The sequence below is a fragment of the Polyergus mexicanus genome, unplaced genomic scaffold, assembly GCF_030449975.1.
Source record: "Polyergus mexicanus isolate NDT 795.1 unplaced genomic scaffold, iyPolMexi1.0 SCAF_22, whole genome shotgun sequence".
In the NCBI taxonomy this organism is placed as follows: Eukaryota; Metazoa; Arthropoda; class Insecta; order Hymenoptera; family Formicidae; genus Polyergus; species Polyergus mexicanus.
Window position 1 is genome coordinate 4,594,960 of NW_027223342.1, and position 71,516 is coordinate 4,666,475.

Here is a 71,516-nt window from a genome sequence, read left to right on the forward strand (position 1 = left end):
TATCATATTGTGAAGAGACAGATAAAAGATGATATAATTTGGGTATAAGGATGGGTGTAAAAAATTTATCGGGACATAAAAAGACATTATATAGTTTTATTCATTCGATAGAAAAGATGTGTTATTCTTGACCAACTTTTATTTTGTAACTGTTTTACGGATAACAGCATTGGTATTACATATTTAGATGTTATAAAGAATGAATATTTTACGATATTTATACCACCATTAAAAAAAAATGTAACATTCGTAGAGCGCTTGGCATTATAATTGAAATAGTTTAAAAAAGAATTAAAGTATTTTCGGCACCACATACATTATTTGTACAAAGTAAAATCTCTATATGTTAATTGAATCATATGTAATGACTTAAAGTAATTGGAAAAACTATAATTACTATAATAGTATGTATTTTGAAAGATACAAACGATTACTCTAAAACATGAACAGGAAACAAATGAAAAATTTATTGTTATCAATCAACTTGTAGCGAAATGTTCGAAACGGTCGGACAAAACAAATAATACGCATCATTATAGCATTTATACATTTACATTTGATTGATATCGCGTTTTCTACTTACGTTTATTTAGACAATACTGGAGTATCAGTATTAAATGTTTATACGATACGATAAAACAATGTTTTACGATGTTTATGTCAATACTTTATAAAAATACAAAATAAAATCACAACGTTCGATATAATATGTAACAATATTATAAGAAAAAAAGTTAAAATATCTTTGGCACAACATACATTTACACAAATTTAATCTCTATATGTTATATAAATAGTATCTTTTGACTTAGAATAAATGTAAAAGCTGCAATTTCTATAATCATACGTCTTTTAAAAAATACAAACGTTTACTCTAAGACAAACAGAAAAAAAATAAAAAATGTAACGTTACGAAAATGCTTGTAGCTAATTGTCAAAAACAATCGGATATAATAAATTATACGCATCATGTTCACAATGACATTCAGGTACGACAATATGTTTATACATCTGGTTAATATCACGTTAACCGTTTGTCATCATTTTTGTTACATAAGATCGGAAGAATTACCCACCAATCGATCAATCAAGAATCGACCAATTTCCAAATTCATATTGTTACATTTTAAACTTATTGACATATTTGTAACTCATTTTAATGCCATTGACATCGCAGTTTTTAACTAGTTATTAAAAGTAAGTTATTAACTCCGCCCGTAAGAAGACGCGTAACTAAATTATATAAATATCAAAATATCTTTCGAAAGTAAATAAAATTGCATCTCACTCTATGTCTATCACAAAATAATTTTTTCCTCAAAGTAATATACGGCGTTTTTTTAACTCTTAGACTTAAGTCTGTTTTTACGTAAAGATATGTTTGAATCATATTTTATGGTTTTCTGACTCTTACATAGTTTTCATATATTACATTGCATATCGGACATCGATTGGCTTCGAAACGTTCGATACATGGGGAGCAACAAGCGAGATGACCGCAGGGTATGAAGACGTGTGTGCGCTCGTTAACAAGACACACCGTACAAACGTCTATGGAAGATTTTTCTTCTGAAGTAGTTTGATTATCCTCCAGATTCCAATTCACAATATGGAACGGAAGGTCTTCTGAAGAGGCATTATTGTCAATTAAATATAAATATTCATCTTCCGGCACCTCGTATATCGATTCATCATCTGTAGGGAAATGACGAAAATTAATAATATTGTATATACGGATCGAAATTAATTTGAATCTATCTTAAAAAAAAAACTTGAACTGCTATGTAGTTACTTGGTATTTCAGTAAAATTATTGTCTGAATTAGAAGTAATATTTGTTTGAGGTTGCTCGTGTGTTATTGTCTGTATATCTGAAGAGTTTTGTCTATCATTATCTGAAAACAAATAATTTTTACACTTTTTTATTCAAATATTTATTATGTAAAAGTATGAACAATATATATACAAGAATTGTGAACAATGTTTTAAGGTTTGAAGAAAAGTTTCCAGATATTTGTAAAATGATTATTATTATGAATTATTATTATAAATTATTTTGATAAAATACTTTTATTACTTGGAATCGTTCCAGATACATTCTGTATCTCTCTTTGTACGTGTTGATTATGTAAATTTCTATGTGTGGATCGAGATCTGCGTTTGATATTTTGCCTTCCTGAAACAAATAAAATAATCTTTTAAGATAAGTGTGCACTATAAAATTATTATAAAATTAAAATTTTTTATTAATTTGCTGTTTATATTTTTAATTATATTAATGTATATATATAATATAATTTCAAAAATTTAGCAAAGCGTTGGATATTTTTTTTGGTAAAGTATTAAAGGAATTTGAATGGATTTGATAAATATATTCTGAGATATAAGGAAAATAGGTAAGGCAATAATATTTACTTGTCTGGAAGGTTTCGTTCAAATTATCCGAGAACAACTCCATGTCTGCAATATGTTCATCATTTGTTAATATAGCATCTGAAAAAAAGAAACAATTATATGCATTTTCGAAATAGGTCTGTCGTGATAATAAATAATTTTATTTTGTTTTAAATATCATAAAAATTGTAACACTATAATATATATCTGATCATAAGTATGTTATATTGTAGATGTAGTATATTTACCTTCCAATGATGCCAATTGTTCCATTTGAAATATATTATTGTTCGTGGTAAACATTAATAAAAATTCTTTCAATGACAATCTTAAGAAAATTAAAGTTTCAACATATAATTATTTATTACTCAATTCGATACATAAATAATTACCAAACAATAAAAGATACCTTTGATTAACAAGATCCTTTTGTGCATTTATAATTTTAGAATCAAGTTCTCTATTTGCCCTTGTGCGAAGTCGTCGAGGTCGAACACCATTGTTTAATCGACGTAAATCTAATTCTTGATCAGTAATTAAATGTGACAATTTATCTAGAAAAAGGAGATAGAATAATGTTAAGATATAAAACGAATTAAAAAAACATATAACTTATTAACAATGATACAAGAAGAAAGAGAGTATATCGTAATGGATAACTCAGTAGTAAAAGCCGTCGTTCTAAAGAAAAGAAAAATCTCGTTTCTAAATGTGGAAAAATGCTACGTTTAATTTTGAAATTGAAGCCACATTTGTACGTCAAATATAACATATCGCACATGTGTGACACGTGCTTTATGATAAAAATGCTTTAACCATAGACCAGTGTCACGTATACAGGGTGTCCTAAAAATAACGGACTTCCTCTTAATGGCAGATTCCTTAGAACATTTCAAGACGAAAATCCTAATACAAAAATGTCGAGGCTATAATAGTTTTTAAACGGGAAGCGATTATATTTTACGAATGACAGGGCTGAGATTTCGCGCGCTCAGGCACGACGAAATAACAAGTGAAAAAAGTGCTCTGAATGAAGCGCCTTTTTTCTCCTTGTTATTTCGCTGTACCTGAACGCGCGAAATCTCAGCCCTGTCATTCGTAAAATATAATCGCTTCCCGTTTAAAAACTATTATAGCCTCGACATTTTTGTATTAGGATTTTCGTCTTGAAATGTTCTAAGAAATCTGCCATTAAGAGGAAGTCCGTTATTTTTAGGACACCCTGTATAATATTGTACATTGTAAAATATTTAATTTGCTCATTTCATATAATATGTGCATGAGTATAATCGCGTACGTATTATAGAATTTCTTAATAGAAAATATTTTAATATAAATATTACCTAAAAACGTCCAAACGTTAATATTCCTCGTTCCTAATTTTTGCATTGCAATATTATGAAAACTTTCTACTATGTTGTTAGTACGTACAGGACAACGATAAGTACTAATTTTCGATGCCATATTTGACCAGGTAAGTCTCAGATATGATATGAATTGTAAAATATCTGGATATTCAGTAGAAAGTAGGTCAGCTTCAGTTTGTATTATTAATAAAGCTTCTTGAAACATATCTGGTGGTAACAAAGGCAATGTCATAGTCATTGAAAGTACCATTTTTGGAATATTTGAAAGGCGTAATTTTCGCCATTTACGCAGTACAGCCTAAAATAAAAAAATTTAATTTAATGTAATAAAATTTTTCATATTTGTTACGACTATGATCAATCAAGAGACTAATGTGTTTTTGTCAAAGTTATCGATTCAGCACATTTGTAAAATTGTCTGAACCTTTTTTTTTACTTGAACATAAGTAGTTGTAAAATTAACATTGACAAAATCATGAGAAAAAATAGATTAAAAAAAAAGATTCGACGTCAATGTTGGAACTATTTATTGATTGTTCGAATAAAAGAGAAGTGTTTCGACAATTTTACAAGTATGCTGAATCGTTCATAAATGTCATTTTGTGGATTTGTTTTTCTATACTAAAAAAGAACTCTATTAAACTCTATATAATGTACATGTGTGTGCGCGCTCGCGTACATACATATAAATACACACACGTGTGTACGTATATAAGAAATTTTTTGTTTTTTTCGATATATATATGTATACATACACATAAGAATTTTTTAGATTTATGAAAATTAAAAAATTTGTATAGTCTTTCTTTTTGTTTCACTAATTAATTTAATCTATTTCTCTATTTTTTCCTACAAATATATATTATTGACAAGTAAAAATTGATAATTGTTTAAAGATTTCCAAAAAAATGTCCAGAATATGCATACATTCAAGTGGTTGAATGCTTGCGGATGAAGTGAAATAGATGATGTTTTGCATATTTGCATTTGTTCATTTCGATCCTAAAGATGTCAAAAGAATCAATAAAAAAATAAGATTAAATTTTGGAGCAATCTCTTCAATAGCTGTTCTAAATCCAATAACATCGATCATTTATAAAGAAAATAAATCTTCAAATATAATAAAAAGGAAGTTGCACGACAATAAATGCGAAGTTTACTCAATAACTTTCGATGGTGCTTCTTCAAATATAAATATGTGTACCTTCTAAAGAGCTAATTTTTATTGTGGACTTAAATTTAAGCCTTATTTCATTAATCCAATAATAAAAGGAAAAAAAAAACGTTTTGTTTTTTTTTTATTTTTATCACATGATAAAATTAATGAGGAATATATTAGAAGATAAAAAAATATTAAAAACCCGAAGTAGGAAAATGATTGAATGAGATCATATTAAAAAATTACAGAAATCTTAAAATGATGAGAGTTTAAGAGCAGGAAATAAAATAACCAACAAACATATCAATTATTAAAATAATAGAATAAATATGTGATTAACAATGCAAACCCTCAACGAAAGTGTCTATAAATTTATTTTTTTGATGAATTTACCTCATGAAAATGTAAGAGCTAAGTTAAAAAATTGTTTCGAGAAAGCTTATTTTTGTTTACAATTTAATAATATTGGTGAGATATTAAACTGCAAAAATAGATTTCAAAACGAATTCAATGCTCCTTTAACGAAAAATAACTATTTGATTTTACAAATGCACACTGATAAGTTTGAAGAATATATTAATTCATTATGTGTTAAAAATGGTATACCTATTTCAAATATTCATCATAAAACTGGTTTTTCTTGGTATTATTTGTTTAAGTTTCCATTATTTAAAAAATTAAAGACTTTACAACTGCCATATTTATTAACATATAAATTGTCTCAAGACTATTTAGAAACTTTCTTTAGTGCAATAATCTCTCTCTCTCTCTCTCTCTCTCTCTCTCTCTCTCTCTCTCTCTCTCTCTCTCTCTCTCTCTCTCTCTCTCTGGAGAAGACGTGTCAAACATCGCTCCGCAAAAGTAATAACTTTTAAACGGTTAAATAGTTACGGGGAGTGATAGAAAGTTATTCAAGTCATAGCGGCATAGACCGGCATTAGCCATGAGTGTTATCTAGCCGGGATATGCTGTTTTGTGGGCGTGAGAAGTGCATTTTCTGTTTGGGACACCAAAGTCTCACACGGAAGGTAGACATTAAAGGTGGACACAAAAGTGCTGACGTGTGACAGTGGAACAGAGGTGACTGATCGCTTACGCTGATATTTGCGGTTTCGGCCGATAATTATCGGCATGGACGATGAATATGCTGAATATCGATGCTCGGCATGTAAAAAGACAATAAAAAATCAGGTGGTAACATGCAAGTCTTGCTATCAGGTGAATCGAAGTAAGCTGTTTTACCATCCAGGATGTGTAAGCAAGCATAGGATTTACGATAAAAATCAAGAATTGGTACCGTGTTCTGGCCCATTTGACAGATTTACAATTGAAAGTGAAGCAGACATGAAGAAGGCATCGGCAGTGGCCGGGAGTGGCAGGGACAGGCTAGGATCTACAGGATCTACAGGTTCGTTTACGACGCCAAGTAGTGGAAATAAAATATCAGGAGCGAGTGGATCATCGACTATTGACGTAAAAATAGATTGGCTGGTAAAAGTTGTAAAAGAAATAAAGGATGAAACAGCATGTAAGAAGGAAATTAAAATGATGGTCAAGGAAATAGTTAATGAAGAATTGGGAAATGTAAAGCAGGAATTGCTGGAAGAGCTGAAAAGAATGATACAGGGAGAAGGAAGTGGATCAACAGGAGGAATACAAAGGAGCTATAGTGAAGCGGTTAAAGAGAAAAAGAAAGAGAATGTTATAATTATCAAACCCAAGATTCAACAAGAGAGTGAAGTTACAAAAAAAATTGATAAAAGAAAAGGTAGATATCAAAAACATGGCGATGGGAATAACGAAGCTAAAAAAAGGAAGCAAGGGAACAGTGATCATGGGTTGTGAAACTGGAGAAGAAATGAAAACGCTGAAAGCCACAGTGCAGGATAAACTAGGAGAAAATTTCAAAGTTACGGAATCACCGCAGATGAAGCCTAAAATAAAAATTATCAATGTCAGCGAAGAAGAAATGAGATTGGATGATGATGACTTAATAACTACAATCAAGAAGCAGAATAGAATTGATGCAATAAATGATGGATTCCAAATGCGAATAGTAAAGAAAATAGTTAAAGAAAAAAGAAATGATAGTAATCAACTTAGAAGAAACGAAAAAGAAGAAGGTTCGATAATAATTGAAGTAGATGAAGAAACGCATGAATTGATGTTAAAAAAAGGGAAACTAAATGTAGGATGGAGAAAATATCCTATATTCAATCACATTAATGTTAAAAGATGCTTTAAATGCTGGGGATACTATCATATTGCAAAAAACTGTACGCGAGATGAAACATGCCACAAATGTGCGGGAAATCATAAAGCGATTGAATGTACGGCAACAAAGAAAAAATGTGTAAATTGTATGTTTAAAATTCGAACATACAACCTGAAGATAAGTGATGAACACGACGCCCTTAGCCCAGAATGTCCAACATTTAAAAGGGCGATACAGGAGGTGAAGAGGAGAGCCGGCTGGGAAGATGCGAAATAGCAACTACAGAAGGAAGCGGAAATAATATTGTATATAAACGCGCAAAGTTTGATGGCGTATAAAGATGAGATACAACATCAGATTATGAAGAAAGTAAATCCAGCATTCATAGCGTTATCAGAGACAAGATTGACCGCTGAAATTGAAGACAGTGAAGTGAACGTGCCAGGTTATAGTATAATTAGATGCGATGCTGAAAATAGAAATACAGGAGGGGTTGTTTTATATATAAGGAATGATGTTAAATATGAAATAGTATTAGTAAAAAAATTAGAATCGAATTGTTGGTGTGCTGCGATTGAGGTGAAAGACAAATTGTATAGAGGAATAATAATGGTAATATATCATTCACCGAGTGCATCGCATGGTGATTTCGTGAGATTTCTGGAGGATATAATAGAAGAGTTAATAATACGGGGAGAATGTATGGTAATAGGAGACTTTAATATAGATATTATGTTAGATACAAGGAAGTTACAAACGACAATGTTGAGCTTAGGCATGAAACAATATGTAAATAAACCGACGAGAATTACGAAAGATAGTAAAACAATTATAGATTTAATTTTTGCTAATAATAAAATAGAAGTGCAGGTAATGCATGAACCTAAAATAACGGACCATGCGTGGCTAAAAGTTGAACTGAATGCGAATAAATTTGATAATAAATACAGAGAACTTAGTGTTAGGAATTATAGAGAATTTAATATAGATGAATTTATTAAATTAGTGGAAAATAAATTAGAGAAAAACCAAGATATGAATATCAGTGTGAGAGCGAAGAAATTTGTTGATAGTATAGTAAATGCGTTGGACGCTACAGCACCTAGAAAAAATTTTAGAATTCCGAGAATATGGGAAGGGAAAAAATGGTTTTCGGATGAAATAAGAGAAGCAGCGGCCAAAAGGGATGAGGCATATAGGAAGGCATTGTATGATGACACGGAACAAAATTGGTTGCAATTTAAAATTGAAAGAAATACAGTAGTTAAATTAATTAAGACAAAGAAGAAAGAATATTATGAAAATATGATAGATCTTAATAAAGAAAATCCTACATCTATGTGGAAAACACTAAAAGAAATAATTAGAGGCGAACCAGGAGGTAAGAGGGAAGTAGAGAATATAGATTTTGAAATATTAGACAGTACTGAAGGATGCAATATAGCAGATAAATTTAATTTATATTATATACAAAGTATTAATAGTATAGTAAAATCTATAAATGGGAGTAAAACTGGAAATGCATGTAAAAGAATTATTTATGTTATTGAAAACGAGGAAATTATGGAAAATTTTGAAATGATTAGTATAGAGCATTTACAGGAAATTGTTATGGGACTACCGAAAAAGAAAGGTACAGAGAAGGGAATAACTAGCGATATATTAAAGACAGCATTTTGCGTAATAAAAGAGGAATTTGTTGATATAATAAATAATTCTTTGAAGGAAGGTTGCTGTCCAAAAGGTTGGAAAACGTCTACAATAATACCGATTCCAAAAGTAGAGAAAGCTAGAAAAGCAAGTGAATTTAGGCCTATAAATATGTTACCAATATTTGAAAAAGTGTTAGAACTAGTAGTTAAAAAGCAAATTGAAACATATTTAGAAGATAACTGTATTATAACAGAACATCAGTCGGGCTTTAGAAAACAGTATTCGTGTGAAACAGCGATTCAAACAGTCATTGATGAGTGGAAATTGATAGTTAGTGAGGCAAAAATGGTAGGGGTAATTTTCATGGATCTTAAGCGAGCCTTTGAAACAATAGATAGAGAAAGATTATTAGAGAAATTATATCAATATGGAATTAGGGGAATGGTTATAGAATGGTTAAGATCATATTTAAAGGATAGAACACAACAGGTTCAATTTAACAATAAATGATCTAAATTAATGACCACAGAATATGGAGTACCGCAAGGATCTGTATTAGGACCTTTATTATTTATAGTATATATAAATGATATAATAAAAATCTGTCCAGAAGGATGTAGTATAAAAATGTTTGCAGATGATACGTTAATATATGTAACTGGAGAAAGCAGCGCGGAATTAGAGGGCAAAATGAATATGGCATTTACTATAGTAGAAGAGTGGATGAATATAAATAAGTTAAAAATGAATGCAAGAAAAACGAAATATATGATTGTTAGAAGTATAAGAAAAGAACTGCGAGGTAATATAACATTGAAATGTTTGGATGGAACTGAGATTGAACGTGTGGAAATAATGAAATACCTAGGCATAATTATTGACGATAGACTACGATTTAAGGACCACTGTGATTATATGCTAAAGAAAATAGGGGAAAAAACGAGTTTTTTGAATAGAATAGGTAATTATATATCGGCATACACTAGATGTATTGTATATAAGACAATTATAGCACCTCACTTTGAGTATTGTGCGACGCTGTTAATTGATATGGGAGAAACACAGCTGAGTAAATTGCAAAAAGCACAAAACCGGGCCATGAGGATCATATTGCAATGTGATAGACATACCAAAGTGGAGCGTATGCTGCAAGCGCTGCAGTTTATGTCCATAAAACAGAGGCTATATTATAATGTGTGTATATTTATTTTTAAGGTTTTAAGGAACATGTTACCGGAGCAATTAAGAAATAGGTTAGAAATTGTGGGAAATGAGAGTGAAAGGCAAACACGACAAGCTGGGGATATTGCAATAAAATATCGCAGAACAAGGAGTGCGCAAAAGAGTATGTTTTACGAAGGAGTGAAAATGTATAACGCCTTGCCAGCTGAAATAAAGCGGAATGAAAGAATTGTGCCGTTTAAGCGAATGTTAAAGGAGTATATTGTAATTAATGTAAACTAGATTTGTATTACAAATAGCTGAGAAAGCTAATAAAGATCAATCAATCAATCAATCTCTCTCTCTCTCTCTCTCTCTCTCTCTCTCTCTCTCTCCGTGGAGGATTCAAATAATCCAAGTGCTTTACAAATTGAAAGTGTTTATAGGCGTTTGTTAGTTCATCATGAGCTACGCGAATTTAAAAATGGTAATTGTCTATTTGATGAAATAAAAATTTGGCACATTACATCTCACTTAAAAAACTTCAAATATCTCATTGGAAATCCAGAAAGATTGAATAAAACAATTAATTTTGATCAATAATATGTAAAATCGCTATGGGATTTGACCCCATATGTCGATAACGTTGTTCAATATATTGCAAGATTCATATCTCACAAACTTTCAAATTGTTATTTGCAATATAAATGAAGGTCAATTAATAGGTACTCAAATACCAATATTGTCTATGATTAAAAATTGATGACCTTATTTAATACCGTTAAAGAATGTTTGTTTAATTTGTCGCATATCAGAAAAAATAATTAGAGAACGTTTAAATCAATTTTTAAAAATTGATAGTAAAAATACGTTACTTAATAAGATTTTTAATAAAATAGGTATTCCATTTTCAAATGAAACGATGGATAATCATGTACTTACGCAGAATATATTAGATAATCATCGCACTCAATTATGTAAATATATGTATAACAGAATTATATATTAATATAAGATTATTTCACGAAGCCAAGAAAATGTCACAAAAAGATAACTATCTCCAAACTAAATTTACTAAACTTATTTTATTTAATAATCAGTAATGTAATCTATATTTGTATTTACCTTTTTATACAAAAAATAAAAATTTTCTTGTAAAAGATATTGCTATCAGTTTACTTTTTTTATGTTATTTATAGAATTTTTGCAAAAAAATCAATTGTACATGACATACATGATAAAAAAAATATTTTGATCTTAAAATTGAAAATAACAGGTCAAATAAGTTTCTGAGAATTTTTTATATATTTTTTAACAAAATTTCACTTTAAACGGAAACCCCTATTTTTCATTGATTATTCTTGTAGTTTATCTTGAGAGCTTTTTAAAACACTACAATAAAATATTTTTTCATTAAGTATTTTTCGAGTTATTTTATATCTTAATCTGACACATCTTGATATAAAAAATAAAATATCTCGTAAAATATTTAGTTTTCGATAATCTTACCATAATACTTTTATGTACAGAATAATGAGACAAATCAATTGTTTAAAAAAACAAATAATTGTTTAAAAAAAACTTTGTATATAAGTATATTTTCTTAAAAATAATTATTTTTTTTATACCAATTGTGTTATACAAATAGCGTTTTGAAAAAGTCTTAAGAAGAGTTATAAGAATATACAATAAAAAATAAGGGGTTTCATTAAAAAAAATAAAGTTGACCTTGAAATGACTTCTAAATTTGACCTCAAGATCAAGATCAAGATTATCATCAAGTGCCCCACATTAAATCCTACTACTTTTGTATTTAACATTTTTTTCTATATCTCACTCCTTCCGAGATATTTCAGGGGTCCGGGACTTTTTCCCACCCTGTATAATATAATGTATATATTTTACTTTTAAAAAGCTTCTTTCTCTTCTTCGATGGAATAGCAGTTTAACGCAGAATTTAATGTTAGCGCGTTGTCAAGCGTTCCTTCCATTACACCGATTTTTAAACACAATTTTGCGTAACTGTATCTCATTAACTATTGAACCAAATAATTTAAAACTTGCACCACGTGTTGATTATTGAGTTGTGAATAACCTCCTACAATGGCAACACAAACGAATCAAACATTCGGAAATGCGAAGCGAGACTCGAAACTTAATTGTTCGACAGTGTATGTATATATACTGGGTGGCCCATTTTAATCCATCTAGTCGAATATCTCAAAAACCAAGCCCGGAAGAGAAAAATGTTTCAAACAAAAGTTGTGTGGCTTCAAGGGGGCCATAAGATGATGACAATGATTTGACCTTGGAAAATCATTTGAAGGTCATGTAAAGGTCAACTTTAAAATCTTAAATGAAAACCCCCATTTTTTATTTAGTATTCTTGTAGCTGACATCGTGAGCTTCCCAAAACACCATAAGAAAGTATTTTTTTATTAAGTACTTTTTGAGTTATTTTATATTTTAATCTGACATATTTTGATATAAAAAATTTAATATCTCGTAAAATATTTAGTTTTTGATAATCTTACCGTAATACTTCTATGTACAGAATAATGAGACAAATCAATTAGTATAAAAAAAAAATTGTTTTTAAGAAAATTATTTACAATGTATTTTTTTAAACAATTATTTGTTTTTTTGCATCTAATTAATTTGTCTTATTATTCTGTACATAGAAGCATTACGGTAAAATTATCGAAAACTGAATATTTTACGAAATATTTTATTTTTTATATCAAAATATGTCAGATTAAAATATAAAATAACTAAAAAAGTACTTAATGAAAAAATACTTTATTATAGTGTTTTGGAAAGCTCTCGATGTCAGCTACAAGAATACTAAATAAAAAATGGAGGTTTCTATTTAAGATTTTAAAGTTGACCTTCACATGACCTTCAAATGATTTTCCAAGGTCAAATCATTGTCACCATCTTATGGCCCCCTTGAAGGCACACAACTTTTGTTTAAAACTTTTTTCTCTTCCGGGCTTGGTTTTTGAGATATTTGACTGGATGGATTAAAATGGGCCACCCAGTATATGTACAGGTTTATAGCGTTCTTCTATGCCTTCCGGTTCTCACACATCGTATACTTATGATATACAGGTTTACGGGATCTACAATTTAACGCCGATTTCGAACGGCGTTATAAGATAATGGCCAAGAACTATTCTATTTGCCTTGCTATTCCATCGAAGAAGAGAAAAAAGTTTTTTAAAAGTTGTCTAGTTCTGTCGGGAATTGAACTAGAAAAATTCGGTTTTGTAGCCCAGTACTCTGTTTACTATGCCACACGCTTCGCTTATACACGCGCGCGCGCGCGCACGTCTAATATACTATTATATTAATGAATGGTTATATGTATCTAAAGAATGATTATTTATACCTGATTGAAATGGAACCAACATCCAGTTAAGTTAGCTCTAGGAAACTTCTTATTTAATGATTTTACTGCAGCCATTTCAAAATCGCTCATAACGAACTTAATATTTTGTTCAAGTTGTGGTATCAGTTGTGTAATTTTGTTCCACAAAGCATTATACAAAGTTGTTGTACGTGTATCACATAATACGAATAATGTTGCAATACCCTGAAAAGATTAAATTATTTATTTTCGTTATCAATTTCTGATGCTTAAAAAAACTGAATGATTTAAATAAATATCTGACCGTATCTATGTATCGTATATGTACAGAATAAAGTTGCGCAATATGAGGCTTGCGTGGGAGAACCTTAAAAAAGATACATAAAATAATTTTTATAATTAGACTCAATATTGCTCTATATGTTACCACAATCTTGGCGTATTGTTACAACATTTTATAAAAATTCATATAGAATTTCTTAATTACAAAAAGAGGCAGTTATACTTACAGAAAAAGTTCCATCCACATAGATTTCAGTAGTAGAAGATAATGCTTGTAGTAAATAATCAGTTGATAAAATAATTGCAGTTTTCCCATCCGTTGTAATTATGTTTTCTATATAGATATTTTGCATAATGCTAGAGTGTATTAAAATATCATATAATGATGCCAAAGTCTCAGGTACGGACGGCCGGTTTTTTATACGTTCACGATGCATGCTACATCTCATAGATGCAAAACTCAAATATTGTGCTGCATCTGGATTACTAGAAAGAAAAGAGATATTATAAATATAATGCACTATTAATACAAAAACCGTAATAAAAATCATACAAACATATAAATTGATTAAATTTTATAATTTTTGAATGAGTTTTATTTATTCATTGTGGCTAACAGTGATCAAGTACAATAGAAAAAATTTGTATTAAATTTTTACATATAAGATTTTAAAAATAATATAAAATTGAGTAGTAACATGTTAGAAATTGGTTTAGCCAAAAAGGAAGACATAGAGTATATTACTAAAATAATATTTTAGGTAATATCAATAGAAGTAAACAAACAAGTAAAATAAACAGTTGTGATATAAATAAAGATAAGAAATTTAGTCAAAGTTTCTCATTTGATAGTAATATATGTCTTAATACACACAGACTCAACTGTTTCTTTACTGTTAAATAATAAGTAAAAAAAAATACGCCAAGTATATAAAAAAATCCCAACTTGTACGTAAAAAAAGTTTGATATCTATCCTTAAAAAATAACTATAAAAAAAAATTTTCCTTGAAAAATAATTTTCATAAATAATAAAAAACTAAAAAATGCTTTTCCTGTAAAAAGTAACTCTAAAAGATAAAAATCAAAAATCAAAACTAAATATGAAATCAAGTTAACTAGCCAAGTACATAGAAACAGTTTAGTTTGTAATTTGAAATAATATTTGTTTGATAAAATCAGTCTTGCATTTATAGAAATATTATAGATTTTCTCGAGAAAATTTAAATGCGCTTTTTTTATAGAATTACGTTGTTATGTCCCCTCCCTCCCAAATAAATATTAAATGAATACTTTGGCTTCCTTTGCATACGTGTATTATTATGATAGCATGTTGCAATGCGAGATATATATTCATAAATTTTATGAACATTATCAGAGAGAAATCACTGACATTATTATATTTTTGATTATATAGTTGTGAAATAAAACTTGTGAATTCCTACGATTTTATCAAAAATGTAATAATGTCAGTAATTTCTCTTTGATAATGTTCATAAAACTTATAATTATATATCTCGCATTGCAACATGCTATTATAATATTACACGTGATTCAATGTGTTGAAATTTGTGAAACACGAATACCGAAAATAAATTTAAGCTATAATTATAACTATATAATTATAGCTTAAATTTATTTTCGGTATTCGTGTTTCACAAATTTCAAGCTATTCAACACATTGAATTCAACTTCAGTTCAATCACTTAACATAAGAGCAAAGATTCCCCTTACCCCATTATAAATAGTAAATATTTCTTTTACTTCGACAGTTATTAATCGTTTTTATGTCCATCCGAAGTTAAGTGCTTTATGGTCACTTCCTTCTATCTATGTGCAATGAAAAGAACATAATTTTAATATTTAATTTAATTTACATATCTGGTTTTATATGTGCTACTGAATGTTTTATATGTGCTACTATATTGTACTTACTGTCTGTTACTACCAAATCTCTATAACCCAATATATTACGTTGTTTAGCAAAGTTCTTCAGCTGGGATTGCATACGGTCTTATACTGTATGCAATCCCAGTTGAAGAAATCCCAGCTAAAAGTATACCGGCCTTCTTGAAAGGATTGATTGATTTTGCTTTATCCTGCAAATACGCGCTATAATTTAGATAATATTCAGATATAATCAAGAAATAATATACTTATAAAACAATAAATAAACATATATAAGCAGACATATATGTATAAGCAGATATATATCCAAAATTTCAATCTACTTACTCGATAGGACCAAATATATTTTCTGCAGCAGATTCAAATATAACATTAACCTTATAATGTTATTATATCTTGACGTCGCGATGCTACCGCGTACAAATACTGTAGATATTAATACGTTCAACTTCGATTAAAAACAGGCAATACAGCGCACTAGCGCTACCACGCGGCCTGAGTTGTTAGTATTTCTTTAGTAGAGGAGAACGCTGGTCTCGTAGTTAAGTGGTTCGTGATTATATTATGTTTTAAAAGTAATATTGAAGTTTATCTTAACGAAAGTACATCAAATGTTAAAGCAAAATTAATATCAAATTGTAATATTAAGGAAAATATGTGTATATGTAACGATTGTTATAAAATATTTTTAAACAAATATTTTAACGTTTTATTAAAAGCCTATATTAATAAAATTAATGATAGTAAGAAGAAAAGGTTAATTATGACAAAAAATATTAAATTAAAGAAAATATCTCACAATTATATACGTATTTTTATTTATCATTTACATTGTTACCCACCCAGTAACACTCTATGAAGCAAGAGTTTATCACCTCAGATTAATAGATGACGCTGTTTCAGTGGTTGCCTTGCAAGACAAAGGATTTTTCAAGAGTTGGATGTATTAATATCTACAGTATTTGTCGCGTACTGCTTGATACGTATCATATACATATGCACGCACATACACATTGTCTCTCAAGGCGTATCTGCACACTCAAGCGAATAATCGTACATGAGCGCTGCAAACGCGCCGTGAGGGACAAACTCGCTTTGCGTGTGTGCGTGCGAGCATACGTACGTGAGAGTCTGAAACTTATTTTATTATGATAATGATGAAGAACGAAAAATGTCATTTCTGGCATACGATTATCATTCCTCAGGATTGACTGCACTAATCTTATTCAAACTGGTCGCAATAGAAAGCTTGCATCCACATTGTATAAGAAAAGTGATTTTTGATTAACGGCTTGGTTCCTGAGGAATTTTAATCGAAAGTTTATTAGACGTAAAACTCCGGATAAGCTACTTGGTAGCGTCGCGGCCCCTGTACATAGGCAACATAGGCAAACCGTTGACAAGCCGAAACGTTTTTTTTATATACTTGGCGTCGCGACGCTGCCGCATCGCTTGATGTGAATAAAAAACAATATGTTAAGAAGTATATATTTATAAAAGTGATGCAAATGTAAATAAAAGTACACTGTAGGATAATTGTACATATATTAATAAACATTCAAAATAATTATTTGAATTAAGAAATGCGGAACATGAAATTGCACCTGTTGAAGTTAGAATTATTGAAAAAATAGTGGATGCATCCAACATTAAAGATGCAAACATTATAAATAATAATTCAACACAAAACTGTATTAAAGAAATTCCTAAAAAGATTAAAAACATTTGTCTTTTGATAGTAATTTCTTCAAACAATTATGCAATAGAGACTTATAAATCAACAATAGGATTCATATATCAACAAATAGATTTTTATACAGAATCCATTTTATTTAAAATTTCAGTTAATAAGAAAATTGCTAAGAGAAGTCTTAAACTTTCAAATCAAGATCAAGATGTTGAAAATATATCAAAGCTATAAAATTTAATTGTTCAAGATATTATAAAATTATGTGATCCATTTAATAACAATATTTCTGATATACAAATTGTCTTCTTACACAAAATACACAAAATCAAGAAATTGAAACACTACCAAAAATTTAAACTCAGGATGCTAAAGATGTAAGCAGGTTTCAAACTCGAAATATTAATATATTTAAAATATCAGAGATAATATGTTCCTAGATCATAAGATTTTGCTACTAAAGATGTCTTAAAACAATCAAGTCAATATATCATAAAATTGCAAAATCATTATGTTATAAATCATAGAAATTTTGATAAAATATATGGAAGAAATACAATAATTTTACCTTCTGCAAACTGAATCAAAGATTTCTTTTAGTCCAATATGAGTTTCACGAGAGAGTCTTAGTATTTCTTCTTTCATTTCAATCTGTTGTTTGATGAGTGGTAACTTTGGATGATTATGTTCCTTCAACATGTTTACTCTATTATTATCCTGAATGACGTAGCCTGGACACTTTGTTGTCTTCCGTATGTTACATCGAAAGACATTGTCATAGCGATTATCCATACAGTACAAATAATCATCATATACATAAATATTTGATCCCTTTTTTCTTCCAGGAAGAACTTGCATCTATTATATAATGAAACAAAATACATGCCAGTTAAACATTTCATATTATAGAAAATATGCTAATACTCAGTCCTCAGTTAACATGTATCTTTAAATACTAAGCGATTTACTTAAAAAGTCTTTAATATATAGGTCTTCTATATAGAATTACAAATAATGCCTCTGAAGATTGAGCAAAATATAAAATATAATAAAATTTGCAGTAGCATAAATTTTTTGTAAATAAGTGGAATTTATATTGTAGTGTATTGTAACAATATAGTATTGAGTAACTTTATAATTATATTGCTTTCAATTTTTTGAAATAATCTAACCATGTTAACAGAAGCATTAGTGCTTCTGATAACATGGTATGCTGATTAAATATTTAATATAACGAATATTATTCAAAGAAGGTAATTTCCTACAAAAAGTATTGTTTGTGAATATACACACATATATATATATATATATATATATATTTAATACTATAATTAAATACATTTATATAACAAATATAAAATTCTTCCTAGAGTACCACCGGTACTTTATTACTTACTTTGATAACAAAACGTAGACAGGCAAAAATATATTTAGTGAAGAATGATGCTATTCTTTGCAAAGTATTTTGGTATATCTTCTTTCCAATTATAAGTTAGTTGGAGATATAACATGAGCCCAATTACTTACGACAAAAGCGGTATTACGATAAGAGCATTTCAGACACGTAACGACATGAGCATATTGGGTAAAAAGTTATATATTCTGCGGGAAAATCGCGGGAAACCGCACGCGCTTGCACTGCATTTATTGGCTGTGTTCAGTAGAACAATTGCCGAGTTGTCTTATCAACTCTTTGCGTTGATTTGTTGGTTCTAAAAGTAAGAGCCAATTACGTTCAATTGCTATAAGCGGTTGGTTCTACTGAACGCACCTCTCATATAAGCATGCATAGATTACGTTTACACGTCACTTCTAATGCGGCGTCTACAATAGAGATTTTAAGCCATAAGCCTTAAGAAATTGACCAATCATAGTCGAGTATTTTTCTCATACTTGATTGTGATTGGTCAATTTCTTAAAGCTTAGGGCTTAAAATCTCTATTGTAGATGCCGCATAATCGGGTTTAATAACATCCGTAGTTCTAAGGCTGGTCAATCACAGTTATTCCATTCTTCAGAGGAATAGCTGTGATTGATCAGTTTTACAACTACGGATGTTATTAAACCCGATTATGCGGCATCTACAATAGAGATTTTAAGCCCTAAGCCTTAAGAAATTGATCAATCACAACCAAGTATGAGAAAAATACTCGACTATGATTGGTCAATTTCTTAAGGCTTATGGCTTAAAATCTCTATTGTAGACGCCGCATTAGAGGTGACGTGTAAACGTAATCTATGCATGCTTATATGAGAGGTGCGTTCAGTAGAACTAACCGCTTATAGCAATTGAACGTAATTGGCTCTTACTTTTAGAACCAACAAATCAACGCAAAGAGTTGATAAGACGACAACTCGGCAATTGTTCTGCTGAACGCAGCCAATAAATGCAGTGCAAGCGCGTGCGGTTTCCCGCGATTTTCCCGCAGAATATATAACTTTTTACCTAATATGCTCATGTCGTTACGTGTCTGAAATGCTCTTGTCGTAATACCGCTTTTGTCGTAAGTAATTGTGCTCATGTTATATCTCCAACTAACTTATAATTGGAAAGAAGATATATCAAAATACTTTGCAAAGAATAGCATCATTCTTCACTAAATATATTTTTGCCTGTCTACGTTTTGTTATCAAAGTAAGTAATAAAGTACTGGTGGTACGAGAAATTTTATATTTGTTACATATTAATGTGTTTAATTTGAGTATTAAATAAATATATACATTTTCATGAACACAGTATCTTTTTTTTAGAAAATTAATTTAATTGTATATTTTGTTATATGAAATATTTAATCAGCATGTGACTGTGTCTGTTAATATGGCTGTCTAGACATGTTAATAAATTTATAGAATAAATTGCACAAAATTAAACGCAATATGACTCTGTGATTATTCAATACTATATACTGCAATACGAATTCTGCTTATGTGCAAAAAAGTTGTATACTTCAAATTTTACTGTGAGTACTTTCCAGCTACGGAACACAGTGATACACTGTGTGACACAGTTATACAATATCGATTTATAGCTGGTACGCTGTTTCCAATCTATATGTTCAATATGTGTCTATATCAACGATTTGTAATAATAATTTAAACTCGCAGAAGGTATTTTCGCTGTAAAAGTTAGTATTATCCAACAAAAATTTTTTATGAGTTATTAACTTCTTTATCAAATATGTAAAGAAGAGATTAAAAACTAATCAAATTATGTAAATTAAGTAAAATACAGTTACAATTTTATTTTATTAACAGAATTTATAAGTTTTATTAATCAGTAGGATAGTAAGGCCGGTTCTGGCTCAGTTTTGTGTGAGTGTGAGAGAGAGGGTATCGTTGGGGAGTAAGAGAGAGAGATAGTTTCGGAGCAGTTTGTGGGCGCCCGAGGGATGGAGAGCGGGCTGGGCGGGTGCATGGGGGGGTAAGTAGGGTGAGAGGGGAAGCGCGGTCGGGGGGAAGCGGTGGGTACGAGTCGCCGAGAGCGCTCGAGAGATGGCGTTCGGGGGTGGCGGTTCCTCCCGATTCGCGACCTTGACGCGACTCGCGCTTCTAGCGCGCGATCCGCCGTCGCGATTCTTTAGGGGGGCGCGCCGCTTCTAGCGCGCGATCCGCCGTCGCGATTCTTTAGGGGGGCGCTTCTAGCGCGCGATCCGCGAGCGGGCGGCGGGCGCCCGGCGTCGAGGGAGCGGGGGATCGTCGGTGGGCGGTCGAGCGGACGGAGGGGCGTCCCTCGTCGCTCTCCTCCTCTCGAGGCGCGCGTTAGCGCGAGCGCGCTCGTCGCTTTAGCGAGATGGCGAATCTTCGAAAGGTCGTGAAATAAAGAGATATCGTCGTTCTAGCGAAAGAGGAGAGGTGTTTTTATTGTTTTCTTTTACAAATTTTTTAATATATTAATAATACGACGATACGAGTACGCGAGTGAGCGTATCACGATTCTCCGAAGAACAGAGCCTGCAGTTCGCAATCGATTATATCGTTGCGGTCGAAGTTATCGCTCTCGCGTATCATCGCGGGAATAAGCGCCTTATCGCGAGCGCCTGCCGCGATGTCGAGGAAACGAATTAGCTTGTTGCCCACGCGCGCGGTTAAACCGCTTAAAGATGCAACGATGCGGTTGACGCAAACTTCCAGATTTAATATATTTACGACGGTGTTCTTCGATACGGCTAGGCGAATTTTAGGCGTTTCGAGACGAAGTATTCGGAGATTGTTGAGTTTGCCGAATCGTAGCGTCAATTGTCCGATGTGTATTGGCGTCGGGCGCGCCTCGTCGCGCTCGTCGGAGCGAAAGTGCGACAGGAGCGTGGGTCGTAGATCGAGCAGTTCCTTCCACGTATCCGGCGTTAGCGAGATCTCTTTGCCGTGACAATCTCCGAGGACGATTTCTACGAAAGAGGGTCGGCTGACGTTAACGCTAATTTCCAGATGTTTATATGCGGTTTTGGTCAATGGATAGCGTCTTCCTAAGATTCTGAGCGGTCGCGCGATCGAGACGTCCGCGTCGTGTCTTGGCGTTCGATCGCGATCTCGTCTAAAAAATAGATATGAGCGATGAGAGAAACGGTGTTAGCGAATTAATTAGTTCGAATAAATGTTCGATAGTCTTACCCATTGTCCATTTTAGCTTTTTTAGCGTATTCCGCGCTATCTTCGCGGTCTCGTTCGGTTAGTCTCGATCGATCGTCGAATGAGTGTTGCTGCTGCGGTTGCCCCCCCCATTGTCGCGTACATTGTCGCTCGTTTTTTCTCGTTTGTTCTTTTTCGCGCGTTAGCTTCGGTGTTCTCCGTCAATAATGAAGCGCTTAATGGACGGACGGTCTTTATATACTCGCGTAGAGATCGCTTCTTCCCCTTTCGCGCGTTTTCTCTTATATATTCTATTTTTAAAAAATAACGGTAGGGTCGCTCTAGTCGTTCTCATCGTCGATTCTCTCTTTCTCGATCGTGTCGCTGAGACGATAGACGCGACTAAGTAGATCGCGCAATTGTCTTAGCAGTCCATCCGTAGGACACTCGATGCCGAGCGCGTGTAGATCGAAAGGACCCGCCGAGGTTACGGTATTTGTAAATTCGTTGAAGGCGTAGAACTGACGTTTGGCGAAGAAATATAGATTGCCATCGATGTATCGGAAGGCCGACGTTATCGCGGACGGAATTCCGGGAAATATATCTTTTAATGGAGCGTGTCTAATGACTATCATGTGACACTCGTCGATTTCCGCGACTTTATCATCGTCGTATATAGCGTAGGTTCGTCCCGTGTGCGTATTTATCGCCGCGTTGATTTTAACGTTTCGGGGAAGTCCGATATCGTGGAGATATCTCGGCCAGCCCGATTTTAGTTTAAGACTAGGATATTCCGCGAGGTAGATCGAATCGTTCGCGAATAGCGCGAGATCGCCCGAGGGTCTTCGATACGCGGCGGATAGACGCGTAAAATTCGCCGGTAGAAACGTCGCGTAATCCGTGAGCGTCATGGGTCTACCGTAACGCTTTTCGGTCATGTCGACCGACCATATGTTGCGGCGATTAGCTATATATAATCGATGATTCATTATTAGCACGGCGTCCACGCGTCGTAATGCGCAGAGATCCGCGCGCGCTGGGTCGGTCGGCGCGACGCTCGTCGTCGCGGGCGCCGCGGTGGTCGCGGGAGTCGCCGTTGGATAGTTTCCGTCGTCGTGAGATCCGTACAGATTCTGTATAGCGAGAATGTCTTCTATGCTCAGCTTAACTGGAAATTGATTCTCGATATCGGGTATATACGGGAACATTATAGAGTCATTGCGCATACTATGCTGTAGACCCAATGCGTGGCCGATCTCGTGCGTTAGCGTTTGTAGCAGATGATGCGTGTCGGGAGGATTTTTGTTTAGATACACGTGCCATGGTTCGGAATCGTCGACGTGTATCTCCGATGTGAAGTCGGTTGTTCCAGAGGGAAAAACGCGTGAGCTAGGGCTCCTCCCGGACCGTCGAAGGCTGCCGGGCAAATACCGACGTTTCGACGATTCGCGTAAGTGTGCGCGCCCGTTCGATACGATATTAATATATCGGGGTGTAACGGGTCGCGTGCGAAAGTTAGCGATGAGTTCGCCGCCCATAACGCGAATGCAGTTTCGGCCGTTCGCGAGATTTCTTCGCTAGCCATCTGAAAATTCCATGCGAGACGCGTCTTCGGCCATTTTCGCGCGATCGGGCTATACGCGCGATCGGGAATATCTGCGAGACCGCATCTCGGTTTACGCATAAGGTGAAGCGTAACGGCGTTTAACGCGCCGTTTCCCGATAATTGATAATATTCTTGAAACAGCGATAGTGCGCGACGCAGAGATGTCGCGTTATCGGACGACAGTGATTCTCCATCGTCTTTTAGAAAACCGTATACGCGCAGAAAACGAAGCGCCTCGATTCTTTCCGAGTCGAAGGGCGCGGCGACCGTCGTAGCGACGAGCATCGTCGCTAGAGTGAGAACCGTCCTCGTGTTAGTCATCGCGCGAAACGGGGAAAACGCGGTAAACTGTTGAGAGACGCCGAGCGCGATTGATTCGCGCGCTCCGCGAGACGCCTATTTTTATCGGTGACGAATAATGTGGGTGGGTGGGGAGAGGGAGAGGGAAACGCGTTTCTTTCGACGTCGAACGTTTGGAATGCGCGTTATCTAGCGGACGCGCTCGAGTTCCTCTTTTGTTTTTTCTATTTTATTATTCGTTTGTCCTCTAAGAAGGACATTCGATGAGCGATTAAAGATATCCCTTCCAACGATGCGCGTTATCTAACGGATGTTTTCGACATTCGATGAGCGATTAAAGATATCTCTTTCAACGATGCGCGTTATCTAACGGATGTTTTCTGTTATTTTTATTATTCGTTTGTCTTCTAAAAAGGACACTCGATGAGCGATTAGAGATATCTCCTTCCGGTAATGATAAATTACAGATATCTCCTTCCGGTAACGATAAATTAAAGATACCTTTAGATATCCCTAGATACTTTTTTCCGGCGATGATGATCTCATTGTTCGCAGGGTATTCGGAATGCGCATTATCTAACGGATGTTTTTTGTTATTCCTATTTTTATTATTCATTTGTCCTCTAAAAAGGACACTCGATGAGCGAGTAGAGATATCTCCTTTCCGGCAACGAAACGGTCGCGGAAGGAAGATGCGGCGCGATCGATAAATTGTACCGCAACATCCCGCGCGTCGATCTTTATAAAACGCGAGATCGTTTCGAGAAGCGTTAAAGTATTCTCGCTCGCGAGATAACGAAGCGCGAAACGACGGAACGTGAAGTGACGAGAATTAAAATCGGTCGTGAACTGTTCGATATGGAACGAATCGAACAGATCATTAACGCGGCCGATTATATTAATGTAAACGGGGACTTAATCGCGATAAAATCCTATGTTCTGGGAGACCTCGCTACGGATTTGCGTGTGGAAGCGCAAGGTGTTATCGATAATAGTCCGGATTCGTTTAGACTCGCTTTTCAGTTAAACGAAGACGTAGATATCGCACGTTTAATGTAAGTATCTAATTGAAATTATAATAAATTATAATAAATTATAATAAATTATAATAAATTATAATAAATTTTATTAATTTTTACTTTTATTAATTTTTACTTTTGTATTTTAGACAAGAAATAGAGAGCTGTGTAAAAACAGCGCGAGAATCGCTCTATGATTTAATAAATAGAACGAGAACTATGCTCACACAAGCGCAAAGCGTTCATAGCGCATTGCGCGACGCTCGTCGACGCGGCGAGCGCGATTTCGCCATTCCTGAAGTTAGGCGAGTCGTCGCATCACAGATCGATGAGGAGCCCTTCGCCGTTCCCGAAGTTAGGCGAGTCATCGCATCACAGATCGATGAGGAACCCGAATCGCGACCGATCGGCGAACTCGAATTGCGATCAATGGAGGACGAGGCCGAACCGGCGACGGTCAACGAGGGTAAATCGCGGGCGAATGTACAATTAGCGAACTATGTGCCCGAATCGCAACCGTTCGACACGGAGTAATTTTACGCGTTAATAAAGCGCATTTGTAAAATATAATTTTTATGAATAAATGTTATACATTAAACGAAACGTTGATTCTTTACGCTTTTCTTTTCTTTTTCCGTATCCTCTCGTTCTCGCGCTTCTCGTAATAACCATCTGTGTCCGTATTAAGTATATTTAAATAGTATATTTAAATAGTATATTTAAATAGTATATTTAAATAGTATATTTAAATAGATTTAAAATTTCTATAATTAAGTTTATTATGCGATCGCGATAAAATAATATCTATGGACAGTTATAAATTTATAATTAAATTTGTTACGCGACCGCGATAAAGGATGCGACCGCGATAAAGAAAAAACGCGGTTTTTTCGTGTAACGTATATTTTGCAACAATATATAACATATTCATGATTAAACTTATAGATTATATAATTGACTTAATACATTATAATTATATTTAAAATTTAAAATATATAATTAATTTGATACATTATAACTTAAATTTATATAACTTAAATTTATATAACTTAAATTTATATAACTTAAATTTATATAATTTAAATTTATATAACTTAAATTTATATAATTTAAATTTATATAATTTAAATTTATATAACTTAAATTTATGTAACTTAAATTTATATAATATAAAATCAATCGCTCATATTGCGCAAACGATCGCGTCGCTCAAACTACCAATCGTGCAATTTACACGTGTTTTCTAACGCGCAATTTTTCGCGTGGTATCCGCAATGAAAGGCCCGCGAAGCGTTCAGAGTCTCCAGACGTTCGATGTCTTCGTAATCGGCGTCGATAGTCTCGACAGAAACGGCTATATCGCGATCGTCGGCGACGTTTCCTAAGATCTCGATTAACCACTTCTTCTTCTCGTGACCTTTGACATAGATCTGCACCGTCGAATCAGGGTTAGATCCTCGACATATGGCATCTCGAACGAGTATTTTCATCGACCCATAATTTGTGTGTCCATCGTTCCACTTTAGCTGATGATGATTTGATATTAACCAACACGCTCGCGATTTTTCCGCTCTCGTGAGCAAATCCCACGACATCGGCGAGCGAAAGATGTGATGCGTCAATTCTACACCATTTCTTAACACGGCTACTTCTTTCACGACGAATTTTTCGTTAACTACGAAACCTTGAAGATCGACAAAAATCGGTGTGTCCATCGTCGTTGTTAGCGATACTCGAAGTGTTTCTTTCTAGATTTTTCTAAGCGTTTTATTCTTTCTCTATATTTTTTCGAGTATCGTTGCGCTTACACGATTCTGCGCACGACGTTAGTGAGCGGATTGTATTCTACCACTCGATCGTGAATAATAAGACAGTAAGCTGTGGTGTTAGAGGGGATGTTTTCCTTGCAGTCGAACTCTATGCGAACGTCCACAATGGCGCTTTTAATTGACTCGTTCTGTCGAGAACAGTCGATGACTACGAGTGGGCCGTGAATTAAAAATTTATCTAGATTTAAGAGTGTTTCGTCGTTTTCGCATCCGTAGTACGTTTTTCGAAATTTCGAATACATATCGTATAATACGGCGATTTTATGTTTATCGAAATCTAAATTCATGTCATCGTAAGGATAAAAATCGGAATTAAGATACAGTTTGACATTAGTTAGTTTACAATCGTCGAATAAAGAAGACTCCTCAGACAGAACGTTCTTCTTTCCAGATTGTAGCGCGAAGATAACGTATCGCGGTTTCTCGAGTTGTGTTGCCGCTTTGACGGCCCACGAGTGTTTGGTCGTGCTCTGTAGAAGCGGAAACTCGTAAAGATCCCATGAGCGAAAAGCGACGCTCAAATATCGTCCACTATCTAACGTGCGCAATAATCTTAATTTATTAACATCATTCAATACTATATGAGGCATTCGCCATTGTATTTTTAACAAAACGATTTTAGGTTCTTGCGTTTCGCGCGATATAACGCAATTGTTATCGTTGCGCGCTCGTATTAAAATAAGCTCGTGTCGCGCGTTGATCACAACGCGCTTGTAATCTTCGCAAAAACCTAATAGCACGTTAAGAGGTACGCAAAAATTAAAATCACCGATTGACGAATGAGTTGTTGCTAATAAGTCCCATCCAGCGTTTTTTAATATTTTACTTCTTTCGACTGTCAGCGACGCGTAATTTTTAATCGTACTCGTTATTCCAACGTTTCTGTTTCGATCGATCTCTACGCCATCGAGCTCGTAGCGAATTTCCTCGAACATAAACGCCGCGCAATTGTTTACTAATCTCGTTACCGATGCGATTTCCTCTTGCGCGCTCGATGCTTCCTTCGACTCGAGTCTGCCCTCAAGTAGATAAAACTGTCGCAAGGTAACGTATACAAATCTTGCTGTTGTATAGGAATTCGTATCTCATCGCTATTTCCGAACGTAGTATTGGCGTAAGGGTTGTACGTGTGAGTTTCGATCTTGACGATGCGATCGTCGAAGATCGGCTTCCCACTGATACTTAGAATGTCGCACATTCCGCTTTTTACGAAGAAGCGGTTCTCGGCACGACAAAACCCAAAGAGCGCAGAAAAGTCTCGTTGGCGGCGGTTAGTCTTCCTCCCTTTTTTCTTCTCTTTTCTGCGTTTAGAGGTGACGCGACAGTGATAATAGGTGCGTTTCTCGTGTTCGATCCGTTCACTACGAGCATCGCGCGCTTCTCTATCGTTTTCGTCGCACGTGTAGACGAATCGTAATTTCTTCGCCGCGAAAATCGATCAATTTTCCGTTTTGGTCCACAACACGCACGTTTATATCGGTAATGGTCCGTGCGATGATCGGAAGGTAAATGATCTGCGTTGGAATTTCCGACACTTTATATCCGGGTGGAACATTAGGCGCGAATTCGTGTATAGTATGCGCGGATTTGTCGTTATGATACGCTCCTGTTGTAACGTTACACTCTATTCGAATAAGGTTAATGGCCATAATATTTATTGGTTTATCGGATGCATACCATTTATTCGGTTGTAATACACGAGATGAGAAACCCAGGAGCGAACCGATATTATCGGGTTTTGTGAAATTTACTTGATATGCGCATTTAATTTCGCTTCTCATAGTGTTATCGTTACCGCGAAGCGTTATAGAATTTTCACTTTTATCGCCATTCTCATTGTCTTCGAAATAATCGTCATCAACATCGTATATGTAATCGTCATCGTTCGTTTCCGGTTTTTCATTTTCGCGTTCTCGTTCCTCCTCTCTCGCTCGTCGTTTATGACGAATCGCCGCTCTTAGATACGCGTTTATAGCGTTTAATTCGTAAGATCCTATTGGAATCACGATAATCTCGTCATTATTATCGAAGTAAAATTTATTATTCGTAGAATTTATATTCGGTATCGTATTATAAGTTTCAAAATTGGTTAAACCTAATTCGTAATCGTCGTCGTTTAAATCGAGAGGCGGAAAATAACTCGCCGCGAGAATACTGCTTCGTCCGGAAAGAGTGAGACAGCGACATGATCGACGAGAACGATCGAACTGCGTTCGATTGACGAATAACGGTTGATATTATAGTCGACGATTCCTCCAATCAACTTCTCGGAGAAATCGAAGACTCAATTGTCCGCAAATATTCTGATCGCGCGTCTGCTCGGAGCGTCGATTGTATCGAATGTTCGCGTCGCGCCCGAGATAACGCGCGAGTTCGCGCGGAGGACGAAGATCACCGAAACCGTCGTAGTAAATTGCGTCGTCCCCTTTTTTCGCGTACGCTACCCAATGAGTACCCGGTCCGGATGCGTCATCTAAATTCACAATGCCGCTTTCATCGCGGCACGCTTGCGACGGAAGCGCGTTGCGCATAAACACACCTCTAAAGTGAGGTACGCGCGAGAGTATCGCCGCGCGATTTAATTGTTCGTTTGTCGTTGCTCCGACGGATGGGAGGATCTCTAGCGTCTGTTTACGCGAAGTTTTTTTTTAGCTCTTCTTCTCGTTGAGGATACGCCACTTCCACGTTTGTACGGCGCGAGATATAAACCGCGACCTTCCATCGCGCGATCATGGCGCTGCAACTCTTCCAGTTGTCGTCGCGCTGCTTTGCGATCGTTCACCGCTTTCGCGATTCCCGCCGCTCCCCCGGCCAAAGAACCGAGAGTTCCCAATAACGGTAGCAGGGGTAAAAAGCCGCCGCGTTTCGCTATCGGAAGCGTTCTTTTTCTCGTAGCGATTATTCTTCTTTTGTTCTTTTTTCTCTTGATTTTCGTTGTACCCATTCCAAGTTTTGTCTTCGATTTCATAGCCATCCATACAGCCGCCGCGGCGGCTCTCTCGCCGAGAGTCGAATCTTTAGCCGCGACACGTTCGCGCGCTCTTTTGGCGAGCGCGTGGTCAGCGACGTGTCGATCAGCGAGCTCGCCGCTTCGCGAGTACGCGATATCGTGCTCGCGGCAGGCCGCGTCCAGAGGATTGACACCTCGATCGCCTCGCGCGAGTCGTTTCGCAAGACGAGTATCCGGCCCGCAAAATTGATATCCAGGTATATGTAGTTCGAAAGGGAGTGCGTTTATCGCTCTATTCAACAAGCCAGCGCCATGATTCACACCGTACTGCTGTTTCGCGAATTGCATTCGCCGCAATCTTTAACAAGCGGCGCCGGACCGTCAATGTGTGTTCGTTGCCAAGGGCGATTATATGCTCCAGACATCGACGGTAGCGCCGCACCTCCGGATCCACTTTTATATATTCAGGCAGTTCCTCCCACAATCGTTCTACGTAGCGACCGAAATGCTTTAGTAAAATTATTTTCGGAATATACCGCAATTGATCGGTAGTGAAATCGAGAATATCGTCGCCATCTATTAGTAAGATAAACATCTCGATTCACCGCGCGCAATTTGCTACTGCGCGATTGATGGCGATCTATTCGTATATAAATAAAAAGGTTTCGCCCTGCCTCACGCGAGTGTACCGCGCACGCGCGCAGCAAGAGGAATGCGGTTCGTGCGGCAACCGATTGCGATAAAGGTGACGAACCTCGACAATAAAACGCGACCGTCGAAAAAAACGCGTAGACACGGTCGTCTATTATCGAGCGCTATTCGCTGCGTCATTTGCGGGCCTTCTAGTTGCGGCAAAACAAACGCATTAATAAGTTTATTGGAGAGTCCGCATGGCGTACGCTTCGAGAACGTTTATGTTTACTCAAAGTCATTACAGCAGCCTAAATATCAATATTTAGAAAATTTATTAACACCGATGGAAGATATAGGTTATTTCACATTTTCTAATAATTTTGACGTTATTTCACCCAGCGAAGCTCTCCCGAATTCGATATTCGTGTTCGACGATGTAGCGTGCGACAAACAAAATACTATCAGAGAATATTTCGCTATGGGTCGACACTCGAACGTCGATTGCTTCTATCTGTGCCAAACGTATGCTAAAATACCGAAGCATTTAATTCGAGATAACGCTAATCTGTTAATTCTTTTTAAACAAGATGGTACTAATTTACGTCACGCATACAACGATCACGTGAACACGGATATGTCGTATGAGAATTTTCACGCGCTATGTCGTGCGTGTTGGCGATATAAATATGGTTTCTTAGTGATCGACAAAGATAGCGCGCTCCGCGCTGGTAGATACAGACGAGGATTTAACGACTTCATTGTACCGTAGAGCGATCAGTTGTCGCGAATACGTTGAACGCGTCGATCGCTCTCTCGTGAGTTAGAAGAAGTTGCAATGGCCTCGACAGATATCGGTAAACGCGAAAAGACAGCAAAAGAGATAGCTAAAACGCGTGCATCGATTCGTAAAAAACACAGAGCATTGAAGACCGGAAAAATGGAAAACGAGATCGCGATAGAGAGTCGTTTCAAACCGATCGTCGAACCGCTGCGGCGCATCGCTGATCGCGCCGAGCGAGACGAGATAGAGCGAAACGAAATTAAGCGCGAAATGATAAAACAAGACGCAACCGACATTTCACCCTCGACGAGCGTCGAGGAAAAATGGAAAGACGAAGCACTAACTCCCGTTTGGAAAAAACCTAAAGCGAAACGAATACGCGCTCGACGACGATTGAACGCCGTTTCTACTCCATTAAACGAGTCTTCCGTCGAAAGAGATCCATTCGCGCGAAACGAAACCGAAGAATATGAAACGTTCGAATCCGAGAGTCTTGAATCGCCCTCGATGCTCGAAATACCCGTTAAACAAATTTCGCGAATTTCTCAAGATCGCGAAATATCGCACGGTCGACTAGGACCGTTAGGGCGAAAATATATGGGGACTCTTCTCGGCGGAGAAGCGCCGAACGAGATTGATCACGTTTACGGAGTTTACATCGGCGAGAAAAGTGCGATGCTCGGCGATAAGCGATTTGACGTAGACGCGAATGATTCCATATTTATAGATGAGATTAAATATGTCGGTACTCCCGGTTTGTATGAATTAATTTTTATGAAAATTCCTAATAGTCTCATATATACAGAAAAAGATAAATTAACATACAGAAGTATATTGTTAACAACGAACGCTCATAGACGTGATCATGACGCTAAAAAATCTGTCTTAGGAAATAAAGGATATAAATACAAATTTATTATCGCTCCGCTTATTCACAACAGCGGCGCGAAAAAAACAGGCGCGGGTCGCGTATCGTCGACTATGCGTGTCACGAACAATAAAATCGATTACGTCCATTGGGACGATCCAAACGAATTAGTGGATCGTCTGCGATTGTTAGACGCTTCGCGTCGAGCCGGCAACAACGCTCACGAAAACGAGATTCTATCGATAATCAAGGAGTTTCGCGAAACAGGAGCGATCGTATAAATTGAACTGTCGCGTGGATGACCGTCACAGTCGTACGCGGAATTCGCGATGTCCGTGAGCAAATTTGGCTCGTCTTTAAAAAATCGAGGCTACGACACGAGAACCGGAAGACTACGTCCGGCTATCGAGTCTCTGCGAAATTACGTGCGCGATAACGCGCTGTGTCTAAGCTCTTCCATCGAGTACGACGCGAGAGAGCGTAAGATAAAACGCTTAGCTCAACCTGAGGAAGACGCCGATGCGACAAGCAAAAGCTACGTCGAGGGAATCACATCGCAATTGAGAAAAGACGCGAACGAGGCGGGGCAAGGCGTCATTCTACTGTTCACGAGACTCGCTCAGCTCGATAGCGCTTTAGGTAAACGAATAGACGTCGCGGAGAGTTTCGTTTCCGATATAAAAACGCGCGATGACGTTCTAAGTAAACGAATAGACGTTGTGGAAAATTCCATTTCGAGAATACAAACGAGCGTTAACGCTCTAGATAAACGAATCGATGTTTTAGATAAACGAATCAAAGGTTTAAGCGATCAAATCGAAGTCGCGAAAAAAACTATATCGCTCAACGCGACGGAGTCCTCGACGAGAAACGCGAACGATCGTAAAGTAATGTTCAATCAAGGTAAAGCAATACGGGAACTAAGTCAAAAATCGCGTATCGCGGCGAATTCCGCGGTGAAATCCGAGACGAAGATACAAGAATTGGAAAATTCAACGTCACGATTGAAGAGAGACGCGGACGAGCTATCGGGAAGAATGAGAGAACTGGCAAAGATTAGCGGGAGCGGCGAACCGCTCGAAAGAAAGATTAGCGGGAGCGGCGAACCGCTCGAAAGAGAGATTAGCGGGAGCGGCGATCCGCTCGAAAGAGAGATTAGCGGGAGCGGCGATCCGCTCGAAAGAGAGATTAGCGGGAGCGGCGAACCGCTTGAAAAAGAGATTCAATTCAACGTTATTCTCGAGAGAAAGAAAAAAGAATTATGAGCGTTAAAAAACGAAGACTAGTCGAGGAATTGCACGCGCCCGCGAGAAGAAACTTCTCGCGTCGTCGCGTTGCGGTGCGCGGGTACGACGACCTATGGCAAGCGGATGTGGTCGAGATGCGTCCTTACGCGAGACTCAACAAAGGCCACAACTACATACTCACCGTTATCGACGTATTAAGCAAATACGCATGGGCTGTACCGCTTAAGAGCAAAAGCGCGAACGAGGTAACTCGAACGTTATCTAAAATAATACGAGACTCTAAGAGGTGTCCGAAAAATCTACAGACCGATAAAGGAAAAGAATTTTACAATGCCGATATGCGAAATTTTGCGAAGAAGCACGAAGTAAATCATTATTCGACATATTCGGTGATGAAAGCGTCGATAGTCGAACGATTCAATCGTACGCTCAAAAATTTTATGTGGAAGTACTTCACGCTAAACGGAACGTACAAGTGGATCGACGAGTTACCACGACTCGTCGAGGAATATAACACGCGAAAACATCGCACTATAAATATGAGACCTATCGACGTAACTCCAAAAATTGCTGATAAACTTTTAAATACTGTATACAGCAATATAAAAATCGCGGCTCCGGTGAAATTCAAAGTAGGCGATCCGGTACGCATCAGTAAATTTAAGACGATTTTCGAGAAAGGCTTCACACCCAACTGGACTACAGAGATTTTTCGAATAACTAAGATACAACGGACTAATCCCGTAACGTATCTATTAAAGGATTCGCGCGGCGAGCCGATCGCTGGAGGATTCTACGAGCACGAATTGTTGCGCGTTGGCGATCCCGACGTGTATCTCGTAGAAAAGGTGCTGCGTCGAAAGGGTGACAAGATTTACGTGAAATGGTTAGGAATGGACGAATCGCACAATTCTTGGATAAATAAAACAGCTGTATTATGATAAAAATGTATTTTTATTAAATAAAACTACATATTATACATATTATACATATTATACATATTATACATATTATACATATTATACATATTATACATATTATACAAAATTGTAGACATGTTAAAACTAAAATAATCGTATAATTATAAAACAAAAAAATCTTAGAAAAAATTGTAGACATGTTAAAACTAAAATAATCGTATAATTATAAAACAAAGAAAATCTTAGAAAAAATTGTAGACATGTTAAAACTAAAATAATCGTATAATTATAAAACAAAGAAAAAAATAATAACACAATACAATTAAAATTAAGACTTGTGAAAATCGATTAACCGTTTAAATAATCGATTAGAGTGATTACCATTATTAATCTTTAAATCGTATAATTATAAAATAATCGTAATTTTGTACGAGTTCTCTCTTGCGCTCCATATAAATTCTTTCTCGCGCCGCTACGCGGCCGCCACATCCTGCGTTCTCTCTTTTGCGCTTTATGCGGACTCTTTTTTATATTTTATATACATTCTTCATCGCATTGTTAAGCGAACGTCGTATCTCGCGGTAGCTTTATTCTCGCGTTGCTCTATATATAACACTTTCAAGAATATAATAAAGAGTCATGGAAATCATCGATCTGTCCAATTCGCGGCTAATCTCGACTCAATTTATGGCAAATTCTCGCATTCTGTCTCGTTTGCATGTAGCATGATATATGTTCGATGCTAATGAGGTAGAACGCGAATTTGCCAAATCGAGTCGAGATTTGCCAAGACTTGGACAGAATAGTGGTTTCCACGACTTTTACATCGCAAAAACACAAAAAGTTCGTTTTTTGGCGTTATATACGAATTTTTTCGCGTTCTATACGAGTTCTCTCTCGCACCGCTACGCGGCCGCCGTATCCTGCGTTCTCTCTTTCAAACTTTATACGTACTCTTTCTCGTGCTCTGTATATATTCTCTATTACGTCACTATGATAACATCAAAACTCGCATTAACATTTTTTTCACATTATCCTATATAAAACACTTTCGAGAACATAATAGAAAGATCGTGAAAACGTCCGATCAGTCCTATTTATAATAGATTTTAACAAAATCTATTACATATAAGACTGATCGAACATTTCCATGATTTTTTATTAAAATCTATTATAAATAAGACCGATCTATTTTTATTATTAAAATCTATTATTATAAATAAGACCGATCGAATATTTTCAGTTTTATTAAAATCTATTACAATAAACTATATTTAAATTATATTTAAATTATATTATTCGTGCAAAACGCGTGTTCTTCGAAACGATTCGTAGAACGTTCACCGATGTTTCGAGTCTCGAAATTTCAAATCAAAGAATACAAATCTGTGATGTAAAATTTATATACTTTGATATAAAATTTAGAAACGCGTCTCTTCATGATAATTCGTAGAATGTTAATCAATGTAAAACGTTCACGAATGTTTCGAGTCTTGAAATTCCAAATCAAAGAACACAAGCCTGTAATGTAAAACTTGTATACTTTGATATGAAATTTAGAAACGCGTCTCTTCGGTATAATTTTTTCTTTTGAGTTAAAAATATGTATTTCAGTTAGAAGTTCTTCTCGAACTATTATTTTCGACGCGACCGCGAATTATATCGAAAATACGATGGTAATATATTATTTATAAAATATGTTTATACTAACAATAAACTACTAAAGTTTAAATGTTTTAAAAAACGTATAGTATTTTCTTGATATACGTTTTTTCGCTCCTTACAGCGGTATTTTATAATGTCCCCACGGTAACGTATCCGTAGTTCCCGATATCGTGTATCGCTTGTCATCGTGCGGACTGAGCGCGATCTTCAACTCCGATACTGTATACATCTCGTGTAATTCGGATCTTATACAAAACTGCTCGCGCTTCATCTCGATCCCCTGTCGAAGACAGCGCGCGTAATCGTCAAACGTTATCGTTCTCGCGACAACGCCGCTCTTAACATCCTTGATTCTTTTTGTATCGCTTTTACCGGCGACTCGCAGCGCGTACATTTTCGCTCTGAGTCCAATAAATTCGGTCATAATCGCGCCAGCGTTCTCATCCTTCATCGCACCGGGTATTTTTTTATTAGCGAGAGGCATTCCATACGCATTACCCATTGCGTAATCGCTCGTATCGAATTTGTCGATATCGCGCTTCATATTCTCGTATATGTCCTCGCACTCGACGCGATAAATGAGACTATCCGTATCGGTGTACATTATTTTACACTTATCTCGATACAATGGTAGCATGTACTCGTAGTGAAATTCGTATAAACGAATCTTAGATATATCGAGAATACACATACCTACATAAATCGGTTTATTGAACTTAACCTCGAGTTTACGCAATTCTACAGCTACGAGATCCTCCGCGAAAACGCTTCTACTGTGAAAATTCGGCTTCGCGATCATCGCCTCCGCGCCGTATCGCCCGTCCCATCGAGTCACGAGTCGAACATTCGAATGATTGCGCATGTTCTTCATAGTTTTGCCAAACACGGCGTTATTCATTAATTTGTATAGATTTTTCTCGAACTCGTTTTTCGCGTTAATTCGTAATCGCGTATTCAGTTCGATGTATTCGCGCAGCCATGAAGATTGCGCGAATCGCAATATTCTGTGTATTTTCGTAACGCGTAATCCGTGTCGAACGCATTGCTGCAAATTGCGATAATATATTACGTAACGGCTCTTATCGTACAGTGTGGCGAGAAGCTTCTCGTCTCGTTTTCCGGGCGGCTTATCGCGCGTCGGGCAGAATGGCAAGTCAGCGTGAGAATCGTGAAGGTCGGACGGATATGCAAGGTCGACCTCTAGAATATAACCGATAGGCGAGTCCGATGTCACGGACATTAAGTCAACACTCGTAACGTTATTGACCCATCGAAAATTTTCGTAAGGCAACGATTGACACATTGCCCATCCATACAAATTATTTATATCGAAGTACATGAGATACGACGATGGTTCCGAAGGATCGTACGACTGTAAATACTTGTTATTAGCGCGCGCGTATCTGTTGGAACATTTACTTAGCCCGCCGCGTATTCCGCGTTCCACGAACATCACCATATCGATGTCGGTTAATAATTCGAATCGCACACCCGTATACTTTAACATAGCGTCCCATGTGTATCCCGGTAACGTATAATAATACGCGGGATCTAAATTATAACTTCTCATACACGCGTCGCGAAAATTTTCGAAGACATCGGCCAATAGAAGAACGTCGGTCTTTAAATACAAATCGCTATAATCGCCTAACGTTTCGACGCGAAATCGCTCCCAGACTCTTATCGCGCGCGCGTAATCGCTCTCAGATATCGCGTTATCGTTTAGCGAACTGTGAAAAGCCTCGCGCGGCGGTAGACAAGTTTCCAACAATTTATTCACGTCGTCGACATACTCGTACGGAAATACACCCTTTCGCGCGAGAAGCTCGAAATCGGCGTCGCTAAGATCAGAAAATTCCGAACGCGCGATCCTCAACTCGCTTTTGTCTAGATATGATGCCAATTTCTCGAGACTCGCGCTTAGAAATTTGAAAGAATCCACGAAACGCAATTTCATGCGTTTCCCGAACCATCCCTCGTCCCACGCATCTTCGACGTTCTTCGTGAAAGAGATATACGTTTCTTTCGTTATCGGCAATATTTCCACGCTACCGGGAAAAGCATTAGCTACATCTTTAATGATAAAATGCGCGTCGTAACCCGATAAATTGTGAAAGAATACGGGAAATACGTAAGTATCCTTATAATTTAAATTACAATTCGAATGCGCCGGACCTCTGTACCGTCCAGTCAGATGACAGTGATCGCGCACGCGAGCGTCTCCCGATTCGAACGGTTTCTCGCATATGCTGCAGCGCGTCGCGTTTACGAATCTCTCCCATTCATCCGATGTAAGATTCGTCATAGGAGCATCGATATCGAGAATAGTCTTCGCGCGAAGCGCTAGATCGTGCAGTTCTTTAACGAACCACAATACGCAATTTTCACCGCGATAAGCTCTGTAAGTAGAGCTAACGCCATCCAGCGCGCATCGCGCGTAATATCCGGCGCTATAGACTTCGTGATGCTGAACGATAGATGTATTCGACGTTCTCCTCTCCTCTTTCTTCTTCAGTACGCATTCGAGATCAGCGTACACCACGAATGGAAGTCGCTCCTTTCTACTATAGTTGCGAAACTCTAACCATTTGTCGTCTTTGGTAGGAAGGACTATAGCGCACTCGTTCATCCTTCCGCAGTCCACGCTGTGAGCCGATAACTTATCGCTCGTTCGAAAATAGTGCATGCATCTGCGACATAACGCACATTTTTAAATCGCGCGCATTATCAACATCGCGCGACGATATTTTTAATTAGTACTCACCTATCGCATATATGCGATTTATGTCGTCTACCGCTCAGTTGCGAGTCGACGAGTCGCGACAGATTCTTGATCCACGCGAAATGCGTCGCGTTATCTCGTCGCGTCATATCGTCAAAATACAGCAGATTAATGTGTCTGTCCTTTTTATCGTCAGTGAGACGCAGAGGAACAATGCGACAACCGCCTTTTCCCTCCTTTTTATTTCGAACGGTATACACATTAATAGATATGTCGTTAATACGCTCGAATCTAGTAATTTTGTTCAAACTCATAGGAAATTTAACGCCCTTCAGATTCAGCACTGTCGTGTAATGCGGGTACGAAGATTCCCGACCCGCGTTTTTTTCAGCTGGATACAGAGCGGCGACCACCGCCCATGCGAAACACGCATTGTTATTAGATCGCACGTTTATTACCGCTTTCTTCAACACGATCTCTCGCGGTAATTTGACGTGGCATCCCGCGCGCATAGGATTGTATCTGTTCACGTTCACAGTTAAATTGAATATTCGCGATAACGCCCATCCGCTATCGCGCTCCTGAAATTCTTCCAACGAGGCTAAAGTAGCGTCGACCACTCGCTTCTCGTACCACTCTCGCAAGTCGGAAAGAGGTAGAAGCGGATAATTCTTCGTGACAATAGTCTTAACATCGATCTTGTCGCCCGAAACGAACTCGCCAATAAACACGGTATTGACCTTAATACCGTTATATTTATTCATAACATCGCGTATTCGATCGAGCACGGTATCTCTAGCGTCCTCGAGAAATCGTCGAGGTTCGATATAATCGAAATTAATAACCGCGCCGGTTAAAACGCGTCTAGAGAAAGCCGTCTCGATCTCGGACCACGAGAATCCTTCGCGTTCCTCTACACCGCCTCCCACGCGTTCGAAACGTCGACGCAGATCGTCTCTCGCGCCCGTTAATCGAACGATTCGAGCGATAAGAGAATTGATCGCTCCGGTCGATCTCCCTCGGCGCTCTCCTCGACATCTCTCCCGCAGAGACTCGAGACATTCGTCGCACCGTTGCGCCCACGCGCGATACGCGTTCCCCGTCGCGACGTCCCGCGCGCTATCGAGAAGATCGCGCGCCTCCATCTCGTCACTCGTCGTCTAACGAACGCCAAGATTTTTTACAAATAAACCACGTCTCCTCCTCGTCGTAATTCTCGATGTAGAACAAAGCTCTCGTCTCGCAGCCAGCGCACCAATTATTCGACACGTCGAAAACCTCGTCGACGAGATCGCAAGCGGGCACCATCTCACTATACACCGATTTCGTCACGTGCGTCGATACGCTTTTCGCGAAACTCGAGCTACGCGCGCAATACGCGCAATATCTCTCGTTCTCCTCGAAATACTCTCCGTTCTCGAATCGGCAACCGAACTTAAAGAAACAATGCACGACGTGATTCACCTCCCACGAAAATTTCGGAATTCCGTATCGCTGTTTCCAATTGCGATAGAGCAAATAGCCATCGGCTCCGACATTCGCGAAAGGTTCGTCGAATCGCGTCTCGCTCGCCCCTCGCACGAACTCTTCCGCGAAGCCGATCTCTTCTATACAGTACAAACGATCCTCTATATAACGTTCGCGTAGTTCTTTCTTCAAACAATTCGGTATCTCCAAATTCCATATATCCTCGATACTTCCGATTCGAACATTCACCGCTCTTCCGGCTAATCTCGTTAAAGCGCTCGGCGCGCGCTTCATCGCGCCGCGAAATATTCTCGAACGTACTAATACCTCGAGACCATCGCGGCGTCCTTTTATAACGGGGAAAATAGCGAGGACGCGCCCCCGATTAACCGAACCGAATACTCGCTCTCGTCACCGGACGCGCGACGTCGCCGGAAAATGGAAAAAAACTCGCCCCCGAAACGCGACGAGCGCGCTCGCGCTAACGCGCGCCTCGAGAGGAGGAGAGTGACGAGGGACGCCCCTCCGTCCGCTCGACCGCCCACCGACGATCCCCCGCCCCCTCGACGCCGGGCGCCCGCCGCCCGCTCGCGGATCGCGCGCTAGAAGCGCCCCCCTAAAGAATCGCGACGGCGGATCGCGCGCTAGAAGCGGCGCGCCCCCCTAAAGAATCGCGACGGCGGATCGCGCGCTAGAAGCGCGAGTCGCGTCAAGGTCGCGAATCGGGAGGAACCGCCACCCCCGAACGCCATCTCTCGAGCGCTCTCGGCGACTCGTACCCACCGCTTCCCCCCGACCGCGCTTCCCCTCTCACCCTACTTACCCCCCCATGCACCCGCCCAGCCCGCTCTCCATCCCTCGGGCGCCCACAAACTGCTCCGAAACTATCTCTCTCTCTTACTCCCCAACGATACCCTCTCTCTCACACTCACACAAAACTGAGCCAGAACCGGCCTTACTATCCTACTTTAATCAATTGAGTGACGACACAGTCGAACACATCATTTTAGCTGTGTACGAGTGTATTGACTTGTGTCATAGTTGGAAAGCATTGAGTTGTACACTGTGTTACACAGTATCACCTGTGTACGTTGCTGGAAAGCACTCTGTATTTTATGTATTGCACTATTTTCAAAAAAAAATTGTTTATTTGTAATTCTATGGAAGAATTATGTGTAAAAATTCCTAAAAGAAATAATAACAGTTAACAATTGCATTTAAAAAAAACATCGAAGATTGAACATTTACATATTCTGCATGATTGAAATGTTCTTTTACATCATGATAAATGTAAATACAAATAGTAATGAATGCTAAAAACTATTCTGAACAGAATGCAATCATTATGCTTCATTAATGATAGTAAGGATATTTATGCCATTAATGAATGTTGTGACATTCTAAGAATTTATAAGGAATGTTTATAGATGTTGCAAAACTATTAAAGATTTCAACATAAACTAATTCTCCACAAATTTTTATTTTATTTTTCCACGTTATATTTTTAATATTAATATTTTATTTTTTTTATTATTTTCCAGATGGAAGAAATATGTGGAAATAAAACTGGTACCATTATTTATGTTTACAATGATTATACTTACAACAAGGATTCTCGAAATCCGAATATTTTACGATGTAATACTCGTCGATCTTCGAAATGTTCTGGCACTCTTAAAGTTGATAAGGATGGCAAAATACATTTAGTTCAAGATCATACTCATATTGAGATAAAATGGAAAGTAAGACAGTCTATCATGAAACAAGAAATGTTGCAACTTTGTCGAAATACAACTTTACCATTGAAAGAAATATTCGATAGTGTCTGCAGAAAGTAAGTATTTTGCTAGTTTTTTTAGCATATATTATCAAATCATTGTATGTCCACCTATTGTGGTGAACATATAATGTTCCAAAATTTTTAAGTGTGACAGTGCCCCGAAAAGTCATAACATCATAACTTGTGAGCCACGACAATTTTCCGAAAAATCATATAATTTTCCAACATCTATAAACACTACTATGCACTTATTAATGGAATGATTCTCCATTCTTCTACGTTGCGACTATCCACCATCAATCCTGATTACTCAATTGGACTATTTACATCATAATTGATATAAATCGAAAGTTGCTGGGTATTTACTACATAATAAATCGGTACTTCCACATTTCTTTATACATATGCACACACACACGCGTCCTACACACACGCGGGCGCGCGCGCACGCACGCACGCACGTACACATGTATATATTACATATTAATACATGTATAATTAATACAACATACATACACGCATATATCGGAATTATGATTTTTCGGGATGTAGTTCTATTTTTCAAGTTTCGGCACATTTTTTCGGATCATTACATGCCCACTTTTGTTGTGACTAAAACAATGATTAAAATAGAATAATGGTGTAAGAATAATAGAATATAAGTTTTTCAAACAATCTTTTCAAATAATCAATATATTTTTATGAGCTTTAAGTTTTAAATACAATGTAGATTATATCTTGTCGTTTTGCAATTTTAAATATCTTTCTAAAATATATATACATATAATATAAATGATTTATTAATAGATTTTGTTTGTAAGATTTTTTTATCTGAAGAAGCACATAATATTAATATTTGTAATACTGTGAAAAAGTTTATAACACTTTATTTTTTTGTTTTATTTGATTAGTTGAAAAGTACTTAAACAAAGTGTTCAAGATTGAAACGTTGAATTTAGTCGATAAATTTAAACGGTAAATTCAACCGGCAAATCTGAACGGTAAAAGTCGAAATCAAAACACGAGCGAGAATAAACATCGCCGATTGGGGTGTGATCGCATGATCATAACAAAGAAAAAATGTGACAAACACCTAGATTCTCGAACGTTCGGTGTCAAAAATATCCTATTATGAAAATCGGTCGATCGCGACTCTTTACCGTCGTTAGTCAGTCAGTCCTCGACGACGATTCAAGCCGATTGAAACTCGCCAGTATATTTCGCTCTGCTGTTGTCATCTTCGCTCGTGTCGTTTATGCCTGTGTCGTTAGGTTCGCGCATTTCTTGTCCTTTAATTCGCTCGTGTCATATACGCTTTCGTCATTCTCGTTGTAAATTCTTAACTGACATTCTCGCATACGATCGAGTATAGAACTCAGTGTGAAAGACACCTCATTTTCTTTATTATTACCTGCTTTATACTTAGTGATTTTGTGATTGTTAAGAATGTAGAGTCCGAGAGTCGACGCTCGTTAACCGTATCGCGAATGTCCTCTGCCTCGCGCTAAACCATCCGGCGTCCGCGTGTAAGATTTCCGTTTTTGCGAGGACTTCTAGCAAGAAACTCTTCAAAATTTCCGAAACGCGGAGAAAGGCAGTTCGTCAAAGGACATTGAGAAGATTTCCGATCGGAGTCGCAGAATACGTGTCGTTGCTCGCTCCTATAGTTATTCAATAAACGATAATTTAAAACAACTTCACGCGAGTATCCTCTTAAGCCTCCTTATCCTCTAGTGGATCTATGGATTCGCGTTACACGCCGCTTCACGCTCAATTCTGAGCGCATCTCAAATCAAAGATTCGGGCGATCCCGTCGGGGTCGACTCCCGAACACATAAATAAAAAATCTTTATTTGCACATCAAAGTAGAAAACAAAAATCGATTGCTAATACAATTGTATTGAATGTTTGTACAATGTTTTGTGCTATTGTTTCTTTTTTTGATAAATAGCATGATTAAACCATGACATTCTATTTCTTATATAAATATATGTGTGTATTCTACAAAGAAATTAAATAAAACGTTAAGAATCAAATATTATGATTTTTTTACAGAACAAAAATTAGCCTACGAATAATTATGCTATAAATCATTTCTTACAAAGTTAATGAGAACAAATAAAAGAATATTTGAAGATATATTGTACATTTTAGCGGTTACAGAAAAAAAAAAATTATTTAATATTGAAAGTTTATTTATCGTTTAAGAATGTGGTACTATCTTTCATAAATAAAAAACAAAATAATTTAAATACATATTTGCGATATTCTACCATATGATGTCTATGCTATCTGTTTAATTTATTTTTGAATTTCATATGCTCTCATTTAATTTTAGATATGAATTGTATACATCACTCTTTGTCCAGATATCTTTCAATTCTGTAATAATTTATGATTGTTGCTTGTAGCTTATATTTGTTGCTTGTAATACAGATATCCTCAAACAGCCGCAACATTGTCATACACAACATTGAAAACTACATTGTACCGTGAAAGAATCAAACTTCGCCCAAGTTTACCAAAAGATATGGAGACTCTTGCTGTGAATTTTTCAACGTATGGACCTCTTGAAAGATTTTACAAAGGAAATGTGACCTGCAACGATGGAAAGAAAGCATTAATATTTACAAGTAATGAGCTGTTGCAAGAATTACAAAAATCAACAGAACTTTATGTGGATGGCACATTTAATGTAAGTTTTTATATCTTACAATATAATATATTATTATTTTTATATACTAAAAAATAAAAGTGATACATTTAAATAATGTGAATCTTTTAGATTGTGCCACGTGTACCATTAAAGAGTCAAATGTATACACTGCATACCCGATATGTGAATGTAGTAAGTATTGAAAGTTTATAGTAACATAGCATGTATTGTCAGCTGCAGTTTATTACAGTTACATGTATAAATATTATTCAATAAACAGCACAAAAGAGAGCATGGAAAAATTATAATAAGGAATTTATTTCATTTTTTTCTATCAACTGCTTATTATAATATAATATTATTTTAACAAGTATTGATTTCATTCTTTTAAAAAATGGACATAGAAAATATCAAGTTAATTCAAAAAGAAAATCTAATTTCATATATATTTTATATGTACATTGTGAAATTAGAAATTATGTAAAAATATAATTCTTTTGATTTCTTATAATGAATTTATATATGCCTTTTAAATGGCTGCTTTTTTTAAGTAATAGTGAAATCATGAAATTCAAACAACACCAATAATTCTTTATATCTCATACTCTTATATATTTAAATACATTGTTTAATAAATTGTTTTAATAAAAGGGATACTGTAGTCCGTTATATTTTGCAGGGTGTTGCTATGATGTTTATCTTGTGTGAAAGTCGTTCTAGTAATATGTACAAAGCTATTTGGAATAAAATTATAGAATTAGTGCCAATGCTTCAACAAAATTTAAAGTTTATAATGAGCGACTATGAGATGGCAGCCATGAAGGTGATGAATGAACAATTTCCAGCAGCAGAGGCACACGGATGCTGGTTTCACTATAATCAAGTATTATAATTTTATATAATAATTTACTTTTTATGTTTTGTATTCTATAATATTTACATAAATCAATCATTATAATACATAATACATTATGATTGTAAATGTTTTGTAACCCCAAGGGGAACAATAAAGATTATTAATTAATACATAATACATAAATATTCATTTACAGGCACTTTTGCGTCACTGGCGGCGATTAGGATTAATGGATGCACCAAGAAACATTTTATCAATGACTATGACTATGGCATTGGTTCCTTCTGATTATTTTGAAAAAGCACTTTCTTTTATACAACTCGAAGTTGATCAAATTTCTCATGAATATCCTGCTGTTAATGATTTTTTAACATACGTACGCAAGACTTGGTTACCATTAGCATCAAAAGTCAGTGTTTATGATTGTCCTGTGAGAACAAATAATATAACAGAAAGTTTCCATAACGTAGCAGAAAGAAAATTCGGCAAAACTCATGAAAACGTTTGGAGTTTCTTAGGTAATGTTGCTATTAACACTATTTTTTATTTTATATTAAAATGAACAAACTGATAGCAAATATTCTACTTATAGATAATCTACGAAAATTGATAATTGATGAAGAACTAAAGCTAAAACGTCTCAAAACAACTGAAACAGGTGGGCATCGTACAAGTATTAAAAACAAAAACCGAGATAATAAAATACTGGAAAATCAAAAAAATTTTGCAGCAGGCAGGTTAGTCAATATATATACACTATATTACTTTTTCTTTTTTCTGCCAAGAAGGAGACTTGTTTTATATTTTGGTGTTACCATATTCATTTATCCATATCTTAATTTTTCATCTACATTTTTTATATAATATTACCTTATTATTTAATATTTGCTAATCTACATAGACAATCTCTTAATAAACTCATTATTATCTTTTTATTTTGTAATAAACCGCTTTCGCGAGGCGGTCGTGGATAACTCGGTCGGGATCCGGGGCTCGTGAAAGGGTATCGAGAGACGAACGATAGATACGTTAGGTAAAATATAATTTATTGCGTGTAAGTATATGTGGATACAGAGTGAGTGTATGTGTATAAATGTTGTGTGTGTGTGAGCGTGTGCGCTTGTATGTGAGTGAGATGGTGAGCGAGCGAGTGCGTGTGTGAACGTGAAATATTTCGTATGGTTTACAATGTGTATGGTCGAGGCGATCGCGATGCATCCGAATTACAATGCGCGGAGTGTGTTGCGGAGCGCGCGTTCAGCGATTCGATACAATTATCGATGACGTGCGCGGATCTGGATTTCGGCAGAGGCCGCTAACTGCCGGGCGGTAATTTCGGTCGGGCCGGTGGGCGGTCCTTAGACGTGTCGGTATCGATCGGATTGCGTCGATCGATGTCGCGGCCGGGTTAGATCCTCCCCCTTGAGCGGGATTTAGCGCGCCGTATTAATGGCGAGTCCGATCGCGGTAATGGCTGTCGCGGAATTACCGCGAATTCGCGGATATCGCGGTATTATTTTCGTCGGGGATGGTTTTCCCGTAGAATGCAGGAGTGCAACGGCCGACGGGAACACCCGTCAATGGCAGGAAACTCCCTACCACTGGATGATCGCCGTTGCACGTAGGTGGACGGATGCGGATGAGGTGTCGAGAACTCCCGACGGAGGCTGAGTACGCCCAACCTCGTGTTCCTCGGTCGCAGAGATTTCAAAGGATTGCTCTTAGAGATGCCGCAAACTCTCGGCGGAGGCTGGGTACTCCCAACCCCGTTTTCTCTCTCTTTGAGCGTGTTTTCAGGATCGTTCTGGATTCCAGGCGTCGTACTGACTCTGGTGGTTGCGGAAGATCTGGTCTCGAGATAGAAAATTGGCTCTTATTTATACCGCTTTTTCCGGCGGGTGCGCGTGCGTAATATGCCTGATTGTTTTAAGGCATATTGTTTCAAGTTGAACCGCCGCGCACGACTCGGGTGGTTTCGGGAACGGTCGGTACGGTTACCCGAGCGCGGCGACGATTTCCGGTAAACAACGCGTCTTGACGGCGGTTATAAATTCAAACGACTTTCTCTATATCTTAAAAATGGGCGCTCGGCGCCTCCGCATTATGCCCGACCGGTGTTTGTCGGGCGGCGGACTTCCGGCGGATCGACGGCCGGGTAACGGTGGAGGGATGCATCGTTACAATTTTAATTTATTTAAATAAAAATATAATAATTTATTTTATTTGAATTTGCGCTGTTTTATCTTTTTTATTCTTAATATATCCATAAATTTAAACTTCTGTAACTTCTTTCTTTGCCTTTTTAGCTTGAGTTTTGGCCAAAGTTTTCTTAACATTTTTCTCTCCATTTGCACTTTCATCTTTTGTTATTAATTCCCAGCAAGTTGAATGAATAATAAATTAAAATAATTTCTTCAAGTATGATAAATAATGTTATTTAAAATTGTTTTACTATCCATACTTTGCTTGCAAAAAAATTGTTTATATAGAAATTAAATAATTTTATTGAAACGAAGATTGAAGTAAAAAACTAAATGCAAATATTTTTGAATAAAAGTAATTTCACGAAAAATGTTTAGATAAAAGATATATAGACAAGAGAAACATTATATATATTTTTGCATGTTATTGAATCGATAAACATATTACGTTTAAAATTTATATATATAACATTTATATTATATAAAATTTACCATATCAAAATATACACTATTAAATATTAATTTGATTTTGACTTTATCCCCGATAGTTAAAATTTTACGAATTAATATTATGGGATGGACTTACTGCCATTTCTTTACATAAATGTACTTTTTTCGTAATGTTGCTTATAAAAGTACTTAAAATAAAGAAGTAAATTCTTTACGAAATAATTCGCATTTTTTGCGAATTATATGTGTAATATGTATAATATATTTAGTAATGTAATATTTCAAATAGTAAATATTCCAAAGTATGATTTTTAGTGACCGTGTTTCGTGTGTAGATTCCATACTTTTTAATGATTTTATTTTAAAATTGTTTTTTTAAACGAAAAAAGTTGGCTCATATAAGCAAAATAGCTTTATTTACAAAAAAATTAATTATTTATTGTAATTTTTTTGCAAATTATTTTTTTTATAAATAGTATTTTTTGTAAATTATTTTTGTATTATTTATATCTATTGATTTTTATCATTATTTTATTTATGAAAGCATTGTAAAAAGCAAAGCTACTGAAAAATTAATGATTTATGTGAGTTTTCGTTTAAAAAAACAAATTTAAAATAAAATCGCTAAAAAGTATGGAATTTACACACGAAACATGGTCACTGAAAATCATACTTTGAGATATTTACTATTTGAAATATTAAATTACACATTTTATGTAAAGAAATATCATAAGAAATCGATTTGTCTAAAAAAATAGATATGTGTGATTTAATTTATAAAATTGTTCTTAGAGTGATTTATGGTAAACGTTAATTAATATCAATATTCCCCATGACCCTTTAGAATAACTTTTGTTAAAAACAACGAAATATGAAGATATTTATATTAATTTTCATTTTTAGCATTTTACATTTGTAATGCAAATTTTAATATTGCTTTGCTTCTCGTATTTCTATATATAATACTTAACAAAACTGTATTTTTCATTTCTTGTAGACTACATCTCAACGATTTCTTACGTTTCTTCAGCGACAGATGTGGAAATATTCTGAAGGATAAATTACTTTCTAAAGGTATATATATTATCAATAATGAATAAAATTTGGTATTTGAGGCTTTCGCGGGGTAGAGAAATACTTATTTTGATTTTCGGTATAGCGCTGCGTCCTTCGTGAGTTTGTTTCCGTTTCATGAGCATTTCAGTTCACTTTATCAGGGAGGAGAGCAATCTGATACTCTATACTCTATCTATAGTATCAGTTATACTGCTCATTAGTTATTAACGATAGAAGTTTCAATGTTCATATTAGCAATGTCACCTCCGGTGAGCTTGACCTTGACATGATTTTGTTATTAAGGTCTTGTCTCTGAATAATATTCAAAAGCCGATATATCGACTATCAGTCACTCAACAATTTAACATGTGTTACATTGTTGAATGAGAAATATAATATATATGTAATATGTAACTGACTCATTGTCAATGTTTACTGAGAAGGTTTTATGCGTCTCTCTGTTTACTACAAACTTATTAATAAAAGAAATTTCATAAATGAAGCGTACATTTCCGACACTATCTATATTTAGAATACACAGTGATCATTTAGATATTTAAAAGATATATACTGTTTATTGAAAAATTAAAAAGTATATGCGCGTGAGCGGGATGGAAGGCTTTCGGTCCAATCCCGCAAAAAATCTAACTTTATCCCACTTTATCCTTATTACATTTATTGATTTGTTGAAAAAATTATACATTTACTGTACGTATATTTTAACGACCAACCAACCAATCAATATAATGTAACAAGGATAGGGTGGATTAGGATTAGGTTTTTTGTAGAAGGAGGTTGGCGCTCCACCCTGCTCACGCACATGTATTTTTTAATTTTTTAATAAATAGTACGTATCTTTTAAGTGACCAAACAATTACTGTGTACTTAAATGTACCGTATCAAAAATGTACGCTTCATTTATGAAATTTTTTTTGTTAATAACTCGGTAAAACTGCATAATAACGGACCCAGCTCCAATAATCTTGACCTTGACATATGTTGTCAAGGTCATGACCCTGAGTAATCTGCAAAAGATTTTAACCGTCGCTCGTTTTTTTATTAAAAAGTTATTAACAAAAAAAGTTAACTAAATAAAACGTAATTTTTCTGATACTATGTACATAAACTTTCCTTAAATATATCCATTAAATATGTTCAAAATCGAAACGTTGAATTTAATCGATCGAATTCAACGGCAAGTTTCGCTGACAAATTCAAACGACAAAGAAACGACATCAAAACACGAGCGAGGGTAAACACCGTCGATCAGCCGATCAGCGCGTGAACGCGTGATATTCGAAATGAAAAACTGTGACAAACAGCTGGATCTCGAAGGTTCGACGTCGAAAAAATCTTGTTGTTCCCATCGGCAGAGCGCGAGTTTCCGCGGTCGGTCGATTTAGTCTGCCTCTAACGACGTTTCGAGCCAGTCGACGTTCATCGAGCTCGATCAACTTTCTTTCTCTATTCTCGCTCGTATCGGAGTTACAGTGGCTTACTCGTCTCAAAATCGAATTGGCTCGCATCCGATTGCGCACATATTCTCACGGCGGTCAATTCGGGAAAACCTCACGCTGTATTATTTTCTCTTTTCGTGCTAAGACATTGTGAAAGTTAATTGTTTGGAGTCGAGAGTTATCCGCATCGCGAATGTCCTCTGCCTTGCGCTAAATTCCATCCAGCGTTCGCGGTCAAGATTTCCGTTATCGCGAGAGTTTCTAGCAAGAAGCTCTTAATCAAAATTTCCGAACCGCGCAAAAGGGCAGTAATTAACAGGACAATCAAGATATCCGTCGGAACCGCGGAATACGTGCCGTCGCTCGCTCCTATTCTTCTAAATAAAACGAAATCAAAATAATCTGCATTCGAATCTTGTCTATCAACACCTTATCCTCCAGCAAATCCACGGATCGTTACACATCGCTTCTCGCTCATCTCTGAGCGTCTCTATACAATTTCGGGCGATCTGTCGTCGAGGTCGACTCCCGAACAATGTCCATTAAATATATCCAATTTTCCTTAAATATATCCATTATTATGCAGTTTCACAAATAACTCTTTAATAAATAGTGAGAGATGCATAAAATCTTTGAATATTGAACTCAGGGATAAGAAGTGGTTCCGCTAATGTGAACATTCACTAAAACTTCTTGTAACGGGGTCGCTTTTCGCGAGTGCGTGGATAAACTCGGTCGGGATCAGGGCTCGTGAAAAGGTGAGACACACGAAAGATTTAGATATTGTCTTTATTTGCCTCTTTCGGCAATGGTCGAAGTACAATAGTGAGCGTGCGGTGGATAGTGCAACGCGCGGGATAGAATGTGTTTAGATTATTCGGTGCGCGATGTTCGATATATCGAACCGCTTACAATATCCGTAAAACCGTGTTTATTTTGATAGCACGCGAAGCGCGCAAGAAATCGGGCGCGGTCGGTCGGCGCGTATACGGCAAGGCCGTGTTTATTTTGACGGCGCGCGAAACGCGCAAGAAGTTGGGCGCGGTCGGTCGGCGCGTATACAGCAAGGCCGTGTTTATTTTGACGGCGCGTGGAATAGAATGAAATATTAGGCGGTAGGTATTTCGGTGTGATAATAGTATTAATGTGGTCGCGGGATTAATCGCGTATTCCCAGTGGTCGGGGAAGGCGAGCGGAGATCGAGTGCCCTCGACCGGGCGGAGAACTCTCCGTCCCTGCTTCCGTTCGCGGAGTGGCGGATAGCGTGTCGGAGTCGAGAAAACTCGACGGGGCAGCGAACTCGCAAACCCACGATCCGGCTAGCTGGAGCGGTCGAATGATAGACCGTAGTCTCGGAGAGCGGCGAACACTCCGCTCTCGTCGAGTCGGTCGGATTTGTGTCAGGAGTTCGGAGACTGCACGGAAGCCGAGAATGCTCGGCGGAGGCTGCGAACACGTCAACCCCACGTTCCGTCGTTGCTACGACTTTTCAAGATCGGTTTCTGGTATCTCGGAGCGTACAGCTCGAGCGGATTCAGGAATCGTTCTGGTCCCGAGATGCCGAAACGCTGTCTTCTTATACCCGAGCGTCTATCGGTAATTGCGTCGTTCGCCCCCGGGTGGGGATAACGACGCGTTGTTTTTCGGCGGGTAAATTACGGTAAACGCGTCGCTTCCCCTGGGCGAAACGACGCGGAGTTTCGGCGGGTGACGCTCGGGATCTTCCGGCAGCGCTCGGCGATGCTCGGTCTTCGGCGTAACGGCGGCCGTATAACGGCCGCATGGTTGTTTATCACAACCGCGGTTTTGATAGATTAAAAAAAAGGGCGCTAGGCGCCTCTGCCACTGCCCGGCTGGTGTTCGCCGGGCGGCAGACTTCCGGCTGGCTACGTGCCGGGTAACGATGGGGGGTGCATCGTTACATCACCCCCCCGCCTACTGTGCCTGAATTTTGAGGCACTCGCTTCGTCTATCCTAGTTTTCGGCGGTAACGCAGTTTTCCCGCGTTGTCGAACCGCAAGGTCCAACGTCCTTGCGGTGTGCGGACCTTATACCTCCGGGACACGTGAACCGCGAAATGCGGGATCGGCGCTAGAAGTCCCGGCTCTAACTCCACCATGATCGGCGGTGGCGGCGCGGGGCCCATCGGGACCAGGATTTCGGGCATGGGGGGGGCGGGTGGTGTTTCCCCCGTTGCTCGTTCCTCCGGCTGTTCCTGGCCCGATGGCGACCTTGGTCGCTTGGCTGTCGTCCTCATCGGTACCCCGGCGTGGCATCGGCGACGGCAGGCGGATAGCGGCGGCGGCGGTGTGGCCAGCATGGCCAGTTTCCTCTGGTTCGTCCTGTCGGACCGCTGGATGGCGGTACCGACTTTCGGCGGCCGTTTTGGTGGTGGCGGCCGTGAGATCGGCGGTGCTTCTGGCACATCTGTGCCATACGGCGGCTCGGGCTCTCCCAGGATCTCGTTTATTGCTTTCAGGATGTCTTGCTCCATGCTCATCTTGGCAGCTTCTGAGCCCGTAATCTTTCCCGGTTGCCTTCCTTCCTTTGGATTTTTGTTTTTTAATCCGTGGTGGGGTTGTTTTCTTCGTTTTCATCTTCGTCTTCTTCGTTATTGTATTCGTCAATGTTGGTGTTATTATCGCCCGGATCTTCTGTATTGTTGTTATTGTCGTCGGTGTCTGTGTTTTTATTTTCGCCGGGAGCGGGTTTCAGGTCCTGGATATGTGTATGACGATACCATTTCCCCCGTTGGCTCCGGAGATCGACGATTACCGGCGAAATAAACCGACGTACTTCCAGCGGGCCGATGAACTTTGGCGCGAGCTTTGCATTAAATGCGTTTGCTTTGTTAGAGAGCGGGTAATTTCGCTTCCAAACGTAGTCGCCTAGTTTTGGTCGCCATTCTCGCCGTCGTAGATCGTAGTATCGCTGCTGTCGCTGGAATCCCCTGGCCAGATTGATGCGTACGACCTCCTCGGCATCCTGTAGTCGTTGTCTGACGATGTCAGGTTCTGGGGCCTCCATAGGTGTTGGGAGGGCGGGGGCGGGTGGAACTAATTCGCGGCCGTGATTAAGATAAGCCGGCGTATATCCGGTGGCATCGTGCTTGGCGGTGTTGTACGCAAATTGTAGCGCAGGGAGATGTTCGTCCCACTCTCGGTGGTCGCGGTCTACGTATTGCGCCACCATTGTTTTTATTGTGCGGTTGGTGCGCTCGACGGGGTTACAATGCGGGCTGCGGACGGGTGCCGTACGATGCTCGATATTAAAGGCCTTGAGCCTCGCGGTTAGTGGTGCGGACTTGAATTGCGTCCCGTTATCTGATATAATGATATCGGGACGGCCGTGTCGCAGGATTATGCTTTCCGTGATTTCGCGTGTTACGGCCGGTGCCGTGGCTTTTCTGAGAGGCGAAAGTTCTACCCATTTTGAGAATCGGTCTTGCATGACTAGTAGCCATACATGCCCTCGGCGAGATCGGGGAAGCGGTCCTACTAAGTCGACCGTGACGTGTTCCCAGGGACGGCTAACGTGTGTCGCATGCATTTGTCCCGCCGGTTTTTGCTGGAGTGCCTTATGCGCTAGGCATTTGGTGCATTGTCGGACGTAGTTGGCGATTTCCCGCAACATCCCGGGCCAGTATAAATTTTCGGCAATGCGGGCGATAGTTTTCGCGACCCCCCCGTGTCCGGCCGTGGGGGCGTCATGGTACTGCCGGAGGATCTCTCCGCGTTGCTCGCGGGGCACGCACCGCTTCCACTGTTCGTCGGCGGATGTTTCTTTGAAGTTCAAACTGTGGAGGAGGTGCCGGTAGAGTTCGTTGTTCGTGATTCGGTAATCCGGGTGCGCGGCGGGGTTGCGCCGGACGTTGTTTAGTAACCGGTTATACCAGCGGCAACGTATCGGTTGTATCGCGTTTACTTCCGGTTTTCGTGAGAGCGCGTCGGCTACTCGGTTTAGCGCTCCCCGTCGGTATTTGATTTCGTAATCAAATTGCTGGAGCTCGAATAGCCAGCGAGCGAGTCGTCCTGTCGGGGTTTCGAGTTTTTGCAACCACCGTAAAGACTGATGGTCTGTGATGACGGTGAAGGCGTACCCCTCTAGGTAATTCCGCATTTTCCGTATGCCCCAGACGACCGCCAGACATTCGAGCTCCGTGGCGCTATAATTTTTCTCGGCGCCGGATAACGTGCGGCTCGCGTAGGCGATGACGCGTTCGCCATCCTCATGGTATTGCGTGAGGACGGCTCCTAGCCCGCTGGTACTCGCGTCCGTTTGTAAGAAAAACCGGCGGCTAAAATCCGGGCATGCGAGTACGGGCGCAGTGGTTAACGCGTGTTTTAGTTGTTGAAACGCGGCGGCTTCTTCCGCTCCCCATGTCCAGCGGGCGTTCTTTTTAGTTAACTGCGTGAGGGGTGCGGCTAGCGTCGAGAAGTTCTGGATGAATCGTCGGTACCACGACGCCATCCCGAGGAACTGTCGTATTTGTTTCACCGAGCTTGGTTCGGCCCAATTTGCGACCGCGCTGACCTTGTCGGGGTCGGTGTGGATGCCGGTACGGTCAACAACATGCCCCAGGTACTTTAGGTTGTCGACGCAAAATCGACATTTGTCGGGGTTTAACCGGAGGCGGGCTTGACGGAGGCGGCGGAATACTTCGGCGAGCAAGTCTAAATGTTCGTTGAACGTGCGGCTAATTATTATTATATCGTCCAAATACACGAAAACGTTCGGTTCGAGGGCGGGTCCGATGACGGTATCGAGCAGGCGCTGAAACGTGGCCGGGGCGGAGTGCAACCCAAACGGCATCACCCGGAACTGCATTAAGCCTTTTCCTGGTACGGTAAAGGCTGTGATCGGTCGACTTTCGGGCGTCAAAGGTACTTGCCAGTACCCGTTCTTTAAGTCGAGCGTTGTTAGATAACGGGCGCCCCGTAGTTTGTCCAAGGTGGCGGTAACTTGCGGCAGCGGGTAGGCATCTTTCTCGGTGACCTCGTTGACTTTCCGAAAATCGATGCAGAAGCGGTGCTTCCCGTCCTTCTTCCGGACGACCACTACAGGCGAGCTCCAGGCGCTTCGAGACGGCTCGATTACTCCCGCCCTTTCCATTTCTTCGACCTCCGTGTCGATAATGGCTTGCATGGCCGGGTTGCGTGGCCGGTATCGTTGTTTGATGGGTGTGGTCCGGGTTAGTCGGATCTGGTGCTCGACCAGCGGAGTCGGCCCCGTGACGGTCTGGAATTTCTGGAGTTCGTGGTTCAGGAAGTTACTCAGGCGGTTTTGTTCTTCTTTTGTCCTTTCAGCCAGGCCGCTGGTTTCCCCGCATGTCGGTGGGCGGTGTCGGGCTCGTCGTTGTCGGGGCGGGGTGATCGCGAGCCCCAAGCGGCCCCATAGATCGATCCCGATTAACGCTGCCTCGCGGAGTGTCGGCAGGATCCAAAAGTCGTGGATATACGTCCGTCCCTGCAGATTTACCGGTAGTCGCACCTTCCCGAGGGTCCGGGCGGCGGTACCGTCGGCCATCTGTATTTGGCCGTCTTCTTCGCTGGGTGTGATGCCGAGTTCCCTCATTGTCGCGACGGTTTCGGCGTTGATGAAGGAAACTTCCGAGCCTGAGTCTAATAGGGCTTCCACGGGATGCCCGTGCACGGTTGCCGTAATGTGTGGCCGCGGTGTGTATCTCACTTCGCTCTGTGCGTCCGGGATGCGGCCATGGTACTCCCGGCGCGTCGGGCGTTTCCCGGCGGTGGATGGCAGTCGACAGTCAGTATGCCGTCCTTCCCGCACCGCGAGCAGAATCGCCGTGGGGTTTGCCGGCATTGAAACCGGGTGTGCCCCCGCTGTTTGCAACGCCAACAGCACTCCTCCCGGTTATATGCGGTCGCTACGGTCGGTGTTGTAGCGCCGTGCGGTCTTCGGTTCGGCTGTTCCTGCTCGATCCGCTCGAACTCCGCGGCGTCCTCGAACAATTCATTTAATCCGTGTACGTCCCGGCGCTTGACGTACTTCTTGTATTCGGGCCGCATATTTGCGTAGATTCGCGACAGTCTTTGGTCGCGGGTGAACCCCCCAGCTCGGCGCATGAGGGTCATCATTTCGTCCGCGTACGGCGCGAATTTTTCATTCTCCCCCTGTTTTCGTTCGGCGATTTGTTGTTGTAGCTCCTCGTTATACCGTGGGGGTAGGTACCGCCGCCGGATGGCGTCGCAAAAATCCCCCCACGTTCTCCAGTCTTCGCGGTTATTACGCGCCCAAGCGACGGCCTCTCCGCGTAGGAGCTCGGACAGCCCCTTCATAAGTTGCTCGCCGGAGTACCCGTAGTCCGCGCGGAGGTCGTCTACGCGTTCTAGGAACGCGATAGGGTCGCGTCCGTCGAATGGACGTCCCCATTTCCGTAGATGCTCTAGCATCTGTACGGTTGCTGACGGTTCGCTTTCGTGTCTTTCGTCGCGGTGGATGCTAGGCGGCGCGATCTCTATGCGTGGGGGCGTCCGCGTGTTTCGAGCGTCTGGGCCTTGGGCCCCAAATTCGTCTGGGTGTGAGTCTATATATTGGCTCATCCGGCTGCGGATGGCATCGAGTGTACCGGACGTTTCGATGCCATGTTGCAGGGCTATATTGATTAGTTGCTCTTTCGAGAGCGTGTATAGCCAGGTCTTCATATCGCTTGGTTATCGACCACGCCGTTAGAGAATAGAAAAAAAATCGTGTGTCCCGGACGGTTCTACTGTTCGGGCGCCAATGTAACGGGGTCGCTTTTCGCGAGTGCGTGGATAAACTCGGTCGGGATCAGGGCTCGTGAAAAGGTGACACACACGAAAGATTTAGATATTGTCTTTATTTGCCTCTTTCGGCAATGGTCGAAGTACAATAGTGAGCGTGCGGTGGATAGTGCAACGCGCGGGATAGAATGTGTTTAGATTATTCGGTGCGCGATGTTCGATATATCGAACCGCTTACAATATCCGTAAAACCGTGTTTATTTTGATGGCACGCGAAGCGCGCAAGAAATCGGGCGCGGTCGGTCGGCGCGTATACGGCAAGGCCGTGTTTATTTTGACGGCGCGCGAGACGCGCAAGAAGTTGGGCGCGGTCGGTCGGCGCGTATACAGCAAGGCCGTGTTTATTTTGACGGCGCGTGGAATAGAATGAAATATTAGGCGGTAGGTATTTCGGTGTGATAATAGTATTAATGTGGTCGCGGGATTAATCGCGTATTCCCAGTGGTCGGGGAAGGCGAGCGGAGATCGAGTGCCCTCGACCGGGCGGAGAACTCTCCGTCCCTGCTTCCGTTCGCGGAGTGGCGGATAGCGTGTCGGAGTCGAGAAAACTCGACGGGGCAGCGAACTCGCAAACCCACGATCCGGCTAGCTGGAGCGGTCGAATGATAGACCGTAGTCTCGGAGAGCGGCGAACACTCCGCTCTCGTCGAGTCGGTCGGATTTGTGTCAGGAGTTCGGAGACTGCACGGAAGCCGAGAATGCTCGGCGGAGGCTGCGAACACGTCAACCCCACGTTCCGTCGTTGCTACGACTTTTTAGGATCGGTTTCTGGTATCTCGGAGCGTACAGCTCGAGCGGATTCAGGAATCGTTCTGGTCCCGAGATGCCGAAACGCTGTCTTCTTATACCCGAGCGTCTATCGGTAATTGCGTCGTTCGCCCCCGGGTGGGGATAACGACGCGTTGTTTTTCGGCGGGTAAATTACGGTAAACGCGTCGCTTCCCCTGGGCGAAACGACGCGGAGTTTCGGCGGGTGACGCTCGGGATCTTCCGGCAGCGCTCGGCGATGCTCGGTCTTCGGCGTAACGGCGGCCGTATAACGGCCGCATGGTTGTTTATCACAACCGCGGTTTTGATAGATTAAAAAAAAGGGCGCTAGGCGCCTCTGCCACTGCCCGGCTGGTGTTCGCCGGGCGGCAGACTTCCGGCTGGCTACGTGCCGGGTAACGATGGGGGGTGCATCGTTACATCGTTACGTCTACATTCTTTTATTAATAACTTTTTAATAAACAATGAATGACAGGAACAAGATCTTAATAACATCAAGGTTAAACTCATCGGAGCTGACTTTTATCAATATTTAACTTTGAAACTTGCCATTTTCACGTTTTGTGCCCATTGAGATTTTTAATCAGAAACATAACAACTATAACACATCACAAATTCAAGCAAATTGACCGAAAACATTTGTTCTCATAAGAATCATGTGTGAAGTTCTTTTTCAAATATAAGTTTCATAACTTGTATAAAAACTACATCTGATTTAAGTTCAACTAAATAGATATATACAAAAAAACTTGAGTTTACGTCTTGTAGAGATATTATATTATTAAAATATTGAACACACACACACACGCACGCACGCGCGCACACACGAACACACACACATACAGGGTGTCTCTTGTCTCACAACTTCTGTACAATACTTTAATAGTATATTCTAGAGATAAAATACAATCAAAAATTCTAATACAAAAATTTTGAGGCTGCGATAGTTTATGAATTATAAGCGATCAAAGTTTGCTAATGATATTGCGTGGAGCTTGCGCGCTCAGATCCGTAAACACATACACGCGTACCGATCTCTGTCATCTGTTATTGATTTTACAAATCAGGTAATATTGATTTTTACTGCACATTTTATTATTACAGCTGATTTTATTATTTCTTATGTGTATGAATATTATGTACGACGGTCAGCTGATATTAAGGAACTATAAATATTGTATATAAAATATTTAATTTGTTCTTAAATAACACTTTAAATGGTTGATGAATTATTATATTTAAATAGAAATATAAACTTAATATTTTCACACATTTAAGAAACGAAGTTTACTTTTTTTGATCGCGCAGAGAAGTTTTGTGGAAATTAATTTATTTATTTTATCTGTCTGCAATAACAAATGACAAATTAGTACGTGTGTAAATACAGTTACGAGCCTGAGGGCGCGAATTCTACCCAATATTATTGGCAAACTTTGATCACTTATAACTCACAAACTATTGTAGCTTCGATATTTTTGTATTAAGGTTTTTTTACTCCATTTTGCCTCTAGAATACGCTATTAAAATATTGTACGGAAGTTGTGAGACACCCTGTATATATATACATATATACATATATAATAAAAATGTTAAATCTTGCTTTTTATGCACAATATATTTTTTACTAGATATTAATATATTAATTGCATTTTTGCAGAAGATAACAGCCATATACATAATTCAATATCTGATGAAGAATGTGATGAAGAATATGACGCAAAAATTAATATAAAAAGGAAAACACCATTAAAAGAATTATTAAATTGCGAGAAAAAAAATAATTCACGCGTAAAATGCCACAAAAGAAAACAGGAACTATTAAACATTGATAAGGGTAAGCATGTAAATTTCAATATTATATTTACAAGCGTCACATTCTTTAAATAAAATGAAATTAGATGATACACCACAATAAGTTTATTTTTATTATTTTTACAACTGAATAACATTACATATTATGTAAATTTATAACAATTTCTATTGTTTATATTTTGGATTTGCGTAATATAATTTCTATTGTCTCTTTTTTGGATTCGGTGTTTGATTTTTGCTTACTTTATAAAATTTACGTTCTCGTACATATTTTGTCAAAACTTACGGTGGATTATGAAGTTATATACATATTAACATTGAATATATCATTATTTGCATCCTTATAAACACAAATCATGAAACAAACTTTTTCATATATTATATAAAATGTTTGCATTTTTTAATATTAAAAATAAATCTCTCAATTATTGTAATACAAATTCCAGATTTCACTTTTCTTTTAAATATATATCGCTATATTACTATAATAAATATTTTTAAAAATTGTACTATATTTGTTGATAGAAAATTTTAATGGAGGACATGAGAACGCACCGAAACAAAATAATAATTTCCCTAAATTACCAGAATTATATGTGGTTGTACAAAAACTTAATGAAGCACCAAAGAACGGTACTATCAACATAGATGAACCATCAAAGAAACATTGCAAAAGAAGAATTTAATTGCAGTAAGATAATTTTACTACAGCATTCTACTGCTGTAGAATTAAAATAAAATAAGAGATTCAAGTTAATCTCAATCATATCTCTATATACGATATTATTAATTTTTGTCATTTCCCTACAGACGATGAATTGATATACGAGGTGCTTGAATATTTATATTTAATTGACAATAGTGAGTGCCTCTTCAGAAGACCTTCCGTTCCATACTGTGAATTGGAACCTGGAGGATAATCAAACTACTTAAGAAGAAAAATCTTTCATAGACGTTTGTACGGTGTGACTTGTTAACGAGCGCACATACGTCTTCATACCCTGCGGTCATCTCGCTTGTTGTTCCCCATGTATCGAACGTTTCGAAGCCAATCGATGTCCGATATGCAATGTAAAATGTGAAAACTATGTAAGAGTCAGAAAACATGATTCAAACATATCTTTACGTAAAAACAGACTTAAGTCTAAGAGTTAAAAAAACGCCGTATATTACTTTATGAGAAAAAAATTATTTTGTGATAGAGATAGAGTGAGATGCAATTTTATTTACTTTCGAAAGATAATTTGATATTTATATAATTTAGTTACGCGTCTTCTTACGGGCGGAGTTAATAACTTACTTTTAATAACTAGTTAAAAACTGCGATGTCAATGGCATTAAAATGAGTTACAAATATGTCAATAAGTTTAAAATGTAACAATATGAATTTGGAAATTGGTCGATTCTTGATTGGTCGATTGGTGGGTAATTCTTCCGATCTTATGTAACAAAAATGATGACAAACGGTTAACGTGATATTAACCAGATGTATAAACATATTATCGTACCTGAATGTCATTGTGAACATGATGCGTATAATTTATTATATCCGATTGTTTTTGACAATTAGCTACAAGCATTTTCGTAACGTTACATTTTTTATTTTTTTTCTGTTTGTCTTAGAGTAAACGTTTGTATTTTTTAAAAGACGTATGATTATAGAAATTGCAGCTTTTACATTTATTCTAAGTCAAAAGATACTATTTATATAACATATAGAGATTAAATTTGTGTAAATGTATGTTGTGCCAAAGATATTTTAACTTTTTTTCTTATAATATTGTTACATATTATATCGAACGTTGTGATTTTATTTTGTATTTTTATAAAGTATTGATATAAACATCGTAAAACATTGTTTTATCGTATCGTATAAACATTTAATACTGATACTCCAGTATTGTCTAAATAAACGTAAGTAGAAAACGCGATATCAATCAAATGTAAATGTATAAATGCTATAATGATGCGTATTATTTGTTTTGTCCGACCGTTTCGAACATTTCGCTACAAGTTGATTGATAACAATAAATTTTTCATTTGTTTCCTATTCATGTTTTAGAGTAATCGTTTGTATCTTTCAAAATACATACTATTATAGTAATTATAGTTTTTCCAATTACTTTATGTCATTACATATGATTCAATTAACATATAGAGATTTTACTTTGTACAAATAATGTATGTGATGCCGAAAATACTTTAATTCTTTTTTAAACTATTTCAATTATAATGCCAAGCGCTCTACGAATGTTACATTTTTTTTTAATGGTGGTATAAATATCGTAAAATATTCATTCTTTATAACATCTAAATATGTAATACCAATGCTGTTATCCGTAAAACAGTTACAAAATAAAAGTTGGTCAAGAATAACACATCTTTTCTATCGAATGAATAAAACTATATAATGTCTTTTTATGTCCCGATAAATTTTTTACACCCATCCTTATACCCAAATTATATCATCTTTTATCTGTCTCTTCACAATATGATATCCAAATATGCGAAAGGCTAAACGAAGTGCTAAAAGCAATGTAAAATTAGTGACATCAGTATCTTTCAATTAGAGAGATATATAAGTATGAATATATTTTATTTTGACAGATATTATAACTTTCAAATGTATCTCCTTTTCACGATTTCATATTTTACATAGATTTACCAGTATAAAGTGTTATAAGAATACTGATTATATTTTCCCAAAATGATTTTTATTTCTCTCCATCTGTTACATATTCAAACAAACAGTGCGCATGTTTCTGTGTACAAATGAACGGTGTCCAAACGAACGGTGGGCAAATGAACGGTGTCCAAACGAACGATGGGCAAATGAACGGTGTCCAAACGAACAGTGGGCAAATGAACGGTGTCCAAACGAACGGTGGGCAAATAACGGTGTCCAAACGAACGGTGTCCAAATGAACGGTGCGCATCTTTCTGTGTCCAAACGAACGGTGTCCAAATGAACAGTGGCCAATTGAGCGGTGTCTAAGTAAACGATGCGTATTTTCTTATGTGTCCAAAAGCTACTGTATCCAAAATTACTGTGTCCAAATGCACTGTGTCCAATTGAACCGTGTGCACAATCTCGTGTCCATTTGTAACGTGTCCATTTGCACCATGTCCAATTGTACTGTGTCCAAGTGAAGGCCACTCTTACTAGCAACGCGTACATTTTTGCCCGACGGATTCAGTCATGATGGCGCCATTATTTTCATCCTTCATTAAACCCGGTATCTTTTTATTCGTGAGCAGTATACCGTACACATTGTCCACTGCATAATCGCTGGTATCGAATCTGTCGACGTTGCGTTTTATATTCTCATATACATCTTCACACTCGATGTGATATATGAGATTGTCGGTGTCGGTATACATGACTTTACATTTCTCTCGATACATGAGTACCATATAATCGTGATGAAACTCGTACAAACATGTCTTGGATATGTCGAGTATACCATACATATGTCGGTACTCATACCCACGTAGATTAGTTTATTAAATTTAACTTCGAGATTGCGCAATTCAACGGCGATCAGATTCCCCGAAAACACGCTTCTACTATGAAAATGCTGGTTGGTTTCGCGATCATCGCCTCTGCGCCATATCTTCCATCCCAATGTGTTATAAGCATAATATTAACGTGATTGCGCACATTTTCCATCGTTTTGCCAAATACTGCATTATTCATTAATTTATATAAATTTTTTTCAAAATCATTTTTCGCGAGTGTTCGGAATCGTGTATTGAGATCGATATAACTGCGAAGCGATGGAGATTTCAAAAACTGTAATATTCGATGTATTTTTGTAATGCGAAGTCCGTGTCGCCTGCATTGTTGCAGGTTGCGGTAATGTATCACGTAACGCTTCTTATCACATAAGGTTGCGAGCAGCTTATCCTGCCGCTTACCAGGTAGTTAGTTGCGTGTCGGGCAAAACGGTAGGTCAGTGTGCACATCGTGAACATGTTGCGGATATTCGAGATCGACTTCAAGGATATTGCCTATAGGCGAATCGTGCGCGATCGATGATGTATCAAAATCGGATACGTTATCGACCCATCGAAAATCTGCATAAAGCAAAGGTTGACACATTGCCTATCCTTACAAATTATTTACATCAAAGTATGTGAGTAGAGATACGATGAAGGTTTCGATGGATCGTACGACTGCATGTACCTGTTATTAGCATGTGCGTATCTATTGGAACATTGACTCAAACCACCGCGTATTCCGCGTTCGATAAATAAAACCATGTCGATATCTGTAAGCAATTTGAAGGTAATATTTGTATACTTCAACATGGCGTCCCACGTGTATCCGGAAAGAGTATAGTAATACGCGAGATCGAGCCCATAACTTTTAATACAACTTTCGCGGAAATTTTCAAAAATGTCTGCTAATAATAAGACATCAATTTTGAGATACAAGTCGCTTTATTCGCCCAGCGTTCGAATGGAGAACTGCTTCTAAACGTTCTCGGCGTAATCGCTCTCAGATATCGTGTCACCGGGCAAGAAACTGTAAAATGATTCGCGCGATAGTAAACACGTATCTTGCAATCTGTCGACCCAGTCAATATATTCGTACGGAAAGACGCCTTTCCGTGTTAATAAATTAAAATTGTCATACGGTAAATTTTGAAATTCAAATTTTAAAATTTTGAGTTTGTCTTTATTCAAGAATGATATCAATTTATCGAGACTGGCTGTAAGAAATTTATACAAATCGATAAAACGCAATTTATAATATGATTTTTCGATTTCTCTTTGACAAGTTTAACATTTTTCGTAATTGATATATATTTTTCCTTTGTTATCGGAAGTAACTCGATTCTCCCTTCAAACGCTGTAGCTATTTCTTTGATAATAAAATACGCGTCGTAACCGGATAAATTATGAAAAACTATGGGAATGTAAAAAAAATCTTTATAAGTTAAATTGCAATTTGAATGCGCGGGACCTTTATAACGCCTTGTCAGATGGCAATCGCGTACGCGTATATCGTTTAGTACGAATGGTTTCTCGAAATTTTTTTCATTCATCGAATGTTAAATTTACCATAGCGTTACGTCCTGCCGACTCCACGATTCCTTCCTTCCGCGAAATTGCGGCAAGGATCGTCGATTGGCAACAAAAATGTCTTTCGGTAAATAGAACATCTTGCACCACATAACGTTTTAAACTTTAAACATTTCATCATTTATCAGTAAATATATCTATGAGTAACCGCGAGAAAAACAAGAAATTAGGCCGATTAATAGATATTCCATATATAGACTTTCCAGCGAAAGAACAAATAAACAGCGAAGAGACGATGAAATCACCTTACGAAATATCTAACAAAATAACCGCATCATCATCGATAGAGATCATAGACCTTTGCTATTCACCTCAAAATCACGTATGCAAAGGTCCATCGGAAAATGTTCACCTTCGACCAATCGACGAACTATAAAAAGGGAGCCCGCGAGACTCCATTATCTCAGTTTTCATCAGAGTCACCCGGTTAACGAATCAGTCCGGCAGTAAGTCATTCAACAAGTCAATTAGTTAGTCCGTTCTCAGTGCAGTTATTAAAAATCGTTTACATCGCGAACTGTGATCAGTGTCTTGTTCAACGGCATCTCTCTCGACCACGAATGACAATCTTCGAGTCGAACTGCCCGTCCGTCTTCTACTTAAGAAGAGTAAGTCGCTACCAACCAATTTTTTTTTACGCGAATTCCAACTAGGAATAATCACTTATAATTTTCTATAGTGAAAAAGATCACCTTGCGTATTTCGATCAAACGACTTCATTCGCGAGCCAAGTACATACATCGAGTTTACCGCAGGACTCGGAGGGCGTTGGCGCAAGCTGACTCAAAAACGATTAGGATAGTTAACCAATATATCGCTAAAATCAACCATAATTTAAACAATGCGAATAGAATTGTTAGAATAATTATTAGAATTAACAATCACGATTACGATTTTGCACACACCTACAGACATTCTAGCGAGAAGCCTTCACTCGCGCACAGTACAATTGGACACGTTGCAATCGCACACTGTGATATTAGACACATAAAGTTGCGCACCGTTCGATTGGACATATTTCAATTGCGCACGATTCGTTTAGACACATGTTATTTGCGCACCGTTCAATTGGACACGTTGCTTTTGGACACAACACATATTTTTGTATACACATAATTTAAAATACATACACACGCATGTATGCATGTATAATTTTAAAATTTTATGACATTTATTATTAATTTCATTTGATAAATAAACGTTTGTTACTGTTCGTTTACACACAGTTCGTTTGCACACAGTTCTTTTGCGCACAATTCTTTTACACACATTTCTTTTGCGCACATTTCTTTCGCGCACAGTTCTTTTGCGCACATTTCTTTTGCGCACAGTTTTTTTACGCACAGTTCTTTCGCGCACAGTTCTTTCGCGCACGTTTCTTTCGCGCACATTTCTTTTGCGCACAGTTCTTTCGCGCACATTTCTTTTGCGCACATTTCTTTTACGCACATTTCTTTTGCGCACATTTCGATCAAGCGAATCGCATCTGAATATTCATACATTCTGACTGTTGATATATTTAAGAAAAGGCTGTGGACTTCCGTTCCGGCCTCGGTCAAGTGCGGACGTGTTCTTAGTGTCGAGTTTAAGTAATAAGTGCTCGAATTTGCCTAACAATTTAATCTTACACAGCTCTGCAGTAAAACAGCTCTTTTTAGAGCTAGTCTCCTTTTTTCATCAAAGTATCTAACCATACTCGGATTAATCCAAGGAACAAGTGACACGTAATTTTAGGCTGGCTACGTTCCGGGCCTTTGTCCGGCGTGTGCCCGCCTTATTGCATCATCCACTCCCGCGTGTGTCGTAGCGTGATATACTTTTTCTATCTTTTGCTTCCGGCTACTTGCGCATTAAATTAGCTTAGCACACCGGATACTCTAAATGTTGCCATGCCGCCTCCGCGGGTTAGCAGTCGGTCGCGGTCACCCGTAAAAAATAAAGAAAAAAGAGGTCCTTCCCTCTCAAACACTAGTGATAACTCATCTGATCCCGAAACTCAAGAAGCGATTCTTAATCTAATCGCTAGCAATCTCAAACCACTAAAACCATTGGCTAATGATTCTTCCGACAGCGATATGGAAGTCGAATCAATCTCACAAGAAATTCCCCCGCTACTATCCAAACAGAAAACTCAATCCGAAAAAATAATCGCCCCTCTCGATCCAGGAACCCCTAGTGATTCAAATGTTTTAGCTCCACGTCTCTCAAGAGGCAAATTCAAAAATCTCAAGAAGAAGACGACTCAATCCCGAAAAAACTCAATGCTTCCAGAATCATTCCAGACTCTGTTCTTAACAACAGATACACCAAATCCTGCCAAGGACCATTTGAAATTGTTATTACCTCCACAGGAGCAGCCAACACCTCCATTCACCCTCTCACAGTGGGCCGTCTCCTCAGCTCCACTCTTAAGAAAGACATTTTAGAAATCAAAAAACTAGGGTTCTCTAAAATATCTGCTCAATTCAAATCACGGGACGCAGCAAACAACCTCATCAATAACCCAATCCTCAACGCCAATAATCTAATCGCCTATATTCCTTCTTACAGAATTTCGAGACAAGGAATAATAAGAAACGTTCCACTTGACCTCTCCGAAAGTACTATCAAGGAAGAAATCGACTGCTCGGTTGGGATTAACTCGGTGCGGAGGCTTAATAGAAAGGTTATAGATTCATCGACAAGATTGGTAAACTATACTCCCTCCAAATCTATTGCAATCACCTTCGAAGGACAGGACATCCCACAGTCTCTTTATCTATATATGGTCAGGTACGAAGTCTCTCTTCTAATCTCAAACCCCTCCCTCTGTTACTCCTGCTATCGCTATGGACACATCAAGTCTCAATGTAGAGGACAACCTCGTTGTCCCCTCTGTGGGGATAAATCCCACGACAACATCTCCTCCTGTCCAAACAACAATCTACCCCCGTCATGTATCAATTGCAAAGGATCTCATAAAACCAATGACCGTTCCTGCCCTGAATGGCTCAAACAAAAAAGCATACTTGAACTGGCTGCCCACAAAAATATCCCTATTATAGAAGCCAAAAAAATCATTCGCGGAAATAACACCAGAACGCCCAACTTCTTCAACTTCTCAAACTTTCCCGAGCTCAATAACTCTCCCACCCCAGACATGATACAACCCTCTTCTCCATACAATACATCCTCCTCTCCCTCCCCGCGCTCATACGCGCAGGTCGCTAGCAGCTCATTAAAGTTTCCGCATCATCACAATCTCCACCACCCCGCCTCCTCTTCCAACAACTCAGCCCCCCATTCGCATTTACCTCCTCACTCTCCCTCTTCCTCCTCCCCTCCTCAAAAAATACTATGTCTCCTCTTTATCTCAACCAAATCAACCAGGGTCCTGGCCCCACAAACAACAAAGTCTTTGCTCCTAATGCTCTTTTTATTTCTCCAGACGGTCGTCTCCCATCATACGCTAACGGGATAGCCATCCACCCGCCTTCCTCCTCCGTCCTACCCCACTCTCCCGATCCCTCCTTCTCTACCCATTTCTCCTCTCCTTCTCCCTCTCTCACCCCCCTCTTCTCCCCCCCCTCCCCAGAGCTCCAGTCTTTCCTCTCCCCATTTATTCCTCTCATAAAAACTCTTTTTGAAAAAATCACTCCATTCCTTAAAGCCTTCGGGATATACGACGATCTAAAAAAAATTATCCAGGACCTACTCTTCGCATGCCCTCCCACCCCTACGCCCCCCATTTACCATGAATCTGCCTAACTCAGACACCTTAGATTCCTCCTCTCCCCTCAAAATCTTGCAATGGAACTGCCATTCAATCTCTAACAAAATCGACTCCCTTCGATCCATCGCAGAGGATTTCGACATTATCACTTTATCCGAAACCTGGCTCAACCCAGATTCCTATCTCTCTCTTTAAAATTATCACGTCATCAGAAAAGACAGTCTGTCACGCAACTCAGGAGGGCTCGCCTTATTTGTTAAAAAAAACATTCCCTTCAAAATCTTAAACGACTGCTTTCAAATTCCCAACAAACTTGAATCTCAATCCTTGATCCTTCCAATCGGAAATCAACTCTTCCAAATCACCTCAATTTACAGATTTCCCCAATCCCCCCTCCGAGCCTCGGAATGGAATGATTTGTTCACTTTTGCCAATATCCACCCTTTTTCCCTTCTAATCGATGATTTTAACAGTCACCACATGGAATGGGGTTCTAACCGCATAGACAATTCGGGCGCAGCCCTGCTGGCCTCAGCTGCAGATCATTCCTTCATATGCCTCAATGACGGCTCCCCCACCTTCCTTACCCGTCCAAATCAAGCCAAGTCCGTCATCGACTTATCTTTTGCGTCTCCCACACTATACTGTTTATGCGAATCGAAAGTCCTCTCTGACCTCCACTTTAGCGATCATTTCCCTATTTCCACTTCAATAAACTGTAAAGTCAAAAGACGTACCTTCTTCTCTCACAAAATTAAGATGAAAAAGTCTGATCAAATCCAATTCACTTCAAATCTCATCCAAAACTTTCCCTCTCTATTAGGTGCTATATCCACTCCTTCTTCCGCCATAGAAACATACGAAAAATTCACCACACACATCCTAGAGCAAGTCCCCATTCATACCCGCTCCCAAAACTCCATCCCTCGCAATTCTCCTCCTCCTCCTCCTCTTCCCAAGCGCTCCTCTCTCCCCGCCCCGTGGTGGGACGACGAATGCGAATCAGCTTCATCTAATCGTAAGAAAGCTCTTAAACTATACAGAAGCAACCCCTCTTTCTCCAATTACCTAAACATGAAAAAATCGGAAGCAATAGCCAAACGCACTCTACGATCAGCAAAGAGAAAAGGATGGAGAAACTTCTGTAGTACCTTAAACTTCCGCACCCCTCTTCAGCATTTATGGATGATGATCAAAAGATTCAAATCCAGACATCTGGGCCTACCTTCCTTTCCAAACTCTTTTAACTTCGAGATTCCTGAAGGTATAAAAACCTTAATTTCAACTCTCTGTCCCCCCTCCGCCCTCTGCATACAATTCTCCTCCTCTGTCGACTTTCCTAATCCTGTATCCTGCAGGATGTTCGACAAACCTTTCACCCTCTCCGAACTTATCAGTCATATTAAAAACCTCAAAACAAAGTCCTCTCCAGGATCGGATCGAATCGATTATAGAATGATCTCCCCCTTGCCGGATCAATACCTCCCAATTCTGCTAGACATTCTAAACAATATATTTGAAGAGGGAATTTTCCCCGACTCTTGGCAACAATCTATTGTTTTTCTAATCCCTAAAAACTCCCCGGGTAAATTCCGGCCAATTTCCCTTACTTCCTGTTTCCTAAAACTAACGGAGAAACTTATTCATTCTCGCCTTGAATGGTGGGTGGAAAAAAACAAAATTCTACCATCAAGACAATTTTGCTTCAGAAAAAGAAAATCCTGTCACGATAATCTCGGTGTACTGCTTACGGGCATCTATACAGGTTTTGCCCTTAATCAACCTACAGCCTGCTTGTTTCTCGATATTGTCGGAGCCTTCGACAACGTTGTTCCTAACATCCTTATAGAAGATCTAATCGAACTCGGTCTCCTTTCCAAACTCTGCCAATTTATATATAACCTCATTCACATGAGGAAATTACAATTTGTGATCAATGGAGAAATTTCCAGCACCTTATTTTCCTATAGGGGAGTCCCCCAAGGCTCAATTCTAAGCCCGCTTCTCTTTAACATATACATCTCCAAATGCCAATCAATCCTCAACAACAAATGCGAAATCCTACAATTCGCCGATGACATAGCTATTTTTGCCAGGTTCTCGAATATGGACCGATCTCTACAGATTCTAGAACAAGGAGCCAACAAGCTTGCAGCTCACCTGAACTCCAAAGGTCTCGAGATCTCTCCCACTAAGTCAGCTCTAATGGTTTTCTCCAGACGAAGGAAAAGTCCCCTCTCCTACTCAATCAACCTTCAGAACTCGGTAATTACATCATCTCCATCCTACAGATTTTTGGGTATCATGCTTGACCCAAAACTTCATGGCAACCTACATATGGATTTTCTAGCCAAAAAATGTACCAAGCTTTTAAACATTCTCAAATCATTGCGAGGCGTCTGGTGGGGAACCAACCCTGTGCTACTTCTCAACATTTACAAGGCCTTGATCAGAGGCTCAATCGAATACAGCTTTCCATACATCCGCTCTAACAACTTCTCCCACTTAGAAAAATTAGAGAAAATCCAAAGGCAGGCTATCCGCCTATGTCTCGGACTAAGGCAATCAACTCCATCGAACATTCTACTTGCAGAATCCGGCATTGGCCCCCTTAGATTCAGACTCATCTATCTAGCCTCTAAATTTTTGCTTAAAAGTTTCGCCTCTAAAGACAACTTGGTGATTGACAAGCTCTTTGACCTCCAAATCAGCCTCTTAAACAACAACAAATTCGATATCTCTACCAACTTCATCCTATACAGAACATTCCTCAAATTCAAACCCTACAAATCAAAAATAGCTTCTTTCGACCAACTACCCGTGTACAATCACGACCTAGAAACCTCCCTCTTCACAGCAGACATTCACATCACTCCTCCGTCAATCGTCGAAGAAATCAAAAGTGCCCCCTTCCCGCAATTAATATTCATGGCCACCTTCAAGCATCTCATTCAAGAAAGGAAGTGCTTCTTCACAGACGCTTCCAAAACGGACTCCCAGGAGTACTCTGCGTTGATACCACTGCTTCTCTCCACATACAACGTTTATATTTTTATTTTATTTATTAGTGTTTTGTTGTGAGCAAACCTTTAATCCCATGTCGAGTACTCTGCGTTGATACCACTGCTT

The 71,516-nt window shown here is 38.7% G+C and overlaps 3 protein-coding genes and 1 long non-coding RNA gene across 6 annotated transcripts; 1 reads left to right on the forward strand and 3 right to left on the reverse strand.

The window, feature by feature from the left end:
* Positions 1-562: 562 nt before the first annotated feature.
* Positions 563-13,514, reverse strand: LOC138942252 (uncharacterized). Of its 3 annotated transcripts, none has more exons than XM_070312354.1 (8): positions 13,340-13,514; positions 3,737-4,058; positions 2,803-2,947; positions 2,642-2,721; positions 2,415-2,492; positions 2,077-2,175; positions 1,793-1,894; positions 563-1,695 (listed from the first exon to the last, which is right to left on the reverse strand). In XM_070312354.1, the coding sequence occupies exons 1-8, from the start codon at positions 13,427-13,429 to the stop codon at positions 1,394-1,396; spliced, it is 1,218 nt and encodes a 405-aa protein (XP_070168455.1). In that variant the 5' UTR covers positions 13,430-13,514; the 3' UTR covers positions 563-1,393. The 3 variants fall into 3 exon arrangements, with proteins under 3 accessions (XP_070168455.1, XP_070168454.1, XP_070168456.1); XM_070312353.1 differs by having other exon boundaries at positions 2,068-2,175; XM_070312355.1 differs by having other exon boundaries at positions 2,068-2,175; positions 3,737-3,967; positions 13,340-13,456.
* A 107-nt stretch (positions 13,515-13,621) lies between these two features.
* Positions 13,622-15,910, reverse strand: LOC138942253 (uncharacterized). The gene is made up of 5 exons (XR_011448280.1): positions 15,834-15,910; positions 15,534-15,697; positions 15,333-15,428; positions 13,828-14,086; positions 13,622-13,685 (listed from the first exon to the last, which is right to left on the reverse strand). It is a non-coding gene; the product is annotated as an uncharacterized lncRNA (long non-coding RNA).
* Positions 15,911-38,337: 22,427 nt separating this feature from the next.
* On the reverse strand, positions 38,338-39,444 carry LOC138942298 (uncharacterized). Its single transcript, XM_070312437.1, has one exon. The coding sequence runs from the start codon at positions 39,442-39,444 to the stop codon at positions 38,338-38,340; it is 1,107 nt and encodes a 368-aa protein (XP_070168538.1).
* Positions 39,445-41,307: 1,863 nt separating this feature from the next.
* LOC138942299 (uncharacterized) lies at positions 41,308-60,507 on the forward strand. The gene is made up of 9 exons (XM_070312438.1): positions 41,308-41,600; positions 43,983-44,241; positions 44,882-45,085; positions 45,255-45,576; positions 45,651-45,795; positions 48,707-48,783; positions 59,436-59,609; positions 60,113-60,220; positions 60,398-60,507. The coding sequence occupies exons 1-9, from the start codon at positions 41,308-41,310 to the stop codon at positions 60,505-60,507; spliced, it is 1,692 nt and encodes a 563-aa protein (XP_070168539.1).
* The last annotated feature ends 11,009 nt before the right edge of the window (positions 60,508-71,516 follow it).

Bases quoted from the DNA above. Each gene is read 5' to 3' on its own strand.
- LOC138942252 (XM_070312353.1), bottom strand. From the start codon at position 13,429: ATGAGCGATTTTGAAATGGCTGCAGTAAAATCATTAAATAAGAAGTTT. The intron at 2,493-2,641 runs GTAAATATACTA...TCTTTTTTTCAG, and splicing joins ACAATTGGCATCATTGGAAG to ATGCTATATTAACAAATGAT. The intron at 1,895-2,067 runs GTATTTTATCAA...ATTTGTTTTCAG, and splicing joins AACGATTCCAAGTAATAAAA to ATAATGATAGACAAAACTCT.
- LOC138942298 (XM_070312437.1), bottom strand. From the start codon at position 39,444: ATGGAGGCGCGCGATCTTCTCGATAGCGCGCGGGACGTCGCGACGGGG.
- LOC138942299 (XM_070312438.1), top strand. From the start codon at position 41,308: ATGGAAGAAATATGTGGAAATAAAACTGGTACCATTATTTATGTTTAC. The intron at 45,086-45,254 runs GTATTATAATTT...ATTCATTTACAG, and splicing joins GCTGGTTTCACTATAATCAA to GCACTTTTGCGTCACTGGCG. The intron at 60,221-60,397 runs GTACTATCAACA...ATTTCCCTACAG, and splicing joins TAATGAAGCACCAAAGAACG to ACGATGAATTGATATACGAG.